Source organism: Convolutriloba macropyga, chromosome 9 (genome assembly GCF_964194025.1).
Source record: "Convolutriloba macropyga chromosome 9, txConMacr16.3, whole genome shotgun sequence".
Lineage (NCBI taxonomy): Eukaryota > Metazoa > Xenacoelomorpha > Acoela > Convolutidae > Convolutriloba > Convolutriloba macropyga.
In genome coordinates, this window is record NC_134476.1 from 5,592,602 (window position 1) to 5,664,690 (window position 72,089).

The 72,089-nt window shown below is 36.6% G+C and overlaps 3 protein-coding genes and 1 long non-coding RNA gene across 4 annotated transcripts in view; all 4 read left to right on the forward strand.

The window, feature by feature from the left end:
• The window catches only part of LOC142345946 (uncharacterized), a 280,658-nt gene extending 269,762 nt beyond the window's left edge, over positions 1 to 10,896 (forward strand). The window contains exons 22-25 of the mRNA XM_075398413.1: positions 12 to 377; positions 10,026 to 10,127; positions 10,505 to 10,544; positions 10,601 to 10,896. Of these exons, the coding sequence (XP_075254528.1) occupies positions 12 to 377; positions 10,026 to 10,127; positions 10,505 to 10,544; positions 10,601 to 10,789 (697 nt within the window). The 3' untranslated portion in view covers positions 10,790 to 10,896. The remainder of the gene's footprint in view (positions 1 to 11; positions 378 to 10,025; positions 10,128 to 10,504; positions 10,545 to 10,600) is intronic.
• A 9,453-nt stretch (positions 10,897 to 20,349) lies between these two features.
• On the forward strand, positions 20,350 to 34,313 carry LOC142345579 (stalled ribosome sensor GCN1-like). The gene is made up of 3 exons (XM_075397699.1): positions 20,350 to 27,857; positions 31,784 to 32,005; positions 33,691 to 34,313. Exons 1-3 carry the CDS (start codon positions 20,354 to 20,356, stop codon positions 33,984 to 33,986), a joined length of 8,022 nt encoding a protein of 2,673 aa, XP_075253814.1. The 5' UTR covers positions 20,350 to 20,353; the 3' UTR covers positions 33,987 to 34,313.
• A 5,268-nt stretch (positions 34,314 to 39,581) lies between these two features.
• Positions 39,582 to 53,563, forward strand: LOC142345986 (uncharacterized). The gene is made up of 5 exons (XM_075398457.1): positions 39,582 to 40,510; positions 43,943 to 44,073; positions 45,977 to 46,156; positions 49,179 to 49,309; positions 53,152 to 53,563. The coding sequence occupies exons 1-5, from the start codon at positions 40,311 to 40,313 to the stop codon at positions 53,419 to 53,421; spliced, it is 912 nt and encodes a 303-aa protein (XP_075254572.1). The 5' UTR covers positions 39,582 to 40,310; the 3' UTR covers positions 53,422 to 53,563.
• A 7,963-nt stretch (positions 53,564 to 61,526) lies between these two features.
• The window catches only part of LOC142345988 (uncharacterized), a 32,070-nt gene continuing 21,507 nt past the window's right edge, over positions 61,527 to 72,089 (forward strand). Inside the window, exon 1 of the long non-coding RNA XR_012759372.1 lies at positions 61,527 to 61,611. This is a non-coding gene — a long non-coding RNA (uncharacterized LOC142345988). The remainder of the gene's footprint in view (positions 61,612 to 72,089) is intronic.

The following is a 72,089-nucleotide window of genomic DNA, read 5'->3' on the forward strand; positions in this document are numbered from 1 at the left end:
GGTTATTTCAGCTATCTCTCGTTTCTGATCCGATTTGTGAAACTCAACAAACCAAGCACCAGTTCGTCAAATTCTCAACAAATTGCGAACTGTCAGATTTCTTCAGAACAACTTACGAATCCTGCACAATCTATAGCTGTTCTATTCCAACGTGCAGTCATACAGTGTTGCAGTAGTAGCATCAGTTCAAACACATCTGAGAGGAACTCGAACTGTTCTGCACCTGCAAATGTTGTTCTGGACTGTTGTGAGAGCCCGGGTCAAAGACTGGAGAAGTTGTGCCGGATAGTGTTGCCAAATCTAGCTCTGGAGCCTCGAGTGAATATGGTGGAGTGGTTGCTGGAACAGTTTCCGAGTAATCTATACCTACTCAGGATGTAAGTTTAACTGAAAATTGAATTTCATAAGGAATTAATTTTTAGCTGTGGAGCTGTAAGCTTAGCGTAGCTGTATTGCGGTGTTAGTTTTGTACGACTCCAAAGGGAATATTGGGATTCTACAGTCAATTATTTTTGGTTTTAAAGGGTTTGAAATTCAATGAGAATTTATTTTCCCACAAATATATCGCATTTGGCAAAATAGTTTAATGTTTCGAGAACCTTTGAAAACTGTTTTTAGTGTTATATTTGGACAGGAGGATGGGTATATAATTTTACCGAACCTCCAATGCTAAATAATGAAATGCACTTTCAACTTTCTAAGTTTCTGCTTTCAAAGCAGTGAGTATGCCTTTTTGTACAATGATCCTTAACTCGTCATTCTCGCTTTTGGCCTTATTGCTCGCAATAATCTATGCTGAGTTTTTGCGTACAGTTTTTTGCTTTGCATTTGTGAGTTATCTTAAAAGATTTTTCACTTTTTTTTTGGTTCTAGACTTACCGATAAACTAATTTTTAATAGCCGCGAAGCGATAGCGGCTATTAGTGGGGACATCGTTGTTTTTACAATTCAAAGAATTTGAATTGTATTGGGGCGCTGTCTTTTTTTTACGACTCGAAGAGGAGTATTGGTTTTCTTTCGGTCTTTTTTTTACAGGAAGTAGATTTGTTCACGCGGCATTTTGACCTAAAAGCGAAAGTGAGAAAAGCTGTCTCGGTGAACAGATTTTAGCTAAGCGAGAGAAGTTTTTTGATCATGCGATTCGTTTAGTGAAAGACTTTTTGACTTTGTAAAGTAGTTTTTTACTGAATGGCACATATAGATAACCGTTTTTAGCCGTTTTTTGGACTAAGTGGCCCAATTTTTTTTTGCTTTTAATTTGGTTTCTTATAGAAATAAAGTTTATTCGGTACTATATTGAAAGGTCAACCTCGGAAATTGATTCCACAGTGTATTGCAGAGCCTGAAAATGCGTTTCAAGTTGAAAATTGGGACATATTTCTTGATTTTTTAGTTAATTCTTGGCTTTTTTTCTATTAATTTCTTCATTTTGGGATCTATTAGCCGTCTTTTTGTCAAAAATCAGTGAATATGGCAACTTCTCTTTGATAATTCGTATACTCAACGCCTCTTTCTACCTCGATGTAATTTTGTTTTATAAAATTTACATATGCTAATCCGATTTTGGTAGTTTCGTAAATTTTTTGTTTGTATTTTCGTTGTAATTGCTAGAAATGGTCTTTTTGTGACACATGAGGGACTTTAATTTCGTTAAAATAAATTTCGTTAATTTCAATAAAAATTCAATCATTTTTTGGCGTTAGGTTTTTGAAAAACAGTTAAAACTTTTCATAAATGCTGTCTTAAAAGTTTTTTGACCATTTTTTTGCAAAATGTTTCAATTTTTCCTATTTATGAATTCTGCTTTTTCTTATTTTTTGTTCTTTTCAGGAAATAGATCTTTGTATCGGATGATTAGTTATCTTTTATATGTCTTGAAAGCTGAACAATGAAATGTATTCGTTTTTCTTGATTTTTTTATTGATTTTTAACTTTCAAAAATCAAGAATGTATTTTTTTACGGTGTTCCTTACATTGTGCCCATATTCTTCATTCCAGTTAGTATCTCTCTTTCTTTGTCCTGGCACCTACATTGGTTTTCGGTATATTGATTTTTTCATTTGTTAAATATGAATGATTTCAGCTTTTTCTTAGATTTTCGTCATTTCTTTGGTTTTTTTTTCTCATTCAACATAAAGCAGTACTGAGAGTTTGATAGCAAGCCTTTTCCGCAATTTCCGCTTAAGACTGTTTACTGCAACTTTCTTCCGGCCTTGGTATTAAGTTAAACGATTTTTTGCCTTTGAATTTTCTTCTGCTGCTTATGTCTATTCTATGATCAATTTAATTTTTAAATTAGTTTGAAATCATGTTTTCTAGCATATGTACAACAAGGAACAAGTGTGTGTTGTTTTTTGCCTTAAGTGCAGTGATTAGAAGTGTAATTATAGGTGTTTTCTGATTCTTAAATTTGAGCTTTCTGTTTTGAAAAGATTTAACTTAGTTTCTAAGATTATTATCTGCCGTTTGCATTCGCGATCTTTTTCAGATTAAAATCATGAATTATGTGAGGGCAATTGATAAACTTGTCAGCCTTTTCAGTCTATCGCTTTGTTGACCACTTTAATTTTTTCTGTTTTTTAACGTTACCAAACGTTTTCAATGATATAAAATTTTGCTGCATTTTGTTTCTCTTGGTGACAGTGGTTTAAGTTTCACCAATTTTTAGAGCAGACCTGGAGAGGTAGTGAGTTAATCGTTGAATACAATAAGTAGTGGCTTCCGCTGCAATTACGGTTTTGTTAGTGAAGTTTTGATGCTTCGAGTCGATTCCGGAATTCTTCCGGCTGTTTTTTTTTAAGATCTGTTCACACATTTCCATGATTTTTGAAGTCAAATTGGGGTAGTGATTTGGGTCACGCCGAAACAGGAAATGGAGCAAAAAAGCCAGCAAAATTTTTGCTCTTATTTTACTGTTGAGTGAGAAAACGGTGTTTGAACAAAAATTCGTTTTCTCGGTAGCGGTTTTTTTGTTCACATGCGGCAATTTCACTCTGATTTTTTTTTTCGATTTTTTGGATCGCATTTTTTCTAAATGGGTTTTCCCAATCCATTCACAGCTCATTCTAGGCCTAGTTTTTTGTTTGAATTAAATTTTCTTTTCTCGCTAGTGGTTTTTTTGTTCACATGCGGCATTTTGAAATTGATTCTGTTTTTTCTTATTTTTTTGGTCTGATTTTTTTTGAAATGGTTTTCTCAATTCACTCATAGTCCATCCTAGGTCTAGTTTTTCTGTTTAGTCAATGAAAATTCTTTGAATTGTCCGTCAGGACTTGTCCTGCTATGTTTTTTAATTCGTCGTCTCAATCGATGATTCTTACGACCTGACTTCTTGGAATTGAATTTTTCAATGACTTCAGTGACTTCTACTGCTTTGCAGTTAAGATTTGTGTACGTGACGTCATTTTGTGCTTTTACGTCAATTGCGTGACCTACCTCACTCAAAAAAATAACTTCTCAACTCTCTTATTGAATTTTAAATTTTATGAACATTTACTAGTTAAAGATCAATAGTGTGCATCTAAGTAGTGCCAAACTTATATGCCCTAATTCTTGAGTTTTAGTCTTAAGTTTTTGATTTCGATTATCAATTTTGAAAAAGGTGTTCTAGGGTTTTTCCTTATAGACCGTATGTGTCATAAAAATGACAGTCAGAATCTAAACCTAAAAGCTTAGTAGTCTATTAAGGGACTGGTGGTCGATTTGTCTATCTTATTTATTTAGTTGTTTCAATTCATGGAAGGCCGCAAGCATCTATCGCGGCTATTTTCCGGCAATCTGCCGGCTACGTTATTTTTTGTCTGATTCCTGATAAATTTTGAAAAACTCTTGAGTCGTTTTGACAAAGATAGCTCCAACAAGAGAAATGTAGTTGTTAAATTGTTTGAAATGTTGTGACACGTAAACTTTACCTTTATCTGCCTCAGGCTCTCCCAAAGTGTAGTTTAGGTCGCTATTTTCAAAAGTTTTGAGACCGGTTCTTTAGTCAATATTAATCTGGTCAGTTTTTGTCCATCGTAAAAGCTTGGTAAATGTTGTCAATAATTTTCTACGCTGCAAGATATGTTTCAAATATTTCAAATATTTTGCGGTTTCAAGATTTACATTGATTATCTGATTAGGGAACGATTAATTTGATTAGGCTTAGTTTCGTCCGCAATTACAATTTTGTTGGGGAGAACCCAAGGCTGCGAAGTGCTGGAATTCTTGCGGCTGTTTTCTATTTCGTCGTCCGTAGCTTCTTTCGCTACACAATTTTCACGTGACAAAGATGAAAGCCATCTTTCTGGAATGACTTTCTCTCACTAACGGAATTCGCGCAAGCAACATTATCAACTCTCTTGTGGAAGCTCTTATGGTCATTTGAGTGGTTGGATTTTGATCATAAAAGAGTTAAATCTTTCAACAAAATGCTTGCTGCACTGTAGAACTTGAATTTATTTTTAATTTGTTTAGTGTCATAGAAATTCCATAAACAAGTCATAGAAAAGTTGAGCCGTATTGTTTTGCGAAATCTAGCTCTGGAGCATCGAGTGACTATGGTGGAGTGGTTGTTGGAACGTTTCCGAGTAATCTAATCCTACTCAGGATGTAAGTTTAACTGAAAATTGAAATTCATAAGGAATTAATTTTTAGCTGTGGAGCTGTAAGCTTAGCGTAGCTGTATTGCGGTGTTAGTTTTGTACGACTCCAAAGGGAATATTGGGATTCTACAGTCAATTGTTTTTGGTTTTCAAGGGTTTGAAATTCAATGAGAATTTATTTTCCCACAAATATATCGCATTTGGCAAAATAGTTTAATGTTTCGAGAACCTTTGAAAACTGTTTTTAGTGTTATATTTGGACAGGAGGATGGGTATATAATTTTACCGAACCTCCAATGCTAAATAATGAAATGCACTTTCAACTTTCTAAGTTTCTGCTTTCAAAGCAGTGAGTATGCCTTTTTGTACAATGATCCTTAACTCAACATTCTCGCTTTTGGCCTTTGTTGCTCGCAAGAATCTAAGCTGGCTTTTTGCGTACATTTTTTGCTTTGCCTTTGTAAGTTTTATTAAAAGATTTCTTTACCTCTTTTCCTTTGGTGGTTGATGGTTTTTGTTAAGTTGATTTGAATTGATATTATACAGTAGGGTTTTTTTTCAAAAATTACTATTATGATCTTTTTTCTAATGCTTTTAAGTGAATGGACTCATTTTTTTTACAATGTTTTGGTTCTAGACTTACGAATTTTTGTCTGATTCCTGATAAATTTTAGTTTTGAAAGTTTTGAGTCGTTAGATATTTCTAAGAGAGAAATGTAGTTGTTGAATTCTTTGAAATGCTCTGACTTTTAAAGTAAGCATTTATGTGCCTCAGGTTTTCACAATGTGAAGTTTAGGTTGTTTATTTCACAAATTTTGAGATCGGTTCTTTAGTCAATATTAATCTGGTCAGTTTTTATCCATCGTAAAAGTTTGTGCAAATTTTCAATAATTTTCAACGTTGCCAGATGTTTTGAATATTACAAAGACATTGCGGTTTCAAGATTTCACATTGACGTTTCTCTGTCAAAATAGGTTTCTGGAATTTTCATCTCCTTATGCTTTCTTAACTGTATTTGTTTTCCTAGTTTTTGCTTGCGCCAATGTTGTCAAAGCTGCCTTTTCGTTAGGGCAGGGTTTAGTTTATCATTTTTTTAAAAAAAAATCTGATTTGGCAACGATTAATTTGGTTAGGCAAAGTTTTGTCTGCAATTTGAGTTTTGTTGTGGAAAACCCGAGGCTGCGAAGTGCTTCTGGAGTTCTTACGGCTGTTTTCTATTTCGTCGTCTGAAGCTTTTTTCGCTATATATTTTTCACGTGACAAAGATGAAAAATTCATTTTTCTGAATGACTTTCTCTTACTAACGGAATTCGAGCACGCAGAATTTCTCAACTGTTGTGGAAGCTCTTTTGGTTATTTGCGTGGCTAGATTTTGATCATAGGAGAGTTAAATCTTTAAACAAAATGACTTCTGCACTGTAAAACTTATTTTTAATTTGTTTAAGGTTATGGAAACTCCTGCGTAATAAAGGTCCCTATTAAAAAAAGTTTCTGCAAAGTGAACTTTTTAACATTTATTTATCAATAATAGTTCTTCATTTCCTTTCAAACGAAGTTTGTTGCAGTTTGTTTTGTCTTGTGGTCTTTTTCATGCGATGTTTTGCTTGATCGATTTTTTGTCTGACCCATATAACTTTTGTCCTCTAAAATGGGATTAACATATAGAGCCCGGAGAGATTTGAGGACTCTTAGAACCTCTCTTCTTTCTATTCTCAAACTATGCAATTCTATAGACTGTTTTTGGTGACATAAACTTATGGTGTGAAATGGTTTATTGGGTTATGTGTGTTATGTTTACATAGTTTTTTATCGAAATGCCAAATGAAAAGGGAGTAGAAATGCGGTTCATTTTATCTAAACTTTACTAGAGGTCTTACATAAGATTTAATTTCATCATTTAGTTTTTAAAAAATTGCTGCTGCTCTCCGCACCCTCCTGCTGATGCTCGCTACAATAGAATCGATCCCCCGTCAGTTGTTCGAGAGCATTTAGCCCAACATCAATCGGGAGTCCTTCGTCTTTTACTGCTTAACGGGCGCAAAGTGATAGCTGGGGTGATTTTTCTTATCTTTTTTTGTCAAGATTTTTGTGACGACCATATGACGTCATGCTCTTTACAAATCTAATTGTTGTTATAGCGGCGAAGCTGTAAGCTGAGCGGAGCTATATTGTGGTGCTCGTGGTTTTTTTCGTGGTTGTTTCGTCGTCTGACGCTCTTTTTTCGTTTCACATTTGTTCACACCTCAAAGCTGAAAAGTCAAATTTTCTGAATGACTTCTTCCTCTCACCAGCTGCTTTTGCGTGCGTGATCTTATTTCTCACTCTCTCTAACAAAAGTTTTTTACGTGATTAGATTTTGATCATAAGTGACTTACCTCAATCAATAAATTGACTTTTGCACTTTAAAATTTAAGGTTATATTAAATTAGTTTGAGGTCAAAAGAACGCATGTGTAATAAGGGTCCCTAATGAAAAGGCATCTGCGCAATGAATTTTAACAAGCTTTATTAATTTATCGTTTTATTTTTTTATATAGCTTTTTGAGCGGCGTCGATAACTTTTTCAACTTATATCTGTATCTGTTTCTATCCCTATCATACGACACGCAAGTCTATTCTTTCGCAGCTATTTCGGTAATATGCCGGCTATGTTTCATTCATTCATGCAATTGCGACTGAATTGCGTGTATTACGTCATTTTTAGTCATTGTTGAGCGAGTTTTGTTCATTTACGTGGTTTTGTAAAACGTGAGCTGCTCACTGTCAGAAATGACTTTCCTCGCTGTCAAAATGACTGACTGTACGTTATTTTTAATGGGATAAGTTTAACTGAGTGTGTGACACTCTAAATGAAGGTTATTTGAGAGCAGCTAATAGAGGCAGCACTAAGTTATGCATATTTCTAAGCAAAATGTAACATCTGGACAGTTAATGAAAGCTAATTTCTTTTTAGGTCTGTTTTTTTGTTTTGTTTTTGAGACGACAGATCTACGAAGATATTGCGGTTTTTTACGGCTCGTCAGACTCAGATGAAAGTTGAAAGCATTTTATTTCATATTTGAGATAATGTTTCCTAATTCATGAGAGAATAGTTCCATTAATTGCTCTCTAACAAAATTTGCAGCTTTTTTATTTGTCCTGTGGTCTTTTTAATGCGATTTTTGCTTGACCAATTTTTCGTCTGACCCTTTTGACTTTTTTCATCAACAAAGGTATAACAGCTAACGCCTGGAGGACATTAGGGGCCCCTAGAGCCTTTCGGTTTACTTTAGTTAATTAGTTTCCAGCAGTAATTATTTGCTGCCGAAGAAAAATCAAGTTATTATAAACGTGTGTGTCTTTCAAAATTTGTCCTAGACCTTTTTGACTTTTTCAAAACAGATTTGCTGGCTTCATCGATTTAATTTGACTTTCGGTCTTCAAAGCGGGATTTAAGCTCGGGTGTCTCCCGTGTCTGAGCAGCTTTCTTAGAGATTTAGTACGCTCTTAAGTATTTGCTTCTCCGAAGAAGCGCGCAGCATTCACGGCCTGAAGGCCAATTTTGGAAGGTTTGGACAACCACTTCTTTCCCCAGTTTTCTGCTACCCCAAAACCTTTTGGCTGGGCCTGAGTTTAAGAAGTGAACCTGTCGTTCGAGAGATTTTGTCCGACAGTAAACGACGTTTTTTAAATAATAAACTATTTTTTGAGTGTTTGCTGTTTTTAGAGCTGCGAAACTAATTTTAGCATAGCTACATTGCAGTGATCGTGCTTTTTTGGATTGTGCAAAGCTGAAAAGTTAAAATTTTTGGAATTACTTCATCTACTTAACGGCATTATGGTTCAGCCAAGAACATTATCAAAAGTTTTCTTAATGATAGGTTTCACTGTGTTAAAGTAAACAATATAGAATCTGAATGGTTGAAATTAATCAGAGGGGTTCCGCAAGATACGTTCATCGGGCCCCTTTTATTCAATATTTATGTTAGCGACCTGCAATTCAGTATAGTCTCTAATATTGTTCAATACGCAGATGACACAGTTATTTTTTCCTCTGAAAAGAAGGTTCAAGATAGTCTTAAAATTTTTGTAGGGGATGTAAAAAATTGGTTAATTACTTTGATTGCAATTCTATTAGGCTCAATGCCGAGAAAACGGAATTCATCATATTTGGCTCCCCGGAATCTAAAGATATGTCAGTTACAATTGTTGGACAAAAGATTAAAGAAAAAAACGGAAGTAATATATCTTGGGGTTACTATTGACAAAAAAACTCACCTTTCAATACGAGGTAAAAAATGTATTACGAAGTATTGCACAAGGCATAAAATCAGTCTATTCATTACAGAACTGTGTCCCTGAAAGCTTCAAAAAGGCACTGGTTAACTCGCTTCTTGTTATAAGTCACCTGCAATATCCAGCAGTACTTCTGTACTCATTAATCTCAGAATCTTGTAGCTATCGAAGAACAATTAAACTGGGCAGTCAAAGCTTGCTGCAATCGTAGTGAGTTTGATTCATCTCCGATCTTAAACTGATCAATAAGATATTACCTGTTCGAATGTTAATACGATATAGGGTTGCACTATACACTAGACAAATTTTTAATTACAAAAAGCAAGCATTTGAAAATATTTCTGGCATTCCATTACCTACGGCCAACTTTTATTTTCACAATCGGACGAGAAAATTAGTAAATAAAAATTGATAGAACTAATTACATTGAACAGGGGTGATCAACAGTGGTGTAAAATAGCATAATGAATACCTTGTCAAAATCTTCTGTGACAAGTTCTTCTCACTTTTTCGAAAAATTCAAGAAGGACCCAGGCCAAATTCAGTTAGGCCAATTGACGTGGCGTGAATTTAAATTTAGTTCATGATGTGTGCTGTTCCTACCTATCCATATATTAATCTATCTATCTATCTAACATTTCAATTATTCGGTGTACACAATTCAAAAATTACATTTTCTGTTTATTTATTTATTACATACACTACCTGCATGATGTATCATTTCATTAATTTACGTGTTCTTTTTTTTATAAAGTAGATGAAGTTACGATATATTTTTGACTATGACTACCCCCCGCTCTACTAGTGTGGTTTGAAAGGTAGGGTAGGGCATTTTGGCAATGACATACAAAGCAAGAAAGAGGCAAACGTTGTGAAAAAAGTGGTAAAAATCATTAACTCTGAAAAGCAGTGGCGCCAAACTAAGCGAACCTCGTAACTACAAGCCGAACCCTTAACCACAGCATATTATAAAACTTTAAAAATCCTAAAATTCTTTTTAGCAGCTCTAATGGTAGAAAAAGGGACAATAGAACTACAAATAAAGGCAAGACTCGCAATTTCACTCAAACCTTTCAAAAACAAATAGTATCTTTGTCAGCGAAAACGTTTGCTAAAAATATTTGTCATAAAATATAAACAAATAAATCAAGCTGGGATGGGTTTCAGGTACGAAGTTGCTGCCAAGTACAATTTGCGTGGAGGACAGGCCAAGTGTGCATCTTCTCTGAGTGAGAGTAGTCGGATGCCATGTATGGATTTCATTCAGACGTCAGTTGACCCTTCACCGTCTTTTTGCCTCACTTTCGAAAAGTTTATCAAAAAATTTGAGACGGTGTCCTGTCTTTTCGAGCCTACTATTTTACCTCCGATTTGTTCACCCTTTTAGCATTTAACCCCGTTCTTAATTCTGAAAATATGAAATTAGGATTATGTAGGGTGCGGGTAACGAGTTTCGAGATTAATAGCCAAAATAGGAATACGTACAGATTATAAACTAAATCCGATCATTTCCATAATTCCTTATAGTTCAATGTTGCTGAGTTAAAAGAGTGGGATTAACGCCCCTTTGCATTAATTGAAAATATTCGAAAGTTGTCGAAATCAGTTAGTTTTGGCGTAATTGCACGGAAGTTGTTTGACTTTAGGGCAGTCCAGACGAGCCTTCAGATCGATGACCTCTCGCAGGTAAGTGAAGTTATCACCCCTCCCCTAGTTGTCTGGTGCTTTCCTGTCTATTTTAGGCACTCTCCCACGCACGCACGGGTCGCGAGGCCTTCCCGTTCGCAGCCGGCTTCTGGTGCCAGGAGCTGGTGATTCTGTGCTGTGCCACGGAATCCTGTCAAGACATCCCGAAGGTCGTGCAAGTGGCACTGGACCAAGGAGGTTTGGAGTTGAATGAATTTTTGGCACCTATTTTATCATCAACCTAGTCTAGAGTTACTTTACTTATTAGAGCTATTTGTGATGAATTTAGTGAACTCTCTCTGCCATTTATTCTTATGTTATCACAAATTAGTAATTTATTCTCCGTTCATGAGTTAGTTTTTTGCTACTAACACAGCCTAGAAACGCAACCTTATTTTTGTCGGAAGAGATTGACTTACTCAAGGTGCCTTTTCTTAGCATCGTTGACTCAAAGCGCTCTGATTCAGAGTTGTATCGTCATTTGAGATCAGTTGCTCTGTTAAAAATCAGTTCTTTTTAGAAGTCGCGTCGAGAGTGCCTGTAGTGAGGACTATAAATCGCTCATCTCTATCGCACATTTGGTTCCAATCACTTTGATGTACAAGTTTTTCCTTAAAATTTATCCATTTCGTTGGTAATGTAGTATATTATTATGGTTGCACAAAAGATATGCCCTCCACTAATTACCAGACACTTTGTCAAAAATCGCTAATTAAAAGTATTTATATGAACATTTTTATGAGCATTTTGACTGGCGAATGATAATTATTTTATCTCAAACAAAATTTCTGGCAATTTTATCTCTACTGGTCTTTGTTACAAGATTTTCGTAGCACCAATTTTTCTGATGGTTTTTCGTCTGATCGACAAATTTTGTGACTTTTTGTCTATGGAAACTGGTAAAGCCCGGGGCATTGTTGCTGAGCAGTTCTCTAAGAGCCTTTCTGATTTAAATATGCCATCCACCGAACGTGCTGAGTAGACTTGAATTCCCGGTGTGAAGGACAGTTCGATTTGAACCCTCCTTTCATCTGGCCTTCGCAACCCTACGAATCATGGCTTGACCCCCCACTATTGCCCTCCCCCTCCAGACATACACACCGGTCACACCCCCGCCCCAATGCTAGCATCCCTAGGCCACAGTTAGATACTAGCAAAGCCAACTGCTCGCCGGTCGTTTGAGAGCAATTCACACGACGTTATTCGCTTATGTTTTCAGATATTAATCCTTCAAATTATTGGATCACATGCGCGGCTTTTGACTTATTGTCAAGTTATAATTGAGAGCGTTCTGAACTATATGTTAAGCTAAGATACCAGAATTTTGTACGTAACCAGACGTTGACTTTCGTTATTTTAAAACGTGCGCATTTCGTTTTTTAAGCATGGTCTTAAGCATGGACTCTGCAGAAGCCAATTCGAAATTCTGAGTTAATATCGCGAACCGCTTCGTTGTTCTCGATAAACGCCAAAAGTTCTCAGTGAATTCGAGCAGAGTCATGCAACTATTACTTCTAATACAGTTCTCGAACGAAATTTGAAGCAACTATTGTAAGCGTGTGTCTTCTAGGCAAAATTTCGCTTACCGTTTTTGTTCTTTTCTTCTAGGACATTCTTTCGATTGCCCTTCTCGAGTGACTTTTTCACGCTTGAATTCTTCAATTGGCATGATCTAAATTGCTCTCATTTAGAAATGAAGTCTGTTGCTAAAAAGAGAAGCTATTGTAACATAACCACAAGAACCTGATAGCCAAGTGCTTAATGTTTGAGTCTAGAACGCCGCAGGTCGAGGGTTTGAATCTATCTTTAGTCATTTTTTGCACCATAAAGAAAAATGTGGGCTGTACCACCCTCTGAATTATTTTGCCCCGCCTGTTGTTCGGGAGAAATTAGTCCGACGCTAGTCGCTTTATGGTTAACAGCTTCTGTCAGCCTTTGAACGGCTATTATTTAGGCGTTCTCCTTTGTAGCTGCGAAGCGTTTTCCTTGGCTGACGCTCTTTTTTGTCTGACCTTTTTCTCGAGAAACATTTTTTGCTCGACTTTGTCACTCTTCTGAACCTCTCTGTGAAGTGTTTTTGCACCCAAAAGATTTCTAAATGATCGAATTAAAGTTTGTAAGGTTGCCGCGATGACTTTCTCTCAACTGTTTTCTGTTTCTTTTTCCACCTGTACTTAAATGCACGATAATCTACTTCGCAGCTATTCCGAAAGTCTGTCGGCTTTATTAATTCGTTTTACCTTTCGGTCATGTTTTTCGTTTTGCCTAAGTCGAGACTTTCACGTTTGACTTCTGACACCTCACTCGCTGTTTCAATTGAATGGATTTTAAATTATTTTTGTAATTGAAATTCACAATGTAGTGAATACGGTCAAGGTCAAAAGAGCAAAATCAAACGAAACAGGGTAAACCGGTAAAACCCGGTTATTAAGTAATGGTGCAATAGTTAATTCAAGCGATTAATTACTGTCATCAGTATTGAGCCTAACAGCGTTCAGCGTAGAAGCTGAATTAAGTATACTTTTAGAATTGAACTGCACACCAAATTAAAACACTTTTGGACACTAAGAAAATATTTTGTCGATCTCTCTTGTTTTTTCTTTTTCTGTGAATCTAGATCTAACTATCAGTTCCATCTCTTTGACTCTCTAAATGCCTTGCCTAATTCTCTAATTGAATTTTATCTTGTGTTTTTCCTGTAAGTTTTAAGGTTCAGTTCGTTGGACTTTTTCTCTCGTTATTTCTAAAATTTCACGTGATGTTCACGAGCGATTTTCACGCGTAATGTTATGTTAGTTTCTCTCTCGCTCTCTCTCTCACCCTCTCTTTCACACACACACACACACACATATATATATATATATATATATATATATATATACATATATATATATATTCATATATATATATATATATATATGTATATATATATATATATATATATATATATATATATATATATATATATATTATATATATATATATATATATATATATATTACATATATATATATATATATATATACGAATTTTAAAAATCAGAAAATTATTTCAGTGAGTTAAGTTACGCATGAACACAATCCTATCACGCAATGAGCTAAACACTCCTGGAAAAGATATATATATATATATATATATATATATATATATATCTTTTCCTGGAGTGTTTAGCTCATTGCGTGATAGGATTGTGTTCATGCGTAACTTAACTCACTAAAATAATTTTCTGATTTTTTTGTTATCATTTTTGTTATCATTTTTTGTTATCATTGTTTTTTTGTTATCATTTTTTGTGTCCTTAATGAAGCTAGGAGCAGCAAAGCTTGGAAGAGCTAAATTCAGGTTTTTGAATTTAGGCTAAGAATTAAAACAATTTTGGAATTCTCACCTTTCCTCCGCAATTTGTCTACGAATTCACCAAGGGCTAGATTTTTATCTTGTATCTCTTGTTCAATCTCTTTGACTCTCTAAATGCCTTGCCCAATTCTCATATTGAATTTTAATGTCGTATCAGGATCCTTTAGGTCCTTTCAATGTCAATAAAACATATCTGCCCAATGAACGCTAGTGAAATGAAGCTTCGGTTGTAATTTAAAATGATTTCGATTTTTAACAAAATAATTTGGGAATAAAAACTATAGAATTTTATGGTTTCATCAACAGCTGCATCTACTTACAAACAATCATCACTTGAGTTTTGACTGAACACGGAAAAGGCCTTGTTTATCTTTTTCTGTAAGTTTCAAAGTGCAGTTCGTTGGACTTTTTCTCTCGTTAATTCTAAAATTTCACGTGCGATTTTCACGCGTGATGTTTTGTTCGTTTCTCTCTGTCTCTCTCTCACACCCACAAACACACACATCTCTACCAAGAGTGTTTAGCTCATTGCGTAATAAGATTGTGTTCATGCGTAACTTACCTCACTGAAATAATTTTCTTATTTTTTTTAATTTCGTTTGTTCAACAGAACTCAATTGTGAGATTAAAGTCTCAAATATGAAACATATCTCTCCTGTGAAATTGAAATATCTTCATCAACTCAATTTTGCATTTGTTTCTATCTATATTCTACGGAAACAAAGTGTATTTCGGGCTTATATGTGGCATTCTACAGGCTATGCTTGCAGTTTTTTGGTTATCAATTTTTTTGTCTCCTTTTTGAAGCTAGGAAGAGCGAAGGTAGGCCAAGCTAAATTCAAGTTTTTGAGTTTAGGCTGAGAATGAACACTATTTTAGAATTCTCACCTTTCCTCCGCAATTTGTCTACGAAATCACCAAGGGCTATATTTTTTTCGTTTATCTCGATGCCCAGTGGTCTTTGGAGCGTTTTATTGCAAACATTTCCAAGAATACATGTTTCGAGTTTAATATGCTGAGGTCTTTGTACTACTTATCGATATATTATACCAAATGGGCACCTTATTTCACCCTTTTGCTCATAACGTCATCCAGTTTTAGGGAAACTGATTTCAATGATATCGCAGATATCAAAAGTTTTTAAACAAGTTTTCACTTTTCTCGCAAATCTGGTTTTGTTTCTGGTTGTGTCTAGGGAGCTATTGCAGTTGTTTTGAATTTATAATGAACTCATCTAGAAAGTCCGAATACTGCAACTTTTACGTTAAAACATGCAAGCGAACGTAGCAGAGGTATTGACTGATCTGTAAATATAATGAATATTACCACCCGGTTGTTATCGCCACCGAGAAGTTATCAAACTCCAAGGCACAGCCGAGGTGCTAAGATAACTTCGAGGAGGATAACAACCGTGTGGTAATTTTTTTATCAACACTTGTTGCGATCATTTCAAGATTGAACACAAGTGTGTGTGTTTTATTGGTTTTTCATTTCCATTTTTTGTGGACAATTACATTTTCAAAGGTAAGTGATATTTCTTCGGATCTGTTCACATGCACACACACCACAGAGACACACACGCACAAACATACACACACGCACACCACACAGACACACACACACACAAGAGCAAACACGCACAAACACACACAAGCACGCACACACAAAACACACCACACATACACACGCTTTCACACCACACTCACCACACACACACGCACACACATTTTCACACACACACCACACAAGTTTTTTTAGACTACAAGTTTATCAAATTGTTTCCATCATTAGACTACGAGTTTATCACCACTCTTTTATCTCTCTAACACACACGCACACACAAACACTTTTCTACCAAGAGTGTTTAGCTCATTGCGTAATAAGATTGTGTTCATGCATAACTTACCTCACTGAAATAGTTTTCTTATTTTTTTTTAATTTCGTTTGTTCAACAGAACTCAATTGTGTGATTAAAGTCTCAAATAAGAAACATCTCTCCCGTGAAATTGAAACATCTTCATCAACTCAATTTTGCATTTGTTTCTATCTATATTCTACGGAAACAAAATGTATTTCATGCTTATATGTGGCCTTCTACCGGCTATGCTTGCAGTTTTTTGGTTGTCAATTTTCTTTTTTTTGTCTTTTTGCTGAAGCTAGGGAGAGCCAAGGTAGGACGAGCTAAATTCAAATTTTCGAGTTTAGGCTAAGAATGAACACTATTTTAGAATTCTCAACTTTCCTGCGCAATTTGTCTACGAAATCACCAAGGGCTATATTTTCTTTTATCTCGATGCCCAGTGGTCTTTGGAGCGTTTTAATGCAAACATTTTCAAGAATACATGTTTCGAGTTTAATATGTTGAGTTCGTTGTACTACTTATCGATATATCATACCAAATGGGCACCTTATTTCACCCTTTTGCTCATAACGTCATCCAGTTTTAGGGAAACTGATTTCAATGATATCGCAGATATCAAAAGTTTTTAAACAAGTTTTCACTTTTCTCGCAAATCTGGTTTTGTTTCTGGTTGTGTCTAGGGAGCTATTGCAGTTGTTTTTAATTTATAATGAACTCTTCTAGAAAGTCCGAATACTGCAACTTTTACGTTAAAACATGCAAGAGAACGTAGCAGAGGTATTGACTGATCTGTAAATATAATGAATATTACCACACGGTTGTTATCGCCACCGAGAAGTTATCAAACTCCGAGGCAAAGCCGAGGTGCTAAGATAACTTCGAGGAGGATAACAACCGTGTGGTAATTTTTTTAATCAACACTTGTTGCGATCATTTCAAGATTGAACACAAGTGTGTGTGTGTTTTATTGGTTTTCATTTTCATTTTTTGTGGACAATTACATTTTCAAAGGTAAGTGATATTTCTTCGGATCTGTTCACATGGACACACACCACAGACACACACGCACAAACACACACACGCACACCACACAGACACACACACACACAAGAGCAAACACGCACAAACACACACAAGCACGCACACACAAAACACACAACACACCTACACACACGCTTTCACACCACACTCACCACACACACACACACGCACACACATTTTCACACACACACACACCACACAAGTTTTTTTAGACTACAAGTTTATCAAATTGTTTCCATCATTAGACTACGAGTTTATCACCACTCTTTTATCTCTCACACACACGCACACACAAACACTTTTCTACCAAGAGTGTTTAGCTCATTGCGTAATAAGATTGTGTTCATGCATAACTTACCTCACTGAAATAATTTTCTTATTTTTTTTAAATTTCGTTTGTTCAACAGAACTCAATTGTGTGATTAAAGTCTCAAATAAGAAACATCTCTCCCGTGAAATTGAAACATCTTCATCAACTCAATTTTGCATTTGTTTCTATCTATATTCTACGGAAACAAAATGTATTTCATGCTTATATGTGGCCTTCTACCGGCTATGCTTGCAGTTTTTTGGTTGTCAATTTTCTTTTTTTTGTCTTTTTGCTGAAGCTAGGGAGAGCCAAGGTAGGACGAGCTAAATTCAAATTTTCGAGTTTAGGCTAAGAATGAACACTATTTTAGAATTCTCAACTTTCCTGCGCAATTTGTCTACGAAATCACCAAGGGCTATATTTTCTTTTATCTCGATGCCCAGTGGTCTTTGGAGCGTTTTAATGCAAACATTTTCAAGAATACATGTTTCGAGTTTAATATGTTGAGTTCGTTGTACTACTTATCGATATATCATACCAAATGGGCACCTTATTTCACCCTTTTGCTCATAACGTCATCCAGTTTTAGGGAAACTGATTTCAATGATATCGCAGATATCAAAAGTTTTTAAACAAGTTTTCACTTTTCTCGCAAATCTGGTTTTGTTTCTGGTTGTGTCTAGGGAGCTATTGCAGTTGTTTTGAATTTATAATGAACTCATCTAGAAAGTCCGAATACTGCAACTTTTACGTTAAAACATGCAAGCGAACGTAGCAGAGGTATTGACTGATCTGTAAATATAATGAATATTACCACACGGTTGTTATCGCCACCGAGATGTTATCAAACTCCGAGGCGAAGCCGAGGTGCTAAGATAACTTCGAGGGCGATAACAAACGCGTGGTAATTTTTTAATCAACACCTGTTTCGATCATTTCAAGATTGAACACAAGTGTCTGTGTTTTATTGGTTTTTCATTTTTATTTTTTGTGGACAATTACATTTTCAAAGGTAAGTGATATTTCTTCTGATCTGTTCTCCGTTTTGTTCACATGCGCAAACCCTCCCACACAAACACGCATCCGCACGCACAAACACACATGCACGCACACACACAGAGACACACACACACACAAGCACACACACACGCACACCACACACACACAGAGCAAACACGCACAAACACACACAAGCACGCATTGACACACAACACACCACACACTCACTACATACACACACGCTTTCACACCACACACACAAACGCGCACACACACCACACCCACACCACACAATATTTTTTTAGACTAAAAGATTATCAAATTGTTCCCATCATTAGACTACGAGTTTATCAGCACTCTTTTATCGCCACTGTTTACTCAGTAACAGTGGCGATAAAAGATTGTGATAAACTCGTAGTCTCATGCTGAATGTTTTTCCAGTGTCGCTCGGGCATTAAAATTTATTACACTGGCAGTTTATTTAACTGCTATTATCGCAACAGGTGTTGATTAAAAATAATTGCACTTGCTTGAGTTTTCAAATTTTTCAGATATTTTTCAGTTTGTGCTTTCATCGTTTTGGAGTCAAACTTCGCATATATAGCCTGCGAAAAGAGTCATGCTCACTGATTTAAGACATTTGTAGCCAATAAAATAAAATAACGAATTAATTACGAATTTTGTAAGCTGATTTTCTATTGTCTGCCAGCTACAAAGTCGATTTTGTATCTACGGCCTGAATTTTGATCGGTCTTTGCTATTCGGGTAAAATTAGAAAACTGTTGAAACAAATTTTAGTATTGGAGTGTAAGTATTTCCCCAGAACGCGGATATTTGAGTTCAGATAACAAGTTAATTTGAATTTGGTTGTCGATTTTTCATAGAAATTATTCTTTTTGAAGATTAACTAATTGTTTTCATTAAAGTTCGCGATAAATTTTCTCGATAAAATCTTGTGTGACTTCGGTATTGTTGTTTTAGTATATTTGGGACAGAGGTGGTTTTCGTGTCTTTCTCTGTTTCTTGCTTTTTTAAATAGGAAACCTTGGTATTCAAGACGCTGATAGCAAAAAAAATCTACAATTTGAACATAATTGTATTTGTATTACGCTTATTGTCCTGATTTTAGAATTATTTGAAAAAAATGACGAAATATAGTGAATTCGGTTATTGGCAAAATCAAAAGGCAAGGGAATTGCAGTTGTTTTGGACTTATAATGAACTCATCTAGAAAGTGAAAACCTTGGCATTTAACACACTGATATAACAAAATAAAAATCTACAATTTGAACTCAATTGTATTTTTAGGTTACCTGACAATTTACCCAATGCCATTATACCTAATTGCTAAATACCCATTGTCATTATACCCAATGCCAAAATACCCAATGCCATTATACCCAATTCACATTGATATTTTCGTTCCATAATCCGAGTACTAATTAGCAGAAAATAGCTCTTACACGTATGATTTAACAAGCGGATAATTTAACCCCATGTTCGGTTGTGATAGCTTCATATCAATTCCCACGGGCCGCTGAGGCATGGCCATGGCCATTAAGCAAAATAATTTAATCACTTGTTCGGCTGTGATAGTTTCATATCAAGTCCCACGGGCCGCTGAGGCATGGCCATGGCCATTAAGTATGTTGAAACATACGGGTAATAGCGACTGCTAATTTGTTGTCGGAATTGTTGATTGAACAAAAATATCAAAGTACATTGGGTATAATGGCGTTGGGTATATTGGCATTGGGTATAATGGCACTGGGTAACTTGTCCTGACACCGTATTTGTATTTAGCTTATTGTCTTGATTTTAGAATTGTTTAAAAAGTGACGAAATATAGTTAATGCGGTTATGGGCAAGATCAAAATAGAAGGTAAAGACCGATAAAGTCCGGTCATTAAGGCATAGTGTATTATGTCATCAAAGTCCATTAAAGAGATTGCTGGCTAGAATTAGTATCACGCTTAATAGCCTTCATTTTAGGAGCTGAATTAAGTGTGGCTTTGTAATCTAATTTAACTCTGCGCCAAACTAAAACACTTATTGACAATTCGAAAAAAGCCAGTCAATTTTAAGCTTTTCTGTTTCTGTTTCAATCCCGATTGGCCTCTAGGGAGTCAACGGCGGCTATTTTCCGGCAATCTGCATACTATGTTGTCGTTCGAATTTTGCGATCAAGTTTTTCGGATTATTTTTGTCCATTTATCACTTTTTACGATTTCAGGTAGAGAAATGGTAATGCAGAAGAATCTGAAACCGAAAAGCCAATCGGCAAATGCAACTGCTGTGATAGCAACTGAAAAATTGACCTCTAATGAAAGCGGAGATCATGACAAGTACAAGTCACAAGTTAAGGTTGATGCTCTACTCAAAGAGGGGCCTCTCAAAAGTACGTCAGCGGAACAAATTCGGGAAAACTGTCGGAAACTTATTTCGAAATTGTATCTGATGCAACCGAAACAAGTCGGTCAAATTTCTGATTTTGTACAAAAATGTCTAGAAATGGGACATTCTCAAGCGGTTTTGGAATCTTTGGTTCTAGTAACAAAATCTAATGTGTTCAACTTCTTCAGTTCGTGGAACTGTTTGGTTGCCATGAAGTTACTGTCAAAAGCTGTTGTTTATTATCATACTCGAGAAACTGACAAGAGACTAACAGACAAACAAGCCACTATTTTTGCTTCAACTTTCGAACTGCTTTTTTCGTCCGGTTTGAAACGAATGCGTAAAAAGGACTTCTATCTGTCGTTCAAGAATTGTTTACTGGAAACCTTTTCAAAATGTCTAGCGATGCTGGAAAAATGTTCCGAATCCAGTCAAAATGCAGCTGAAAGCCCGAAAGAGTTAAATTTCTTGGCGTTGCATCTCACTGTGAATCAATTCAAAAAGGAAAACGTTGACTTGAAATTATGTGCTAAATCTTTAGGATTTTTGAGCAGTTCTGGGAATTTGGAGGGTCAAAAATCACTTTGCACAGAAGTTCTGAATTGCTACGATTATGAAAGTTTTGTTAATATTCTTTGGCCGGAACTGAAACGGGCTTTAACAAGGCATGCCGAAAAAGCGCTACCTTCTGTGTGTGAAATCATGAAAACGACAAAAATTGATTTTAGTGAGAAGTTATCCGAGTTTTTCAACGCGTTTTTCGATTTCTTAATTGCTCAATCTAGTGAAGTTTCGTTGAAATCAGCGGAAGTTTTTTCAAATTTGTTCAAACATTGTTCACAATGGGAGTTTGTTGACAAATTAAGCGCAGAATTGTGCGCGATTTATGCTGGAAAAAGTGAGAAAAAATTGAGTTCAGCCACCCAAAAACAACTTATTCTGGACATCTTATCGCAAATGTCGTCAAATGCTGTCCCGGAATCGAAAATTGACCAGTTGGCATCGAATGTCTTGATTAATTTATCAAAACTTGTGAAAACAAACGACCCTTTGGTGCTTCAAACTGGAGTTTTGAATTGTATGTTAGCTTGGGTGGGTAAATTTAGCAAGAAAATTAGCCCTGAGTTTCTGGGATGGCTCAAAGCGCCAACTTGTAACCAAGCCAGCCCTCAAACCCAAACAATTTTGGCAAAAATGTGTTTGAAATTGTCGGAAAAGCCGAGGTTTGAAGAGCAGGTGAACGAATTGATACCGTTAAGAATCGAATTTCTCACAAAACAACAAAATGCGACTCTAACATTGAATCTGTTTCATGATTTAAGCGTAGATTTGTTGCTTCTAAGCAAATTCGCGGAAAATGAAGATTCAAAAGCTCTGACTGTTGTGAAGAATTTTCTCGGCAAAATTGATCTTTTGAACTCGATTCGTGTATTGAAAGTACAGCCTTCTACAAATTTGAGAGAAATTATTCTGTTGTTAGAACACGTTATTTTGCGTTTAGAACATTTAATCAAGCCTGATGTTGTTTTTCTGTCAATTTTGTGTATCTTGGCTCTTCATCGAAGTCATTCAATAAGAGCTGAAGCTTTGAAAGTTTTGAAAAAAGTGGCGAATTTGTTCGAAGTTGGAGTATTGGTTGAAATTGTAACATCCACGGTTCGTGAAATTTGGTCAGAATATTATAAAGAAATTGACGCAGCGTTTTTCGAACGAGAATTTGTGCCCGATATTAGCAAAGTTTCGAAGCAGAAAGAAAATGCTCGCGTTTTGTATGAATTAATTTTCGCCATAGTAAGTTCAGATTGGCATATTCAATCAAAACGTGAGTTATGTGCGGAATTTTTGACAATTTGCAACCAAGACGAAGTAAAAATTTGTGGCAAAAATTGGAAACATTTATGTGACTCTTGTTCAATTCCAAACAGCGAGCAGGGTTTAATTGTGACCAGGTATGTGCTAGCTAGAGAAAGCGTCGAAACTTTAGATTGTGCTGTTTTGCAAGCCTCTGCGAGTGGGTATGGAAAGTCTTTTGTTCAGCCAATTCTGAGCAAAGTTCTAAGTTTCCTGGAAGACTGTTGCTCGAAACAAGTTACGAAAGAAAATTACGAAATATTTAAAACGGCAGAAGGAACGGTATATGACCTGAATGTCTGGACCGATGTCAGTCGAATTGACCAGGAATCGAAGAATGTGAAACGTGAGGATAAAGGGATGTCGTGGAAAGAAGAGAAAGCGTTTAGAGAACTGTCGAAAGAACTGAAAGTGAAGGAGAAAAAACTGACCAAAAAGCAGCAAGACATCGTTGACAAAGCGTTAGCTAGAGAATCGGCTATTCGCGCGGATCTGAAATGCTATGAATTAAAAGTTTCAAAAACCTGCGAAGCTCTGAGAGCTTTATTTAAAGGAGCGCCTGAATTGATTGCGGCTAACTGTCATTTGATTATTCCCGTGCTGGCAAAATTATGCGCAATTCATATCGCGACGTTTCACGCGCAAAAATTAATCCACGAAATTGGCGCTCTTGTTGTAACTGAAACAGCGCTAAGTCAAAAATGGAATTCTTTGAGTCAAGCAGTTTTTAGAATCGCAAAAGCGCCAGAAATTAAAGAAGAGTTGAAATTTTTGCCCAAAGATGTGTTGGGTTGTGCTGAAATTGTAATGGACTATGTGAAATCTGAAGTCTTTCAGTATCAAGATGACGCAATCAGATCATTTCAGCTTCCCATAAATGTGTTCAACCTTTTCCACCCAACTTTTCACGAATCTATTTACGCGTTATCTGAAGACCTGGTGACGTCATCCGCTGAAAAATATGACGTCATTGAAGCGGTTGTTGCTATTTTTGACGTTCAGTTATCGGAAACTTCAGTCCAAAACTCAGCTGTTTTGCCAGTATCAAAAATGTTTAATAGTTTGTTTCACGTTCTGCAAGAATTTCCACCGGCTATTCAAGTTAAAGCGAAGCAAGTTTCGCGAAAATTGTGCGCTCTAGTTTTCAACTCCAAAGTTACTGACCCAAAGTTGACGGAAAATTTGTACCAATCGCTTCTGAGACCGTCTGTAACTATTCAATCGAGCGTTTTGGAGAGTTGCGATACTTTGGCAAGCTTATTAGTACCGCCTATAAATGATTTTGAAAGGTCTTTGAAACTGTTCACTTTGATTTATGCGTTGACATTTGACGAAGAACCAAATATTTCGAAAATGGCCGCTGAAATCTGGAACAAAATTCCTAATGAAAACTTTGAAGCGTTCTTGCCAGAACAGCTTTTGGAAATTGTGAGCACCGAATGCGTGAGTTTGAACAAGTCGGCGTCTATCGCGATGGGAAAAGTTATCGAAAATGATCAATCAATAGCTGCTGAGATTTTTGACGATTTGATAACCCTATTCCAAGCCAAAATTACGTTTGTTCCCGCGAAAAAAGATACTTTGGGAAGGATTATTAGCGAAGAAGTTCCGGATGTCTGGGAACCAAGATTAGGCGTTGCGGAATGTTTGAAGCAGGTTGTGAAATTTGTCCCGGAGTCAATTTTGGACTCAATGTTTGAGTTCTTCCTGCAGACGGGCTTGGACGATACAAATGAGCAGGTTCGTCAAGGTGTGTTAAACGCAGCTCAAGAAGCCTTGGACGTTTTCGGCCAGAAGAACTGTCGGCAGTTTTTAAAGGTACTGCAGGATTACATGGACAATGAGAATGGGTCCGTAATTGTGAAACAATCTGTAGTAATTTTGATGGGTTCTCTTGCGAAACATATGATGGATGATCAAGCCAAAATCAAACCGATTGTCTCGAAACTCATGGAGTCATTGAGTGAACCCTCGCCTTTAGTTCAAGAGGCGGTCGCCAATTGTTTGCCCAAGTTAGTAGACGCAATACGCGACGACTGCCCAGAATTGATATCCAAACTGTTGACTCTCCTGCTCACGACTGAAGATCCCTGCGAACGTCGAGGCGCTGCGTTTGGGGTTGCGGGTCTTGTCAAAGGTCTCGGTATAATGTCTTTGAAACAACTGCAAGTTATTAGCCAATTGCAGGAAGCGATAGAGGACAAAAAGTCGTGGAACCGACGAATTGGTGCTTTGCTTGGATTTCAAAGTCTGTGTTTGTTGCTCGGAAGAATTTTCGAACCGTACCTTGTCACTTTATTACCTCACTTGTTGATAGCTTTTGGTGATCCTCAGAAACAAGTTCGAGACATGGCCGAAGAAACGTCGAAAGTTGTGATGCAAAAATTAACTGTCCACGGAGTTAAAATCGTTTTGCCGACATTGTTGAAAGGACTCGAGGAAGAAAGTTGGCGAACAAAGGTCGGGTGCATCGAACTCTTAGGAGCTATGTCGCACTGTGCTCCGAAACAACTTTCAGCCTGCTTGCCGACAATTGTGCCAAAACTTTTGGAAGTCTTAAACGACTCACATCACAAAGTCGCGGCTTGTGCTAAGCAAGCGTTGAACCAAGTTGCCTCTGTTGTGAAGAACCCAGAAATTCAAGGCATATCTGCAGATATTCTAAAAGCGCTGAGTAATACGGCTGATGAAACGAAAAGGACGTTACAAATACTTCTCAAAACGAGATTTGTGCATATGATTGACGCTGCGAGCTTGGCTTTGATTATGCCGATTCTTGAAAACTCCTTCAAAGACAGATCTGCTGAAGTGAGAAAAATGGGATGCCAGATTCTCTGCAACATCAATACCTTATCAGACTCGAAAGACTTGAAACCGTACCTGGACAAGTTGATTCCAGGGTTCAAGACGGTTTTGATTGACCCGGTGCCCGAAATCAGGGCGCATTCTTCCAGGGCTTTGGGTTCATTGGTGCGCGGAATAGGTGACTGTATTTTGGAAGTTATGATGCCCTGGTTAAGACAAACTGTCGTGTCCAGCGTTAGTAATATTGATCGTTCCGGGGCTGCCCAGGGTTTGAGTGAGGTATACGCAGCTATTGGACCCAGTAAATTGCAGGAGATTTTGCCCCAAATTGTGTGCGAAGCTATGAACGTTGATCACCCCCCGCATGTGCGCGATGGCTACTTGTCTATATTCATTTTCCTCCCGTTGGCTTTTGGCTCGCATTTTGCATCGTACGTTGACCAGATAATTCCAGCTGTTCTTCAAGGTCTGGCTTCGGAAGTTGAATATGTTCGGGATTCCTCGTTTAAAGCTGGGCAGCAGATTATAAACCAGTACTCGACGACCTCGCTCGCGATATTTTTACCCGAGCTCGATAAAGGACTTTTTGATGAAAACTGGAGAATTCGATTAAGTTCGATCCAATTATTGGGCGATTTGTTGTTCAAACTATTAGGAGTTACTGGCAAAATGTCAACGGAAACCGAAGGTGATGATGACACGTTTGGAACTGAAAAGACTAACACAAAATTGTCAGAACTTCTGACACTAGAACGGCGTGATAGAGTTTTGGGTGGTCTTTATATGGGTAGAAATGACGTTTCACTACCAGTTCGTCAAGCATCGTTGCATGTATGGAAAATTGTGGTTTCAAACACTCCTCGAACATTGAAAGAAATTTTGCCTACTTTGTTTTCACTGCTCTTGGGAAATTTGGCATGTGACAGTGAGGAAAAGAAACAAATTGCAGCTAGAACCCTGGGCGATCTGGCCAAGAAACTCGGAGACCGTGTATTGCCGGAAATCATCCCAGTTTTGGAACGGGGCTTGAAATCGCCAGACACAGATCATAGGCAGGGTGTGTGTATTGGTTTGGGAGAAGTGATGGCCAGCACTAGTCGTGATCAAGTCCAGCAGTATTTGTCAATTATTGTCCCAACGGTGGAAATGGGGCTATGCGACCCGTTTGAAAGGGTTAGAATTGCAGCTGCAAAAGCGTTTGATAAATTGTACAATATAATTCATCAACAAGCGTTAGAAGAAGTTTTGAAACCGTTAATTCCGAAATTAACCGATGGTATTGTCGGCGAATACGCTACCGATGGTTTGAAACAAGTTATTGCAATTCGAAGTCGATCGGTAATGCCGTTTTTGATTCCAGAATTGACAAAACCTCCTGCAAACGTTGCAGCTCTTGCAATCATTGCACCGGTTGCCGGTGAGACCTTGAACAACCATTTGGAGAAAATTTTACCAGCTTTGGTGACGTCACTGACCAATTCGGAAAATGAAGATGAAGATTTGAAAGGAATGGTAATCTTGTTTGAGCAAATCGAGGAACGTCAAGCTGTCGCGTTTATAGTCGAGCATTTGCTCGGAGTTGCAAGCGAGCGAGCAAAGGAAACAAAATCTCTTGCTGGACTTAAACTTTTCAACAGCTTTGTTACAACAACTGAAATCAACTTATCAGATTTTTGTTCGGAAGTGTTCAAAGTTCTTCTAAGCTTGCTTGCCAATGAAAGTTCTGATGATGAGTTTTTAATGCTTGTTTACGATATTTTGACAAAGTTTGTGAAGAAACTTGATTCTGCTGAACAAATCGGCCAATTGTTCAACATACGACAAGCCGTTCGCCAAGCTTCACAGCAAAGCTCGACTGGTTTGATAAAAGGGTTGTGCGTCGCCAAAAAGGGAATCGGGGCTATTTTGCCCATCTACAGGGAAAGCATTATGAACGGGTCTCAGGAATCGAAAGAGCAAGCGGCTTATGGTTTATCAGAAGCTATCAAGGTAACAACCGCCGGAGCTTTACAGCATTTAGTTATCCAAATTACAGGTCCTTTGATTAGAATCTTGGGGGAAAGGTACTCTGTTAATGTCCGAATTGCGTTCTTGTCAACTTTGAATTTGTTGTTGAATAAAGTCGGAGTTATGTTGAAACCCTTTTTGCCTCAGTTGCAAAATACTTTCATGAAGGCAATATCGGACCCGAACGAAAGGGTGAAAATTAAAGGGGCTGAGGGTGTTGGGCTAATTATGGCGATTCATCTGCGTCCGGATCCGATTTTCACCGAATTGTTGAATATTGTCCAAAACAGCCCAGATGTACAAGCGCAAAGCGTAGCTTTAAACGCCTTGCAGCAAAGTGTTAAAGCGATTGGGCCGAAAATGAACCCGGCGATTCGAGACAAAATTTTTGCAGAAGTTTTGGCGCTACGGCAAAACGAAAGTGAAGATTTCAGAAAAGCGTGTGGGGGTTGTCTTGGAATGATTTCAGGATTTTTGCCTGAACAAAAGTTGAATGAAATTATGAAGGACGTTTTTCTGAATACAAGCGAAAGCAAAGGAATCGATCTGTGTCACTCGAATGCAGTTGCTCTATCTATTTGTTGTAAAAATCATTCGGAGAAACTTTTTATGCATAAAGATTGTGGGAAGTTGTTTGCGGCTGTGAGGGCATTGAGTCTCAGCAAAAATATCCTTCTATCGCAAGCTGGTTAGTTCGTTTTATAATGGTTTTAAACTTTTAACACTTTTAAAATTTGAGTCGATTCGCGGAGTTTGTTTCGTTGTCAAGACGTGCGGAAAAAACAACCAAAAGCGTTGTCTCAATAATTTTGGAAATCGTCGTTTTTAACTGTTCAAGGGATAATTTTAGCGGGTTTTCTTTCTTAATTTTTTTGTACAATCTATACACAATTCCAACTTGAGGGGAACAGAAGTTGGCAAACATCGGGGGCAAAACGTTGCTGTAAAATTTCTAAGGTGCTAATAGTCTCTACGATTTCTTCGTACATATTTGTCTCGTATTTCTCGCCATTTCTTTCTCGTACATTTCGTCTTTGTACTCTCGACGATCTCAACGTAGATTTCTTCCAGTGGACGCTGAGCACAAAAATTTTTAATACTTCGAGCTTCGTTTTTTCAACTTTTAATGGAATATTTCCATGTCTTTGTTTGGCTCTTAGTTGTCAACTAAGGTCACTCTTAGCTTTCAGCTTTGTCATTTTGTAATTCCAAGTGGATAAATTTGGAGACCAAAATTAAATTTCTGATAGCTTGCAAGGTAAGCTTTTTGTATTTTTTACTAAGAATCTATGTCATTCAGGCATTCAGGACAGTAACAACCATAATTTTCGAAAATTTTATTTATCTATTTTAAAAATTTTGATCGTTTTTTGCTTTTGGTTTCCATTGGCCACCGGGGATTTATTTATCTGGTTGGCCTGTTGTGTTGTAGAAGGCCAGAATAAAAATTTGAATTGGTGAATTGTGTTTTTTGTCAATTGTTTCCCAGCTTTTAGGTGCTAGTTAGGGTTTCTTATGGCTTACCGGCTTTAAACATTAACAACAACAGCGTTTACAAGATTACGAGCCCAAAATTGTGCAGTTTTCACTATTTTGTTGTTTTTAGAGTTTTTTAAATTAAATGAGTCTTGAGTTGATGTTGGTGACAGTTCATAAGGGTCCGTCCTGTGCAATCTAGAAGAATTCTTTCTCTTGTATGTTTTTAGGTTATAATATATTATTCGTAATGGCACCTTAGACGCAAAATTGTGCCTTTGCTTTCAGGTTTTTAGATGAAAATTTTTGCCAGTTGATTTCTGTACTTTTAGGGTCTAATAAGGCTATTTTGAAATCTGTTTTTGGGCTATTTGGCAGGTTTTGGTTTTAGGTTTCGGACAGGTTTTGGTTTTGAGGACATACGCTTCTAAACATAAGCAACTTAGTAATGTAAGCTAATTTTTTCAAAATTAAAATTGTTTCTGGTTTTTCGCTGCGTACCTCTTATGTCCAGCCAAATAAATGCTGGCCAGCAAGTTAATTGTTCTGTATGTTTTGGCATGAACAAATCGGATTGAAGACATAAGTATGAAGGATTTAAAGAATTTTCCGATGATTTTCGAGATTGTTCTCAAGACATGGATTCCAAGACGCTTTAGCAAGCCTTCGGTATTTTTTAATAGCCGCAAAGAGATAGCTGAGGCTGTTATTGACCTTCTCTTGTTTTTTTCAATTCAAAGAATTTGAATTGTATTGGGTCGCTGTATTTTTTCAAGATCTGTTCACACACTTTTTATGATTTTTGAAGTCAAATCGGAGTTGGGATTTTGGTCACGCCGAAAAAGGAAATGGAGCGAAAAAGCGAGTGGTTTTGTGGCGTGAATTTTTTCGCTCTATTTTTTAAGTAGAGTGATAAAACGGTGTTTGAACAAAAATTCGCTTTCTCGCTAGTGGTTTTTTGTTCACGTGCGGCAATTTCACTCTGATTTTTACTGTTTTCAATCTCTTGGATCCGATTTTTTCTAAATGATTTTCCAATCCATTCATAGTTCATTCTAGACCTAGTTTTTTATTAGAATCAATTTACATTTCTCGCTAGTGGTTTTTTGTTCTCGCTATCGGCATTTTGACGTTGATTTTCTGCTTTTATCTGATTTTTTAATGTTTTTTTCCAATTCACTCATAGTCCGTTCTAGGTCTAGTTTTTTGTTTAGTCGATGAAAATTCTTCGAATTGTACGTCAGGACTTGTCCTGCTATGTTTTTTTCTACGTCATGATGTTACGAACATATAACGTAACAATCACTTCAAATCTGCCTTTTGTTCATTCATTCATGCATTTTCAACTGAATTGCGTGTGTGACGTCAGTTAGTGGAGCAACTTTTTTTTTGTTCAATCGCGTGAATAAGTTTTTGGCCACACGTGACTTACCGCGCTCTCAAAAATGACTTCCTCACTCTGAATTTGACTGTTTTCTTTTTGATTCAAAGAAATAAGGTCTAGTGAATGTGTCACTCTAATTGATGGTCATTTGCGGGCAGCTAATAGAAGCAGCTATAAGTTATACCGATTCCTAGTCGAATTATAACATCTCAGCATTTTTTTAAAAATAATTTTTTTGCTCTTCTACATTTTTGAGAGTAGATCTACGAAGCTATTGCTGCTATTTTCTGGCAATCTTCCAGCTATGTTTACAAATATCTAATTTATGATCTTTTTTGCTTTTTTGCCTGCTTCTGCGTACCTCAAGTACGTCAAGTATGATTAATCTTAGATGCCTTGCTTTCTGCTTTCTTGGTTTTTTGTTTTGGATCAAAAGCCGTGGTATTCGAAACTGATCTCGAATGTATCTACAAATTAAATGCTATTATTTTTCTGAAATTTAGACTCGTAATGTTGAATTGGTCTGCTGGTCAGGTCAAGGAGTTTTTTGGTTTTTCGTTCAATCTTTTGTATTGTTTTTCAAGACTTCTGTTATCTTGTTTTATTACTCCGTCAGACAAAATTTTCGTTTCGCTTTACCTATTTTTGCCGTTTGTTTTTTTAAAAAATTAAAGTAATTTTTTTAATAAATATTTTTCTGAGATGAAGTAGTGATTACTACGTTCTCTGAAGCGTGCTGCATTCATGCTTAGATTTTTTGTTTCGAAGACATTGATACCAAGAAGCTCGAGCAATTTTTTGCGCTGATTTCTACTTTTTCAAGTTTTTGTTCTTTTGCCTACCTCATCTTGCTTGTTTTGCGTCATGCAGATTTTTTAATTTCTAGTTTTTCTTGCTCTTAAATTTCTGATAACTTGTGTATAAATACTTTAATCACAAAAGTATCTACTATTTATTAATTGCTCTCAAACAAAGTTAATTATAAGTCCTGTGGTGTTTTAATGCGATTTTTACATGATCGATTTTCTTACCATTCCGACGTTTCGCCCTCAAACACGGGATAAACAGGTAGCGCCTGGAGGGCATTAAAATCACTCAGAGCTTTTCGGCTTACTAGACTCAAAGAATGCCATTCACGAAATTTGTTTGAGGAGACAATTTCATGGTGTGAAGGGCGGTCCTTAATGTTAGATGTTTGACCGCCGCAGCAACTGCACCCCCGCACCAACCCTCCCCGCCACCCCCAGGACACCCTCTCGTCTTAAACGTCTTATTTCATTAAACGGTGTCTGTGTAGCTCGTGATGTTCAATTGATCTGCACAAACGGAAAAGATCCGCACAATTGGGGGCACAAACGGAAAAGATCCGAATATTCTTTTGCTAGGTTGAGTGATTTGATTTTTCCTCTTGTAAAAGGGAATAAACTGGTAAAGTATGCGGGTATTTGAATTTTGTTATCTGCCCCCAAACCCCCCTCCCCCGGTAAACACCCTGTTACACGGTGCAGCTGGCCTGTACTGAACTTTAAGCTAGCTAGAATCAAGACCAACGCCTTGACTGTCAAATATCTCGAGAGCTATTCCCCCGACGGTAGTCGTTTATCTTAGTTTAAATTTTATTGGTGGTCTATAATAACTTAAAATGACGTCATTTGAAGCACGCCAGTGAACCTATCCCCTCCTCCTCCCTCCCCCCCCCCCCCCACGAGCAAGTTTTTGTTGGCTGACTGATCTGGATTGATTGGCTGATGTAGGCATGTCATCTTGTACCTACATCTTCCACTCCATCCTCAAGTGCCTCAACACAAGCGGGGATCAGTCGGAGGAGGACGAGGAGGTACAGCAGGTTGTGAGAGAGGTATTGAGTGTGAAAGACCTCTGTGAAGCAGTGAAGAGTTGCAGTTCTGCTCAGAGTATGGATGTAAGACAGTGGCTGTCGAATTGTCTAGATGTTCTCTGCCATGACTCTGTTCAGTGTAAGTTCATTACTTGAAACAATCATAAGCACATTTTAAAATGCCGAAAGTCTGCAGTGCCAGAAGTCAAAATGCCAGAAGTTGCTACTTAGCCAGAAGTTGAATTTCGTTGACTTTCGTTATTTTAAAACGTGCGCGTTTTAGTGTTTTAAGCATGGTTAAGTGACTCTGCAGAAGTCACTTCGAAACTCTGACTTAATATCTCGAACCGCTTCGTGGTTCTCGATAAACGCCAGAAGTTATCAGTGACTTCAAGCAGAGTCACTTAACCATTACTTGAAACAATCATGTGCAAGTGCTGAAATTTCAGGTCTCTGAACAGTCAAATTTCTCTTTGTCACATTTCAAAATTTGAAAGTTGCGTGGCCCAAACAAGGTTTCGTGACTAACATTTCGAGTGGCGATGCGGTTTTTGTTAGCGTTTATATTTTACGAGCAGTTTATAGGATGCTTTTTTGTAGCCTTCGCGCTTGACAAACTTCTGAATATCTTTGGTTAACTTCGGAACTTTGGTTTAAAAATAGATGCATGATCATTACAGCTTAAAATCTTTTATAGCTGCGAAGCTGTAAGCTGAGCGTAGCTATATTGCGGTGCTCTTGGTTTTGGTTTTCTTTACAATTCAAAGAATTTGAATTGTATTGGGGCGCTGTCTTTTTTTTAAGATCTGTTCACACATTTTCATGATTTTTGAAGTCAAATAGGAGTAGTGATTTTGGTCACGCCGAAACAGGAAATGGGGCGAAAAAGCGAGTGGTTTTGCGGCGTGAAATTTTTTCGCTCTAATTTTACGGTAGACTGAGAAAACGGTGTTTGAACAAAAATGCGCTTTCTTGCTCATGGTTTTTTTGTTCATATGTGGCAATTTCATTTTCATTTTTACTGTTTCGATTTTTTGGATCTGTTTTTTTTCTAAATGGTTTCCTCAATCCATTCATAGTCCGTTCTAGGTCTAGTTTTCTGTTTAGTCAATGAAAATTTGGGTCTTTCCCATTATAGCCCCCCCCCCCCCAGTTTAGTGGTCAGATAACCTATAGCCCCCCCCCAATCATGGTAATTATACCATATTGGGGGGGGGGGGCTATAATGGGAAAGAACCGAAAATTCTTTGAATTGTACGTCAGGACTTGTCCTGCTATGTTTTTTGTTTCGTCGTCTGACGCCCTTTTTTCGTTTGACATTTGTTCACACAGCAAAGCTGAAAAAGTCAAATTTTCTGAATGACTTCTTCCTCTCACTAACGGCATTTGCGCGCGTGACGTCATTTCTCACTCGCTTTGCGAAAGTTTTTAGGTTATTTGCGTGATTAGACTTTGATCATACATGACCTACCTCACTCAATAAAATGGCTTTTGCACTTTAAAACTTAAGTTTAATTTGAATTTGTTTAAGGTCAAAGGAACTCATAGGTGCAGTAAAGGTCCCTTATAAGAGTCTTCTGTGGAATGACTTTATAGTTTATCGCTGAAGGTTTTTTAGCCTAGTTTTTTGAGCGGCGTCGATTTTTTTTTCAATTTAGATCTGTATCTGTTTCTATCTCTATTATATGGCACGCAGGTCTATTCTTTCGCAGCTATTCCGGAAATCTGCCAGCTATGTTTTGCATCTAAAAGGATTTTTGTGTTTATCTGAACACATCAAAGTTTTGGAGTAAATCAAAATAAAAACAGTTCTATTTTTTCTAGATTTCAACTTCACTGAACCGCCTAAATCAAACTTCAACCTGGAACTCTTCATTGCCAACGAGTTGCTCCGGCTCTTAGATGACCCGAACTCAATGGTAAAGTTCAACGCTGAAACCTCCTTGTGCAGATTGTTCGACCTCCAGAAAGAACAGCCGAAATTACCTCCAGTTGAGAACGAACAATTTGTAAAACTTCGAGAACAGCTTTCGCCTCTGTGTGCTAAAATGAGACAAAAATTCAAAACTCGTTCACTCGACACGCCAGCCGATGTTGATGTAAGCAGTTTGAATCTGTGAAAATGTTAGTTGTTGGTGATAAAATTAACTGATATATTCTCGATTTTGTTCGAGTACTTACCTTATTCTCTTGGTATTTGAACGTCTGCTAACTGGATTGAAGATAAATTTACAAATGCTGTTTCTGAGTTTTTATTCTTGTTGAAATTTTCAGTATGAGCAGAACAAAATCGATGTTATAATTATTGTGAACTTTTACAGATACGGAAACAATTGTTAAATTACAAATTGTTGAAGTTTCAAATTGCAGAGGCGATTGAAGTAACAGCAGCTGTCTGAACTTTAATCCAATCTAAATTGTATTATCGGAAGAAAGTTTTGTTCTAACCCGTTCTTACCAGATCAGTCAAGGAATTTAAAAGACCAAATTTCACAAAAATACGAAATTTTTATAATCTTGTCAACGTTTCTTGATAGCTGTAAGCTGAACGTAGCTATATTGTGGTGCTTTTGTTTTTAAATTCAGAAGAATTAGAATTGTCTTTTTATAGCTGCGAAGCTGTAAGCTGAGCGAAGCTATATTGCGGTGCTCTTGGTTTTTTTTTGTTTCGTCGTCTGACGCTTCATTTTCGTTTTACATTTGTTCTAGAACATTCTGTCTCGTCACTGCTTAAATGGCTTTTTCGCGCTTGATTTCACCCTTTCTGCGTGACCTAAATTGCGGTTATTCAGAAACAGAATCTGTTCCTAAAACAAATTTGATTGTAAGAAAACAGATTGTATGGTCCGACAGCCGAGTGGTTAAGGCGACTGGCTGTTAATCCGGAGATCGCCGGTTCGAGACTCGACAGGGAAAAATTTTTTGCACCCAAAAACAACCTCCTTTGAAATAAACTTGGTAAGTTTTATAGGTGGCGGCGATAACTATTATCAACTCACTTCTGTATCTTTTTCCATCTGTATTTTACGGCACGCAAGTCTATTTCGCAGCTATTCCGGCAATCTGCCGGCTATGTTTACAATCTGCAAAGTTTTCATTATTGCTGCTCTTTTTTACTACGAGTAGCCGAGATGCCTTTCTAATCAATAATTTTTGAAAATAATTTGAACCAAGAAATGACTCATGTGTTAACCATAGAAATGGTTTGACTGTTGAACGAATATGAACAGCTAATCGAGGAAGCGTCTTTTGTTCATATCTGTTTTCGAGAAATTTTCAGACAATTTATTTACGTGCGTGCAGCCTTTTCAGGCAACTTGAGGTTTTTGGATCTTTTTCATATTCAAAAGGTTTCAGTAGGCTTAAGTAAAAATATGCAGTTTGTTTCTATACTCTTTTAATTTTTTTTGCTAATTGAAAGTAATTTAACGCAATTTTAATATTTTTTAATGTATAGCATTTATTTGACATTGAATACGTCTGTTGCTTATATGCATTTTTTGTTATGAATTATTGCAGTTTTGTTGAATGAAATCAGTTATAAGGTTTTCTCGAGAAACTTTATGCGCACGCACATCGAAAAAAGGAACTAACATTTTGTCATTTTCAAAGTTCTTGAGTATATTATAAACTTGTTAAATAATTTTGCGCAGGTTTTTTATAGCTGTAGGCCGAGCTATATTGCGGTGATCTTGGTTTCTACGACTGGAATTGTTATGGTGACCTATTCTGAAGTCAAAAGCCGCACGTAAAAACAAGTTTTTAGGTTAATCTGTTGAACAGAAATCAAAATCAGAGCGAAATAGAGTGTTCTTTTTTTCATGCAAAAATAAGCGAGCAAAGTTTTTAAAAATTTGCTAAGCGAGTGATAGTTTTGATCTTTTGAGGTTTTTTCAAAGCGGGTTTTTGTTAGCCAACAATATGTTTAAACATCTATAAATGGGGAGTTGCAAAACAGCGTGGGAAGGGGCGCTAGCAGTAAAGATCACGTTTATTCTTTTTATTGAAAAGATGCTTGACAAAAATTTACACATACAATATTGAGTACTAAGCAGAGACTTCATGATACGCTCACTGACATTAAGTTAATAGCCAATTAGAAGAACATGAAGCGTTTTGTTTCATGATATACATATGTATGAACGTTCTCTGTCACACGCGTGATAGTACAAAGATTTTCGTTGAACCTACCTCCGCTCATTTGAATTGATTGAGCTGCCATTGAGGTTTTTTAATAAAGGGATGATCGTTGGCTGGGCTTATGGTTCTTGTCATATTTTGCAATTTTGAGCAACTTTGAATAATTGAGGCTATTCTTAGCGTCACATGCTTGGTCACTGAATAGTTGCATCTCCGAAACAAAAGACTTCTCTTTCAGCTCCTTGACGTGCCAGTTGTGAAAAGTATATCCCGCAGCTAGTAACGCTCATAAAATTAACTGCCATTTCGAGATTTTGGTTCTCCATTAATTAAATCCCTTTTTAAATGGCAAATTGTAGACCAAACATCAGGCTCCAGGAAAAAAAAACAATTTTTTGCCACTAAATTGCGCAATTGGTGCAACCAATTTTCTGTTGCCGCTTCAGCCTGCCCGGTTTGCTTCTCATATGACCCTATTTTTTTGCAGATTGTTCTTTTGTCATCGCATTGAGAGGTTTTTCTGGGTGATGTTTTCTCTTTTGGCGGCCAGCTAGATAATACGGGAATGATCGTCTAGATGCTTTTGGCATCCAATATTTTCGCTTGCATCTAGCTGGACCCTCTCAATCTTTTTGCTGGAATCACTCATTTTATCTTCTGATTTAGCTCCCTCAATCTCTTGAAAAAAGCTGATAAGAGGTAATTAGGGTTATTGGAACCTTTTTGGAATTCAAAGCACAGGGCGAAGTGGCATCCTCAGTTTAGGTAACTTTTTTTCCATACAACCTTGCTGGTTATGATTCGGTGGACCCTAATGCATCATCAACCTTAACGGAAAATTCAAGTTTTTCGAGACCCCAGCCCTCAAATAAATTGCTGTTTATTACGGAGATATCACTAACTACATTTTATAAATCCTATCAAACAAAATATGAAGCAATTATTGCAAACGTGATCTTTGATGCAAATTTTTTGCTTGTCTCATTTTAGAACTTTTTCGATTTCAATTCCCAAGTGAATTTTTCACGCTTCTTTTCGATTTTTAAGAATGATCTGAGTTGCGCGCATTCAGAGTTCGTGTCTTTGCTATTATAAAACCGATTGATAACAATGTTTGTTTATAAAGCGTGTATAGTAATAATTTTAACACTTTTTCAAAAAGGCAAAAAAATTGAAAGAAATCGGGCTTTGAATTTTTGTAAAGTGATCAAAAGCGAAAAGAAGATGCATATCAGATTGAAAAAAGAAATTCACTTTATGAAACTGCTGCTAGTTAGCTTGTTAAGTTTCCAGGATGTATTTTGTCTTGCCCTCCCCGCCTCGCCGCGTAGAGGGTGCAGTGATGATATTCAGTGACAAGGCAACAAAAATACCAAAGACATCCGAAAGTCAAAATTTTACGTTTATCTCATGGGATCTTTTCCCTTCGTGCCACCTAGCTTAGTGGGTTCATAGTAATTGAACCCCCCCCCCCCCTGACGTACGTGCCATAATGTTTTTAATTACCGTAACTTTTACATAATGTTTTGCTATTTAAAGACACGTGCTCTGTAAATGGGGTTGCCTTACGTTTTGTGGGGGGAACTAACGAAAAAAATCCATTCTATAAAGTCAAAAACCATTAACTCCCCATTGACACCTGAAGTCAGTTCCAATGAAGCAATGGAAACTTCATGCTTCATTTTTTTTTTACTTTTTACTCGCCTTACTACTCCAGTGTAAAAATGTGAAAACAGTTCTGAAAAGAGATATCGCGCCAATTCAATCCAAATTCTTGAAACTTAGAAAAAAACTGCTTAAATCCTGAAAGACAATACACGGTATTGGACAAACGCTACAATCCTTGCTACCATCAGCATTAGACCAAACTTTTTCTGACTCACAGCAACAAATGTACTGAAACGCTCAAAAAACTTCATTAAAAGAAGGCGTAGCTGAGAGATCTTCCAATACTCAAATCATTAAAAAAACACATATGACTAGTTCTCTCAACAAAATGCAAAAGAATCCTCTTTGGATGTCCTTCTTTGTTTGTGTTGGTATAAATTCTGCTCAAAACCAAAAATTGTTGATCTTAAAAGGCAGATAGTCCAGGTTTTTAGTTTGTTCAATTCCTTGGTTTGTCTATCTTGGTGTTTTGCTGCTGTTTTTTGCAATCAAGGGAGTTGGATCGTATTTGTGCGCTGTCTTTTTCTTAAGATCTGTTCTCACATTTATTATATTTTTGTGTATCAATGAGAGGTTAAATGGTAGTTTTGATCCTAATTGCGCTAGTATAATAAAGAGGGAAAAAAGTCAGTAGACGACAGCGTCTCTTGGCTACCTGTTTTCATAAAAATTCAGATGAGTTTCCAAGTTTTGTCATGTTTTTTATCTTTTTTGATGTGTTGTCACTTAGAACCATTAATGGCAAGTCTTTTTGGCTATTCCAATGAGGCTGAAATGAAAGTAGTTTATTGTTTCAGTTCATAGCTACTGGCTTTATGCGTATTTTGATGCTAATTGTTGTCAAAATTTTTACATGTTGATGAACTCTTCAGTTTTGCTGTTTGCCGTCGTGCCCTTATGTAACCATTATTAACAAGGTTGATGGGTTATCTAATGAAGCGTAATTGATAGTAGTTTTTTAGTGAACATGTGTCCCTCTGACAAACCAACATTTTTCTTAAATTCCTGTTTGAATTTGAACAACTGCTTTACCCGATAAAAAATATTGTTTTTTGAATCGATTTTTTTCAAGATTCGCAAAACTGCGTAACAAAATTTTTTCTAGGCGAGCTAAAAAGTTTTTTTTAGTTTCAGGTTCCACTTTTACTGTGTATACTCCACATTGTGTTTGGTCCAAAATAGGTTATAAAATAATTTATTTTGCGAAATTCGCAAAATTCCGTATGAAATCTTTTTTCCAAAGAAAGCTGTACTGAAAACTCTTCCTTGTAGACTACCATTACTAAAAGAAATTTCCGTTTGGCCAAATTTGGCTTTATTCCGGTAAATATTTGACCCGTTGAAAAATTGAGAATTTTGGAGCGGAGATTTTTTTTTGGTTTTGAACACACAAATATTTATAAAATTTTGAACGCACGAAAGTCTGGACAATATTTTCCATCTGGGACGGTCTGGACATATACACTTTTGGTCTTGGACCTCAACCTGGGTGATAAAGTCATTCTCAGGTACCAAGGCATAAACGAAAAGCACATGACTGAAATCTTTTTTATTATTGCTCAACCAATTTATGACTTTTAGTTATGAGATGCAGCTTTAGTACAGTTTAGGAGGAGATATTTCTGTTTAAGTTGAACCTTTTGTTAAAAAACGAGTCGTTAATTTTTTTTGTTTGATACGTTTGCAAAGCTTAAATAAGAACAAATAAAACAGTGTACAATTTTAGCATAGAGCGTTGAATGTTTGAATGTGCGATATATAAAACAAGGAAATAAGTAACAATGACTAATATTATACTGAATGTATATGTATGTATATATGGATGTATGTTTTTTCAGCTAAAATATACGGCAGTTTTTACTATGTATAGTTTTTCCTCAGCATTTTAAAGCTTGTGGAGGGAAAAACGATCGTTTTAGTCGCTTTTTCCATTTTTGTACAGTAGTGTTTTTTGTAATTCGTATTCCAAACACGTACAAAACATTTTGCATTGCTGTTGTGTCTTTCACGTACGAAGTAGCTAGCAGTCAGAAATAGATGAAATAATGTTGTAGTGAAATAATAACTGTCTAGTTCGAAATTATAGCATTGACCTTTAACGATTTTAGATACAAAATTAAATGATTTTTCAACAGCCCAAAATTAACTTTCATATTTATTTTGATCATTTCTGTTCTGGCTAATAAACTTTATTAAACTTCTCGTTATAATTCGAAATGGCAACGTCCTAAAAATGCGATACTGTTCTTGTGTGAAAAAATTTAATTGTTGAAATCAGTTTCAAATACTTTTAATTTAGTAAATAAGGTGAAATTGAAGCAAAATTTTATACCAAAGTTCAAATCAATAACCTTTAAAACACTTGGGGAAAAATTTATGGTCCTCGAATTTAGTGTTCCTACTATCAAAAATATATTAATTTGTTTATCAAACTTAGCTCAACTCTATTCACTCAACTATACTGTTTATATTATTTTAGAGAGCTAATTATATTTATCAAAACAATCGTTAAATCGATCAGATTCCACTTATACCACTTATACCCCTTATTATACATTTAAATACTTTTACTACATTAAGTTTACTTTAATTATAATTCAACATTTAAATAACTCTTGAGCCACTCGTGGAAAATTATGAACTCAGTGAGGTCACGTGACTCTACAAACGGGGAGCAGAAACCGTTGACACCCCCCAGAATGGTTCTCCTAACTCTGATTGGCTTTTCTGTGTTGGTTATGATTGGCAGTGCAATCGGACACGGTCATTGGTTCAAATGCAATGACGTCATACGATACGGGGTCTGGCAATGGTGCGCCAGTTTTGTCTATTTCAAGTAAGTATCCAAAAGTTGGGTCGAAAAAGGGTTGAACGAGTCTTCAATTGTCATTACAAAAAAAAACTTTTCCATGGCATAAATATGGGCAAGTTTTCTTGGAAGAGAATGCATAAGGCTTCCATATTCTAGCAAGGTTCTTGCAAGTTTTTTTTTATTCACTTGCAATTTTTTTTATTTGCAAGATTGGCTGCAGGGGCTGACTGGTCGAGGTAACATCTGAAGGTTAGAAATTAAATAGCTGATATTGTGTCGGAAAATTTTTTCCAGTCAAGTTAAAGACCGACTTTTGAGGTTTTCCGCTATGCTCTGGCTGTGTTACCTATAATTTACTCATTCATATATAAATAATGAAAACTACCACTCAGTGACCGTGGTTGAGTCTTTAGTGTAACTATTACTTCGCTCGGATCAATTAAATTTTCAAAATATATGCTGATCTCAGATTAATACACATAAGACATCAATTGGTGTCTTAAAAGTTACTTTCACCAAAAATTTTGTTTGAATAATGCACAGTTGGAACAGATAAATTTTTTGCTAATTTTGTTGTAATGGGAACTAACAAAATTACCTGAACTAGGACTGGGTGTCAGTGATCTTAAATTTATATTGTAAGATTTTGTTAGAAACCATAGAGTATTGTCACAAAGGTCAAGTTGGCAAATCTAGGTATACTAGAAATAAAATGTCAAAGGCTGGGGTTTCCATAAAACAGTAAAACGTATTAATTTTTGGTTTCGTGAAAAGCACTTACAATAAAATCTCAAAAAGTATTTGCTTTCAAATTTTTGATTCCAATTGGGGTGTTCTCAAAGTATGACAAAAGAATATGAATATTTCGAATTTCCGTAATTTCATTACTTTCGTTAATTTGTGGGGTTCACTAGGAAGAAATTTGAATATATGCACAATTTTGTGACTTTAAATAGATTTGATAAAATTTTTACTTAGTTTAGTATTCTGATTTCAATTTCTCACTTCATCTGACTTTTGAGTATTCATTAGTAAATAAGATTAGAATGGGAAATTAGAAAATTAGGTTGTTATGCATAACTTTTTTAAAATTTATATACTCAATTTAATTGGTTATGTTCTGTTCTCCACCAGCTCCTTAAAAGCTCTTCAAACACCATCCTCACTAAATTTTGAAACAACTACCCAGCAAGAGACTGACGCATCATTGCATCAGAAAATTGGAAAATTGTTCTCATGAGTTAACTTAGAAAAATATCTCGTGAACACATTTTAGTTCAGCGAACGCTCTTGCGACACAAAAAATTCTATGATGAGGGATTTGCAACACGACTAACGCTCTAATAAAGAGTGGATAGCCTTTAACAGTTCTGAGGTGATAAAAAAAGTCAATACAAGCAGGTTTTTTCTATAATATAGAATGAGAATATCTAGGTAAAGTTTTAAACTGAAACGTAATCAAAATTTTAATGTTTGTTGGCATGAGATCGTCTTTAACAAGAAAAAAGTAGGCTAACTTAATCCAATTATCCACAGATTTGTTTGGGATAAAGATGCGCTTGATTTTTTAAATGCACTCTTGAAATCACTACTATTCCAACTTGTGTAATATCAAACTTAGAGCAACCTCATAATTCTTGAAAAATTTTTAAAAGTTTTTCACATAAAACCTCAAAGAGAAGATATATCTTTGCTGAATTTAATATGTGGGATACACTATTATCATGATTGCTGCAACGAATTGCCGTAAGAATGCCTTATTTGAGCAGGCTGAGAAATTTTGATCAAGTCAGTTTTTGCTGCAGCGCAGTAGACAATAAAGGCATATATCGTTTTGTTGGTTAAACGTTTGTTTGAGAAAAGTTTTGCAATTAATTTGTTTTAAAGACTGAAGAACAATCAACAAAAATGCATCAACCAATCAACAACATACTTGATTTAAAACGTATCAGTTTTGGTTAACCAAAGAAATTTTAAGCCAACACAGGACAATGCCTCTGATACCATAATGTTTGAATTTTTTAAATGTTGAGATAGATTTTATAATCATGACTCTCAGTGTCGAAGATTTTTTGAATTCCAACAGGAACAACGGTGTTGCAGGTATTCTTAGGTCAAAACCATGCTATTTAGCATAAATCAGATTATATTTGCAGCAAAAGTTAAGAAGTTGAGTCCTTTTTTCATAACTTTTAATCCGTAAAGATAGAAAATTGATTGGACGATAATTGTTATAATCATGTTTAGCTACATTATGAAGAGAACAAATATTTTCCAATTTTAAAAACTCACGAAAAATGCTTGCCTCTACATTTTTGTTAAAAGCGGTTTGTGAAAAATCATATATTGCAACACTAAAATAGCTGAGAGCTACGCAATTAATGCTATCATGATCACTTGATTTCATCTTGCCTATAGTTTCTGTTATTTGAGGAAGAATTTTATGATTTTTTAGAACCAATTGTGGACAAATGTAGATTTAAAACTTCCAGATTTAATTTATTTGCCAAATTTTCAGTAATTGAGCTGATGCCTTTCAACAGCGTGAAAATTTCTTGATCTATTATGTCTCCCCGCAGTGTTTTTTTTGCCCCCATTTCCAAATTATGTTTTATTGTATCGCATGTTACTATGTAAAAATTGGCACGTCCGCCTGAGTCGCGTAAAAAATATATACCCACTAATCCGGGGACCGGAACAGACAAGATTCCAAATTTGATTTTTATAATAGTTGGTTTTGCTGGGAAGAATCGACAAATTATTTCTCGTTGATTTCTCGTTTTGCAGAATGATTTAATTTTGCATCAAATTTAATTTCAACCGTTTTTTGATTAAACTAGTCTCTTTTTTAATGCTCCACGTATTTTAAAATTATGTCACTTCAATCTGCGAGATCGATATTTTGCATAGGTATTTTTCAGGACAAAATTTTTCAAAGTTAGCTGTTTTTAGTTTCAGCTAAGGCAACAATTTTTTCGTCAGATTTTGCATCTTGATCAATTTTTGATATTTTGATCAGAAATTTGTACAAGGAACGGAGATGTGTATCAGGACTTCTGAAAACCTTGAAGTTTTCTTTTAATTTTTTTGGTTTTGTATTCGCCACTTTTGTCCCGGAATGCTTCTAATTTTAAAGCATATTGATCAATTGTTGTAGATTTGATTAATTTCTGGCTTTTACTGAATTCTTATGCTGAATTCCGATTTTTACTGATTTTTACTGTCCTCTTATTTCTACTGAAAATGTAATCAATGGCGAAAATGAATAGATCAGAAAATTCGACCTTGCGTTTACGAAATGTACTTTCATCGAATTTCAGAATCGTGCAACATTGGCCCTGTTAACGTTTTGTAATGATGTAAGAGATGAACGAGATATGCCCGAATCGTGAAAAGTTATCTAAGTTTTGTGATATTATGTAAGACTCCCCATATAACTTGTGATTATGATTGCAGGTATGTGGCCTTCAGTGGCAATGGAATGATGGTGGATGACTATGTATTAATGAAAGGAGTGAGATTTGACGAGGATGAAGACGAGAGAAGTGGAAACTTCATGGACAACACTCATACATGCAGAGGATACGGTAGAAAAGATATGACCCCCCCCCCCCCAATAGTTTTTGATAGTTTTTGACCCCCCTCCCCCCAAAAAAATTAAAAAATCACTTTATGACCCCCCCCAATCCAATTTATGATCCAATTCAATTGGTGTTATGATCAAGTGAAAACTCATCTAATAACGCGGACCATTAATGCGGACCAAGTTAAGGTCTGTATTATTTGGTATTTGACGGATAAATAATTTATTCGGACCCTCAGTTGCATTTTATGTTTTTTGTTATTTTATTATGCTAAGTAAAAATCATATACGATTTTTTTGAATTCACTAGAAAATAGTTTACGATTTGCAAGACATCAAATATCATGCTTCCAGGAGACTCTTTTGCAGAAGAAATCAGCTCTGAATCAGTCTAAATGCAATTTCTTTTTCCTGGATGGGCATTACTCGTTTCAAGTCCCAATTTACGCTGGCTAATCTGGCAATTAATGGCAAAACTGATACTTAGTCCGAATCTTCGTTTTTGAGTAAAATTAACAGCATGAAAAAAAAATCCAGCCTAACTGCCGCCTAAAAGTTGTGCTTTGTATGCCATTCGAGCTTCCGCGTGAGTACTTAAAATAACCAAATTGTGAAGCAAGTATTGAACCTTGAATCTTGAAAAAAAAATCATTATATTCACGTTAGCTTAAGTATAAAGATGCTGTGGGTTACTATAGTAACTGTCAGTTATGAGCTACAAAAACAGAACATTTTGGTACTCAGCTCTCATTTCGGCACCTTTTCGGCACAAAGTGTTTTTTCACACTTTGTAGGATATATTCAGAGCGGACAAATTTAATGATCTCAATATTTTCATAATAAAAAAATTCGTGTGAAGAAACTTCAAGTACTTTGATTTGCAACTTTAAAGATTTTTGTTCGGTTTTGGCTATCAAAGTATACTGGTTCACTAATGAAATGCTCTGAGATTCAAGTCCGGGTTGTATGATTACTAAATAATTGCAACCCAGAGGTCATCGATTCATTTGTCGAAAAAGTCCATCAAAGCATTTCTTAGTAGTCTTACAAGGTTCATATATGATGTCATACAAATCATAACCTATTTACTTGTATGGGTCTTACATTACATCAATGAAATCGCATATGATCCTTATATGAATACAAGTGAATTCTATATGATCTTAGTTTTTCTGATGAAACTGATTAGTCAATAGATCGTTTAATTCAGCAAAATCAGCTCAGTTCAATTCACGAGAATGCGAACCATTTGAAAATGAAAATTTTTATAGTCACAGGACAAAACCGTCAGTGTGTCATACCGTTAAGAGACGTTCTGGTCAGCAATGGAACGAAATAAAAACATATGTGTAAAAACTAAACCAAAAGCCCCCCCCATAATTTTTGTATGATTCCTGCATGATTTCCTGGAATTCATATATGTCTTTGCACGATTAGTAAGAATCTTAGATGGCCTAATATTAGTAATAGGATTTTCAAAGATGGGCAAGCCGGGCTTTTGTTTTTGTCGATTGCCTGTTTGTTTTCAATTCTAAAACCAAGAATACTCGACTTTCGTCAAGTTTGACAAAAATTAGCGGTGATTGAGGCTCGGGGCAACAAGACCAACTAAAACAAAAAACGCCAGCGGACCATTCTTAGAAACGAAACCGATGAAGAGCACAAAACCCGACCAAAACCGACGTTTCATACTTTAGTTTTGTCGCTTTTTTTCAACTCTCGATAGCTGAAAATTTATAATTCAGAACTGACGAGACAATAGTGAATACCATTGACAGCTTTTTTCTTAAAAAAAACAATTTCAGAGCGAACGTCATTAGCGTATAAAATCTGCTTTCTGAAAACACTTGACCTAACAATTCAACACCCGCAAGCTAATCTATGTTGATGAGAAATATTTTGAACAGGTGATACCCTCTACGACGGCTCGGGCGATGTTCCCAACCCTATCATAATTGGGCGCACTTTCATCATGGCGACCCACGTGGCCACCCTCATCTGCTTCGGCTGCTACTCTGTCGCATACGGGGACAAACTGTCCGGGGCAACCAGAGGACTGGCCGTTGTCATGGCAACCATTTTACAGTGTAAGTCAGATATTTGAGCGTTTGTCCATTATCTACAACGGTGAGGTGAGAAATACGCAACCTACCCAGGTTGAGGTCCCAGACGGAAGCAAGTATGTCCAGACCGAAGATGAACGCACGAGGGGGGAGTCGTGCGTTCAAAATTACATAGTCTGGAAACATCAAAAAACGCACGAAAGTCTGAACATGAACGCACGAAAGTCTGTCGAACGCACGAAAGTCTGAACATGAACGCACAAAAATCGGTTGAATGCACGAAAATTGGGTGAACGCACAAAAGTCTGGACATGAACGCACGAAAGTCTGTCGAACGCACGAAAGTCTGGACATGAATGCACAAAAATCGGTTGAACGCACGAAAGTCTGGTGAACGCGCGAAAGCCTGGACATGAACGCGCCAAAGTCTGGTGAACGCACGAAAGTCTGGACATGAACGCACGCAAGTCTGGTAAACGCACGAAAGTCTGGACATGAATGCACAAAAATCGGTTGAACGCACGAAAGTCTGGTGAACGCACGAAAGCCTGGACATGAACGCGCCAAAGTCTGGTGAACGCACGAAAGTCTGGACATGAACGCACGCAAGTCTGGTAAACGCACGAAAGTCTTGACATGAACGCACAAAAATCGGTTGAACGCACGAAAATTGGGTGGACGCACAAAAGTCTGGACATGAACGCACGAAAGTCTGTCGAACGCACGAAAGTCTGGACATGAATGCACAAAAATCGGTTGAACGCACGAAAGTCTGGTGAACGCACGAAAGCCTGGACAAGAACGCACGAAAGTCTGGTGAACGCACAAAAGTCTGGACATGAACGCACGAAAGTCTGTCGAACGCACGAAAGTCTGGACATGAATGCACAAAAATCGGTTGAACGCACGAAAGTCTGGTGAACGCGCGAAAGTCTGGACATGAACGCGCCAAAGTCTGTCGAACCCACGAAAGTCTGGACATGAATGCACAAAAATCGGTTGAACGCACGAAAGTCTGGTGAACGCACGAATGCCCGGACATGAACGCGTCAAAGTCTGGTGAACGCACGAAAGTCTGGACATGAACGCACAAAAATCGGTTGAACGCACGAAAGTCTGGTGAACGCACGAAAGTCTGGACATGAACGCACGAAAGTCTGGTGAACGCACGAAAGTCTGGACATGAACGCGCCAAAGTCTGGTGAACGCACGAAAGTCTGGACATGAACGCACAAAAATCGGTTGAACGCACGAAAGTCTGGTGAACGCACGAAAGTCTGGACATGAACGCACGAAAGTCTGGTGAACGCACGAAAGTCTGGACATGAACGCGCCAAAGTCTGGTGAACGCACGAAAGTCTGGACATGAACGCGCCAAAGTCTGTCGAACCCACGAAAGTCTGGACATGAATGCACAAAAATCGGTTGAACGCACGAAAGTCTGGTGAACGCGCGAAAGTCTGGACATGAACGCGCCAAAGTCTGTCGAACCCACGAAAGTCTGGACATGAATGCACAAAAATCGGTTGAACGCACGAAAGTCTGGTGAACGCACGAATGCCTGGACATGAACCCGTCAAAGTCTGGTGAACGCACGAAAGTCTGGACATGAACGCACGAAAGTCTGGTAAACGCACGAAAATCTGGACATGAACGCACAAAAATCGGTTGAACGCACAAAAATTGGGTGAACGCACAAAAGTCTGGAAATAAACGCACGAAAGTCTGTCGAACGCACGAAAGTCTGGACATGAACGCACAAAAATCGGTTGAACGCACGAAAGTCTGGTGAACGCACGAAAGTCTGGACATGAACGCACGAAAGTCTGGTGAACGCACGAAAGTCTGGACATGAACGCGCCAAAGTCTGGTGAACGCACGAAAGTCTGGACATGAACGCACGAAAGTCTGGCGAACGCACGAAAGTCTGGACATAGGCAACTTCCGTCTGGGACGGTCTGGACATAGGTACTTTCCGTCTGGGACGGTCTGGACATAGGTACTTTCCGTCTGGGACGGTCTGGACATACTTGCTTCCGTCTGGCACCTCAGCCTGGGTAGTCTTGAAGACCGAACAAAAACGGCGTAAGCAATCGTCGGTATGCTCGTATTGATCGGCATATTCGGTTTTAAGAGAAAGAAATCGTCGGCATGGTTTTTCTGAAACGTGCGAAAGCTTCGGTATGTTGCGGTGTTGTAATATTCGGTTTTTAAACGTAAGAAATCGTCGGGTTTTCTCTGCATACGGAAAAATTGAGTTTTTTTCGTTTATAATGTAGTCATAGTCAAACATTATGATAGCGAATGCATTCATTTGGCAAGAATTTCAAACGTGGTTTTCGGGAAAAAAATTGAGTCGTTTCTGAAACTAAAATTTAATAACATATTGACGATTTTCTTATACGTTTAAATAACGTGACCCTGACGATGAAGTGACCGAGAAAATCCGACAGTCTTGTTCTTTTAACTTCTGGTCTCGCAACGGTCTTTGATTATGGTTAATATCTTCAGCGAGGCGGGGTGGGGCGCCGACAGCAGCAGGTTTTGACGACCACGACAATAATAAAAATGAGAATTTAAGCCAGCAACACCCCCGCACAACAATTGTACTCTTTGGACAAATTAGTGATATTTTGACCAATCAGATTTGTCGACGAATCAAATAAGTGGTGAAATAATTTTGTTCAATTTCCCCTGTCGGCTAAACCCCTGGTCCGGCAATTTTCCTATATAGCACTGCGGGGAAAAGGAAACAAATCCACAAAATTAACTTAGCGGAGAATTCCGCAAGTAATGAGCAGATTCAAATCTTGCAAGAATTTTGCAAGATGATTCAAAACTTGCAAGATTATTGCTAGATATAAATCAAGGCAAAAAATAAACCAGGGTACAAATGTTTTAGAAAAAACCTTTGAAGCAAATCATTGTTTTTTAAACAAATTGCGAAACTCAAATCGATGAAAAAATTTTTGGCCCGAATTCAAAATTTTGCAAGATTTTTGCAAGATTTTAAATTTATCGATTACCAGGGATGTTTGAATTTCAGGCGCATGTTACTCTGTTTTTTGCATATCAATGGAGGCATACTTGGACAGTGAAGAGACGGTGATTAACCGGACAGTTGTGTGCTGGAATGGAATCATTGCCTGGATCGGCTGGTGTTTCAGTGTCATACAGGTGAGACAAATTATCAATCAGCATAATTGCCAAAAATCTACATTTAGTTCCAAAAATCTTCCCAGGTTAAGGTGTGCGTTAATGGGACCCATCTCGACCGAAATCAGCCATGATCAAACTTTGACTGGTTAATGGTCAGAATTTAGCTAGTTTTTAAATGTTTGCTCGTTTTTGGCCCGTTTTTATGCAGACCCACCCATGCAGACCAAAATCAGCCATCATAGGACGACTTAAGCTCGTTTTTAGCAGTTTTGCTTGTATCAAAAACTCATTGTGTTTTCATCTTTTCGTTTTAAAGATTTTTGCTCGTTTTTAGGACTTTTGCTGGTTTTGTACCCCATCCAGACCAAAGTAGAGCCATCATCAAAACCCATCCAGACAATAATCAACCGTGATCAAAATTTAGCAAAACAATCAACGTGTGATATGGGAGACGATTTTTCACATCCAGATTAAGTTTTAGCAGGTAGTTTAAGAAATTTATAAATATTTTTTGCATTTTTTGTCGTTTTTGTGCTTTTTTGCGCTTTTTTTGTGTTTTTGAGCCCATTATTTGGGCTTGTACTCGCCATTCAAAATGAGTTATTACATTTAAAAATTTCAGAAACTTGGTATTCTTGTGAGCTGCTCTGGCCTAGTCCAAATTGAAGGACGTAATGCAGACCTTTTTTTGCGCTTAGAAGTTCTTACCCTTTGCATCAAACTTTTTTTAAGAAAAATCAACAATTTTGGAGGTAATTTCTGCACTCTATGAGGCTGACCATGTTCTGAGACATTGTTTTCTGAAAATCACACAGAGCTCGCAAAAAAACTATTGTAGAAAGCAATGTCTGGCGGTTATCAAAAAAGCGGTGAAGACAGCTGGCAGGTGGCATTTTGATTTAACTTTCGGTCCTGACGTGAAAAATAGGTCGCTATAGAGCTCAACTTGTTCTGAAAGGTTTCAATCATGTGCATAAAAAGTTTAACCGAAGAAATCTCACCGAATACTTCACTTGTACATCTTTGAGCTCAACTTTGTGGCCAACACAAAATTGAGGCCCTCAGATCACCAGAAGACGTTCTACTTGATCTGTGTCGTCTTCTAAATTTCTTGTAGGCTCAACAGTGAGGGGACTCTGTCGCCCAGAAGATCGATCATATAAAATAAACCAAAGGTTTTGAATTGGTGAAGCAAGCGTTAAAATTGCCTTGAAATAAGTGAATTCACAATGGGGCTCGTAATATCAATTTTAGTTATATGGATAACAAATGTAGGAAAATTAATTGCACATCAATGGAAAGGTCAAAATTGAGGCAAACTATAATAGTAACTGAATTAATAATAAAAACAATATCCACGGTTCACTTCCCAAATGAACTAAATCAAAAGCGCTCGAAGTATCACAACTGGTCTTGCATTTACAAACTTCCAGAGTTCAGTCTCACTCTAAATCTTTTTTTGCTTGTCACACTATCTTTTAAAGATAGTGTGACAAGCAAAAACATAGTGTGACAAACACATTATCTCTTAAGTAAACATTGCAACCTACACTTGAAATCCGTCACATTCTGATGGAGGGCTTTGTTTGCTATGCAAACAAACCAATATCAAATTCTGATCTGTCATTCAACTGTTACCAACCAATGTTCAAATTTCTCCTTATCTCAAGTAAACAATCTTGAGACTCTCATGCAAACAAATCCACTCCGCTTTATCTCATATATGCACTTGACCTGTCCATCAGTGTTTTCCAGTAAACATCGACCGTTGCTTCTGAAAGGTTCATATTTTTCTATTTCCGCCACCAAATTAACTAGCTGCAATCAATACCTGTCAAAAATCATGTGATGAATAAATAACTAAACTCAACCTCAAATCTGACAGCAAATGTTATCCTGAGTTTTCTCAACTTTTCATGCAATTCCCATGTTAAAAACTGCCGACAAGTCTAATATTCCTGAAAACCCAAAATTTGACCTCTCGGGGTCAATTAGGGGTCAATCGTACAAGATGAAGGGTCAAATCTATAAAACTACATTTTGCCATGGAATGTTCTTCCATAGTTCCATTTACCTTCAAAACTTCATGGCCTAACCTCCACTAGAACACGAGCAATGACAGAGCACATTTTTCATCGAACTTCCTGATGACCCCAAAATTCCAAACTTAATAACCCGCGAAGTAGTGGTCAAAACGTGTTCGCATAAAAACTTCTAGTAAATATAGGGTTCCACCAACCTGCCTGCCAAAAATTTATGAGCAACGGATCAGCTGTTGCGAGTCGTGTGCAATTTGAAAACTTTTAACGGGCGTCTTAACCCAAAATTTTAACGAGCGTCCTAACTGTCTCAGGTGATCATATTAATACCATTTCAAAGTCATTCGGTCGCTCAAAAGGGCCAATTTCCGGTTTTTGGCACTCGGATCATCCCGAAGCACCGACTTCCGGTCGCATCCGGAAGTTAAAAATAGCACCAATAGAAAGCCTTTGAAAAGTTACACTAACCCTCCAAAAATTATAAGGCTGCTACCAGTACTCCCCGGGCTATTCAAATTTTGCTTTCCGCAGAACGGCGTCCGGTAGTCCCATGCAGGTTGGTGTGGGGTCAAATCCAACATTAAAATTGGATTCCTCGTACCCAAATTATTCTATCCCCGAATTGTCAGATCAATCCGACTTCAACTTTTAGAGAAATTACTATTTCAACTTAAGTGCTAACTATCTTCCGGCAAAAACGGCTTATTTACCGCATAATACCCAAAAAGTTATCGTAATCTTTTTCCATGATCATATCATACATAACTCTAGACTAAATACCCATTTCAACCCTTAATTAGCCTAATATCATACTCAAACAGTCATTTTTTCTTTCAAAATATCAAAAACATTCAGATCACACCACTTCTGGTGTTAATAGCTCGGATTTGGGTGGTCGGATTGGCCCAAAATGTATACCAGCTTGAGAGCACCACTTAGTGTACCCGACATTAAAATTTGGTAAATGTCCGCTAAATATAGTTTTCCATGGGGGGGGGGGGGGAGCGGGCAGTTTAGATCTGCTTGTCTGCTTGGTGTTATTTTCAAAAACTGATAAGTTGCCTTTTTATTTACTCTTAATCAACAAAACTTTACTCAACTAACTCGGATCGAAAAAGTGTAACCGGCCACGCATCCCTATTACAAATGTACAATCATTAGGGGAACATCCCCACAAAATTTCAGAGTCCAATGATGAATATAACTCAAGGAGTTGAGTGCACCAAATTTTGGGTGCCCATTATTTTTCAAATTCAATATCGCATTTTGATTTACTTCAAATTGAATTTCCAATATCTAGTTCACTTCAAATGTTCGATCCAGTTTTCTTCTAATTTTAAATCACTCATTTCGACATTGGCCTGATGCACAAATACAACTTCACTAGTTAATCAAAATATTTTAACAGCTCAATATGCTTTTGTTCAATAATTTGTTTGTTTAAGATATATCACTCAACTCCCCTCTCTGGCGCCTTCCAAACAATAACCCTTTAAGAAAGAAAGTTTATTTCAAACACCTAAGTAACTTGTCTAAGTTGACCTAAATTATCTAACTTACTCGCAGTATCTATTTATGAAAATTTCTTTTGTTCTACAATCTGGGACAAACATCATCACGAAGTAAACATAACTAATCTTTTAGGTTTACGAAAAGGAAAACGTTGTTTTAATCAGTTTTAATTTTTCCCCATATTGCCCCACAATTATGATATGTTTAGGCTATTGGGGGCGGAGGAGGGCGAGGGGGCGAGGGGGACAATTACAGGGAAGACCCTAATATTCAATTCTATTCTTATTTAATGGCTTCCATTTTCCACAGGTTGGAATCAGTTTCGGTTATTTCAAAATTGACGACGGCCTGGTTGAAGAACAACCAATCTATGCCGATTATGATGACAATTTAGCCCACCACCCCCACGGGAGAGGAGGAGGGTACAAATCGGCGGCCTCCTTGATGTTCGACTCGGGCAACCACCCGGAAAGTAATCCCAACAGCTACTACGATCACCCGACCAATGGTGGGCGAAATAGCCGAATGGAACAAGAGTACGAATCTAGAGGCTATAATGAAAGTGATGGCTACGCGTGAAAAATTCCACTTTCTAAAAGTGGAAGAAACAAAAGTCCACCTTTGATTTTTCCGTCAACCATGTTATATGGTGAAACTCTTTGTTCTTTTTCGTTCTTTTGATTTATGATGCTCAATTTTTTTTTGTATCATTACAAGCCAGCGCCCCTTTTTTAAATTAATATTACGATAATTGTTGTAATTTAACGATATTTGAAATACTAAAGTGAATATTGAAAAATTAAAAAAAAACTTTTTCTTTGACTATTATCAAAATAATCACATGAGAAAAAAGACAGTGTTACGCCCATTACTAAGAAATTTTTCATTTGTTGCTTCAGAATGAGGGCCGACTCCCCTTTCCTTGCGGGAGAAAAATGTCCCTTTTCTTAATTATTTTATTACGATAATTTGTGGAATTTGACGATAAAGGACAATTACATTGTATTTTTATCAACTAGTATAATCGTTCTTTTGTCGGTATGGCCCACAGTGCAAGGCCTTTTTTATATGTATTAAGATACGTTTTTTTTTAATTTACAGAAGTAGAATGGACCAAACCATCCACTTTAATCGGTACGGGCGCTGGCTGAAAATTCTGTTCTCAGTTGAAAAAAGTTGAAATTAGCCACTTTAGTTAATGATTTGAAAGTTTATAACCGAGTTAGATTTATATCAATATAATGTAACCCATATCATGTTTCAATTCCTTTTTTTCAATAAATTTAATTCAATCTTCTTGATAATTTTTTTTTAAAATTATTTTATGAGAGACTTAAAAAAGAATTTGATGTGATCGATTTTAATTTAAAGTAAAAAGTGATCCTCTCAATTTAAGTTTCCAAAGACAAATTTGAGCTAATTGAATTTTCCGATCAAAGAAGTTCGTAAAAACTGCCTCTTGTTAGAAGGGATAAAGAAAGCTTCCCTCGTTTTCTATAGATTTTACCATAATGAGGACGATAAGAAGCAAACCCATACAAATGAAATCGAAAGGGTCAAAATATTGAAAGTTTTCAATAAAAAACGTCGGACGAATTCTGCTCGGACAACCAGGGGGATCTAATTGAAAGATGTTTTGCCAATAATTTCTTTTGAGTGCTCACCTAAGACCTTCCGTGTGGCAGTCTTTGAACTTAACCACAACAATTCATCGACCTGATATTTGTCTAGTTTGCAATCGCCTTTGAGTTAAAACTTTGACTTAATGAAAGCTATTTATATCAGACCAGGAAGTCTGTCTTCAAAAAGTCACTAAAATCTAAAACCGAACTGGAATAAAAGCGCTAAAAAACAATTAAGCAAAAATTTTGCATAAAAATATTGGACGTCTACAATAATTGCTTTTAATGATTAACTTTAGACAACGTGATTACTTAAATTCCAAAAACATATAATGAAATAATTAAAATGGATCATTTTAGTTATATCAGTTTAAGTTTATTACACTGACCCAAGTTTCGTTTTTTATCTTTTTCAACCCTAACTGCCTTTCCAGTAAACGTGGAAAACCATCGTTGGCCATATTATCAACACTGATCAGTGGACTTTTAAATAAAAAAGCAAATATAAACCAAACAGAACAGCAGATCAAGTTTCAGTGTTTGATAAGTAACAACCCCGATTACCGTTAAAAAGAAAAATACAGATGGGCTATATACACCAAGTTTTTCTTTGTTTTTTTTAATACACAGGTATAAACAGATGTTTTTATGCCCGCGATTTATCTACCAACACATTATGGAGTGGATGTTTTTTTAATAAACTCTTAAAACCTGGATCAAAATTTCCACCTTAGTTGCGTCAAATCAGCTAGTTTCCGTGAATAAAATATTCGTATTTCATTTACTAAGCTCCAAAATTATTTGATCATAGTTAACTTTGATCACCTTATTATTCATATCAAAGAAAAATTGGCAGAATCTAAGACCCAAAATAGTTGGTATTGAGATAATACTTTTTGACTATTTTTTTTGAGTTTGATCAGAAGCAATTAGTATAGCTACACCAATCACCACAGTTAAAAAACACGAAATTTAAGAATCTACTCCCCCGATTAAGTGGAGTCATCACTTTTACGCCCTAGGCGCACGTTTTATATTTTACTTAGTAACGTGCTATGTAACAGCATAATCTGAAAGTTGGGGGGGGGGGAACACTGGGGGAGACAGATGAGATCCAAATACACTAATTAGTCGACCATTATATGTCATCTCAGCGTGTGGGTCAATAGGATTTTTTTAAGAAAAACCTTCAAGCGGGGGAGAGAAGTCAATTTGATATTTCAAGCCAGGGAATTTCGAAAAATGAAAGGTTGTCGGAACTCTGTGAAAATTGTGGATTGCGCCACCCAGTGAAAACCTTTTTTTGTGTAGAGCAATCAACAACTTTCACAGTCTTCATAACTCTCTAATCTTGTTTTGTAGCCTTATAACAGCAGAATTTTTATGATAAAAATAAAAATTTGGAAAGATTGATTTGTGCCTTTAAGTTTTCTCCAAAAAGGATTCAGGATGACATCCTTTCTGCTTTCCAACTCTTTGGGACAGAATAAATTCAAAGTTTTGCATCGCAATACTATATGAAGCTGGGGCTGTAGTATTTGAAAACTGGAGGAAAATTTGGGCCTACTTTATAAGGTTATCGTGTGTTCTACGAGTAGTTTTCGCACTTAATTATGTACGCACTTATATATATATATATAAATATATATATATATATATATATATATATATATATATATATATATATATATATATATGCATATATCAATTTTGCAACTGTTATGCACATTTTCTACGGTTTCTAATTTTTTTCAAAAAAGATGCCGATATTTAATATAGTTAAGGGTTCCAAGTTAGAACTGCCAAAAGCGGCCTCTAGGGCTGGCAAAAGGTGAAATTGGAAGCAAAGCTATTGACTATGTCAATTAGTTGACAATTATTTGGCTCTTTTTCAGACAATCGAAGGGCTTTTTTGAAGAATTTTGCTTTTATTGAAAATCAGGAGAGTACATCCGCATATTCCAGTAGAGATTGGAACGTTTTAAATTGTTTAGCGAAGTTTCAATTTTGATCTGAATTGAAAAAAAAACGATTCTCTGCGCTTCTTTTTTTGGTTTAGCTAACAGGAAATTTTCAACGTAACTTATGTCATATATAACATATTGGATACGGTAATAAAGTTTGTTTTTACTCAATGTATCTTCTCCTTGTGATGAAAAACGCAAGCAACCCAAAACCACCAGTCATTGGTCTCCAGTCCTTTAAGGATGGCTTAGATCACGAAAGTTGACTCCCGCTACATCAAGAAGGCGAGGAGCTCCAAGATGAGGTCATCCATTAGGGTAAAGTGTAATTCATAACAGAGGGCATTTAGTCTCTGTTTCATCAATTGGGCAGTTTTTTTGTGTACGACCATCTGCGATTGGTCGAGCAATGTGGTTCTGAATATTTTTGAAAAGTTTGTATGTCCGAGAGCAGGGTCATAGAGAGCGTAGCCAATAACAAGTCGGTGACATCATTGCTATTTACTATTGTTCACTGAGTGTACGTACTTATAAATGGTCTTAACTCCACCGTATCTGCTTGTATATAACTTCGCACCCGTAGCTGGAAAAAACCATAGGCGCGCTAATAGATTTTTGCAGAGAAAGGATTCATATCAAATCCATTTCCACTTTCAACGCTCCAATCTCTTTCCGGTGACTTTCAATGCTCTATCCGGTGACATTGGAGCATCTCGTTTCTTGTAGCAGAGAGCCTCACAAAGTTTCTATTTTGCATAAAACAATTTGATCTCTTTTGTCCAATAATTTATCTTGAGTATTCACTTCACTGGTTCACGCAATTCCTGATGCATTTTCGCTTTGTTCATTTATGTTCGCTACTTGCAGCCTCTCTCAGTGGCACTCATTTCACATTTTGGCAGACAGTTTACTACTTCTCCTCGTTTGCGTTATGAAATCATTATCATACAGATTATTGAGGCTCAACCAATGTTTCTTTAATGGAAGTTTTAATTTGATGCTTCTCAGAGGGACTTTCAGTGCAAGTATGTCATTGGTGTACGTCTTGCTGCGTGTCTTAAAGATCAATTGATGGGCTTTGTTGAGAACGGTGCCTTTTTTGTCCATAATGTACTCTTGCATTACGCATGTTTCAACTCCAAAGAGCATTACTAGCTTAACGCTTATTTCTGTCAACCGACATTTTATCTTCGTTGTGAGAATTGAGTTGACTAGCGCAGCTCTCAGTTCAACAATAGCTATTTTAGTTCAAGTCCCATTATTCAACACCGCGGCCTCTGAACCAGATTGGCCAATTAGTATATAACCCAGATATTTAAGTACTCCGACATCTTTCGATTCCCTGGAGGTTGACATTACCTGCTCTATCCATGTTTACTGTCACCACTTCAGTAATCGAAAATGACATTCCAAGTCTAGAGGCTTCTATTTCTAGTTTGAATTGTTTTGGCTCGTTCTGTGCTCTCTGTTTGTTTTCTGCAAGGATCACTAGGTCATCTGAACAAGCAATATGATCTTTCAGGGTTAGACTAATTTTGCAGACTTTGTTAAATATGGGACTCATTGTTTGAGGAACAAGGATGCATCTTCGCCCGAACCCTCTTTCAAGTTTGAACTTGCTTTCAGAGTCTACTTCCCCGCGATCCTTATAACGTAATTGACCTATCAGGTTTCCAAGGTTTTTCAAATTCAGATGTTTCTTAGTTTCTCTAAACCGAGTCAAAGGCTTTGAAAAAGTCAAAAAGGTTTTTGCTGAGTTTTCTGTAGAATCCCTAGAGACTTGTGTGATCCCTCTCAGGGCCATAAGGATTGCAGAGTTCTTCGTCATGTTATGAAGTCTAATTTGTACGTGTTTTTGTTTCATTGTTTTGCCTTCAATTATGCTTTTAATTATCTGGCATACAAAACTTCGATCTGCGTCTAGCATAAAAAAGGAGCCCTAGTTATTCCGGTCTGACTTCTATCTTTTCCTGAACACACTAATGCGTCTTTACCTTCTTATGAAGCTTTCGTTTTCTCTGTCTAGATGATCTTAGATATTTTTATGAGAAGGGAAACTAACTCCGCCTCAAGTATTCTTAGCACTTCTGGAAGCACGCCACTGTTTCCAAATGATATCCCAGATTTCAAGGATCTTAGGGTTAATCTAACTTTGGCTTCACAGAGTTTCCTACAGAAGTATTCACAACTCTTTGGTTCCATTTAGAGGGCTTCTAGCACGGTGATATTTCGAGCCAGTCACTGCTTGAACAGCTTTTGGTTATGATATTGAAATTGAGTGTTGCTGTGTTCACACTTTTGTTATTTTCGAATTAAGTCACTCTGTATCTTGGTAAAGTCTCGTTCAGTATTTTCGGTCATTGGAGATTCATTATCACTTTTCGCTTTATCAAACTTTTTAAGGTTTGTCTCGACTTCCCTTTCTTTGCATTCAGAGTTGGTTCTGATCACCAAATTGTTTTTATTTTACCTCGTTCGATCCTGCTATTTTCAATTCCTTCTGAACTGTGCACTTTATGCGTTGCCATTCTCCTTTGAAGTAGTTCTCGTTCGTTGAGCTTCTGCTTAGCAGCCTTGCAGTCAGCTTCAATCAACAGAGTCTCTTTGGCGAGATCTCGATTGTTGATTATTTCGGATTGTTTCCGTACGGTGACTCTGTTGTGCCACCCAGTACGTTATGCATCCCAAGATACAGAGTACATATCATTACATCGTGAATCATTATCCAAATATATGGCACATGCGTCGGGGGGTTTCAATTGATATGCACCCACTAAGCTCAGGTGACAAAAGGAAAAGACCCATTATTTCATTTCAAATATCAATCATTGTGTTAAATTATCTATATTTTTCTATCTAAACTAAGTTCTGAGATTGATTTCAATGTTTCAAGTTTTGTACCTTATCGTGGAATCAAGTAGCATTGGCAACGCAGATCTATCTTCAGCTTTTGTTGCATTTTCACTGGCTTCCCCAGGAACCTCGGCTTAATTGGAAATAGGTTAACTGCTCCAGAACATCTCTGGGTAGAAGGTAACTGCTTCAGCACAACTCTTTATAAACCTGTCCGGTTGCAGGCCCAGATAAAGAGAAAAGGTTAAACTGCATTCGTCTAGCAGGCCATCAGGTCAGGACGTCTCAAGCTACAAATAGAAAAAAGAAAGATCAGAGCGCAAAAGGGAGCCACTCGAGGAATATAGCAACTTCACATGGCCATGGAGACAGTTTCAAGAAGATAAAAGGGCCTACACTACTTATCCAATGTTCACTTGCCCTTTGGTTTGAGCCTGAGGTATTTTATCACCAGACCTTAAGACAAACTAGTTTCACCCCATGAAGGCCAGACCATCGATGCTAAGACCGTCTGGGTTGTCCAGCTTTATGAGTAGTTGATAGTTTCAGGAGATTTGAGCCTAACGGGTCTTGAGTCGTTCTACTTTTTCGTGATTTTTTGGACAACGTTCATTAATTATTAACCTTCAATTAAAAGCGAAAAAACTAACTAGTCTTGAGTGGCGGTTTATGTAGTCTTAATCTTACCGTTCTGAAAGCAAGAATTACTTAAACATTTTTTGCGCAAAAAAAAATTTTTTTGACTAGAGAGTCCTATATGACCAAAAGATCATCAACACAATTTTTCTTTGATATATTTTGTTTAAGGAGACTCTAAAATGTTGGATGATTTCCGTTTGTTTCCCCAGATTCGTGAATAAATAAATTTGCGACCACCAGACGTATGTGCGTATCTCAACATAATGATTTACCATTTAAAGACACATGCTCTGTAACTGGAGATGCATAAGGTACTGGCTGGTCACCAACGAAAAAGATAAGAAATAATCAACACTCATGAGCTCACCGAAGAAACTCTGTTGATTAAAACGGACGGCCGGGTGTAGTCAAACGAAGTAGTACTGAGCTGTAGTCAAACGAAGTAAAACTAGCTCGAAAAGGACAGGAAAGGCATGAGCTTTATCTTTCTGAGAGCAATTGTTAAAGATCTGAAGAAGTAAAATAAACAAAGAAGTGAACAGAATCTCTTCTGATAGCAAAGAAAGAGTAATCGAGACAAAATTTAAAAAATTTGAAAAACAGCTGAAAATGCAGCAGATGAAATTGAAAATAGAACGGCAATAAAGTCTGGAAAAAGACGTTACCATTATACAGGGTAATTTAGTTCGAAAGTAACAGGAAAATGAACAGCCACAATAATAGTTTATCTCGACAGCAATAGTAAATCATAATCGAAAGCTGTTCAAGCAACGAGTGACTGAAATTGTCACGGTGCAGGAGACCTTCTCAAAGGAGCCAAAGAGATCGGAAGTTTTCTATAGAGAGCACTGGGAGGCCAAGTCTCAATTTGGTTGGGTCAAAACAGGAATCACTTCCATTTGTGCCACCCAGCTTAGTTGGTGCAAATTATTTGCAACCCCAAGACGCACGTGCCATATTTTTACGTAATAATTTACAATGTAATAGTATGGGCTCTGTAACTGGGTGGTTCATAACGTACTGGCGGCACTAACGGAAAATATTCTATGTTTTTTTCATATCTGCATATTTGGTCGGAAAAAATTAGAGAACTAGTTTTTCGGCTCATTTATCAGTGTGGGGCTTAATTTCAACTAGACTTCAATTCTCCTTAGCTCTTTCCGATGCACTAATTTCCAGATATACGCTAATGTATCACATAGATGCGGATAAAGTTACATAGGTGATACGTAAGCAAAAAACCGCGGGTCTTTCCATATAGCCCCCCCCCCCCCTGTTTAGTGGTCAGATATCCGGATCTTGTCCGTTAGTGCCCCCCCCCCCCAGTACGTTATGCACCGCAGGCGACAGAGCACGTACCATTACACATTAAATCATTATAAATAAAAGTGACCACGTGCCCTTGAGGGGTGCAAATAATATGCACCCACTAAGCTGGGGGGGGGGGGGCACAAACGGAAAAGATCCAGATATTCTTCACTTCTCTCCAATCAAGGTAAATATACCTCAATGGGGGTTATAATTTTATGGGGCTATAAATGGAAAGATCCGGAAATATATCTGTGCCCGAGTTTTTAGAGCAGTAAAATGGCATAAAATGTCAGTCTATATATACAAGCTGTACACTTTTGATACGAGAAGTCAAAAGACTTACTTTCCTTTAAAAAAACTTGAAGACCCAGTGGTAAACTGTAAGTGGTTTCTTTTATTCACTACTGGCCTAATCTATAAATGTAAACAGTTTTTCATTTGTACTTTCTTTGGGTCTTTCCCATTATAGCCACCCCCCCCCCCCCCAGCGTAGTGGTCAGATAAACTATAGCCCCCCCATCATGGTAATTCTACCATAATGAGGGGGAGGCTATAATTTCATGGGGGAGGGGGCTATAATGGGAAAGACTTATTTCTTTGATACTTGAAGTTATAGATTTGGGTCTTTCAACAAACAAACAAGAGTCAATTGAACAAAAAAGTGAAAAAAGTCGGATCTTTTCCGTTTGTGCGCTCCCCCCCCCCCCCCCAAGTACGTTACGCTCCCCACAGTTACAGAGTACGTGCTATTACATAGTTAATCATTATGTAAAAATATGGCATGTGCGTCTGTGGGAGTGCAAATAATACGCACCCACTAAGCTTGGAGGGCTCAAACGGAAAATATCCCATAAATGGGATCTATTCTGTTTCGCCCCCCCCCCCCCCAGTGTTTTTTATGACCCCGAGTTACAAATTATATGTTGTTATATATAGCACGTTATTATGTAAGAAAATAGCACGTGCGCCTGGGGTCATAAAAGATTTATGCTCACTAAGCGGGGGGGGGGGGGTTGAAACAGAATAGATTACATAAATGAAACTAAGTGAGTACGAAAAGCCCCCGCATTAAAAATTGGGTTCTTTCCCATTATAGCCCCCCATGAAAATATAATCCCCCATTATGGTATATTTGCCATGGTTGGGGGCTATAGATTATCTGACCACTAAGCTAATGTGGGCTATAATGGGGAAAAACCCAACAATTTAAAATCCTGATATCCTCCTTTAAACATCTTATTTTTTTATACTTGATAAATCTACGAATTATTTCAATGTAATAAAAATTTTCAGCGGCGTATCACATAATTTTGTTGGTTTTGTTGGTTCAAAAGACGACATTGCGTGAAATTTGACATATACTGAGTGTCAAAGTTGAGTAAGCACCAACGAGTCTTACGGAAAACAAAATTAGGATCTTTTCCGTTTGTGCCCCCCATCCCCCCCATCCCCCAGTACATTACGCACCCCCAAATTACAGAGCACGTGCCATTACATATTAACTCATTATGTAAAACTATAGCACGTGCGGCGGGGGAGGCACCTACTAGACTGGGGGGAGGGGGGGGGGGGGGGGGTTACAAAAGGAAAAGATCCCAAAAGTAAAGGTTTCACGTAAAGTTAATCCAACTGATAATCAAATTATGAAATATATCTTTTACACCGTTGCTCCCTTACACGTGTGCTCTGATCAGTCTGTGAAATTCAGACAGTTTGCATTGACAAGTTATCAGACATTACGACGCAGAGGTATACCCAAATCGTCACGGGAAAACTTGCCCGATCTGTGTATCTATTGTTCTTTTTTCCTATATTAATACGTTGAACCTGCAACAAAATTGCAAAAAATAGATACTTTAGCAATAGCACGCAAAATTGAAGGGAATTGTGAAACCCGTGTTCGCAAAAAGTTCCAAAATTTAACCACGAAACTGAGACACAAGCTGCCTATCCTATTTTTCGCACGCTATGTATCGCAAATCTGTTCAATTTGTGTATCTCTTTTTCCCACGCAACGTAACTCGATTTCGCACTGAAAGTATCTAATTTTCGAACTGACCGAATCTACAATCCGCAAAAAAGCCACGATTAATTGTAAAGTGGTTTAAAGCTTTATTAGTTGATAAAAAACTAAGTGATTAAAAGTGGTTTACAGGTTTATAATATACTATATTGTATGAACTTCATGGTTTTTTCAGGCTTTATATTCAAGCTTCATCGTTTTGAGATTTTTTATTGAAATTTGACAAATAAATTTACTTCTGAAAAATACCTCAGTTTCAATTCAGATTAATGGAAAACAAAATAAATATCAACCGATATTCTTAATCGTCGACTCACTATTTCTTAATGATTTTTCGGGCTTTTATTTGAAATCAAGCACAATCTGCGTCTGTTTTAGATGTCCAATATTTTTTTCTGAAAAATCCTTTTTTTCCGCGAATACTTGTCGTGTCTTTTTACAATCTTACAGGTGTCTTTTATTCCTTGACTTATTACTATGTTGCGTCTATTTACAGATTCATAGGTGTCTATTAATTTTTCCGCCCATTTACATGTTTCAAGCTGTCTATTAATTTTTTTGGATCTGTTCTGTTTTGCGCCTCTCCAGTGTTGTCCACACTCCAGGTACAATATATATATATATATATATATATATATATATATATATATATATATATATATATATATATATAATGCTATATAACACCCTATCTTGTGAAAAAATATCACGCGCGTATGGGTTTTGTAAAAGATATAAGCCACTAAGCTTGGGGGCAGGCAAAACAAATTAGATACATTTTTTTCTGGAAAATCTTTTATTTCTGCTCTCTCTCTCTCCTTTATAAATAAATCTCAAAAACAAAAAATTCAGAAGCGATATTTACAGATGCTCACAGATATTTACAAAAAAACCACCATTTAAAACAAATGTATTGTGTTGTATAGTTAATTTTACCTTTGAATCCCTTTTAAACCTGCAAACAATATTTTCAATATTTACATTATCAATTAATCAAGCTTCAAATCACCTTTGCAAGCTCAATTAAAAAGGCTTTAAATCATGTTTGCATGCTCAAAAGCGCGCCTTCAATTATGTTAAATTGCGGACTAGAGATACACCTAATGCAAAAAAATGGAACCTAAAATGAGCGAAACGTGCAACAAGACTTGTCTCCTATTTTACAGATTTAAAGTATCTCAATTTCCCAAAACTACCATTAACACTTTTGCGAGAAAAAGCATGTCTCCTGTTTTCGTTAATTTTATGTATCTAATTGTCTAGCGATTTTGACTAAAGGAGTAATTTGGGGGTATACTTCTGCGTCGTAATGGATATCCCAATGTAAAACTGAGAAAATCAGTTCAGATTTTCAAAGAAGGAGGGGGAAGTCGCAGTCCTGAACACTTTTGTCACAATGATTCAAGTGGTCACAATGTTTCTCAGTTTCTTTGATTAAAAATTGATGAAAGAGCGTTGCAAAATTTTATTAATAGTCGCGAAGCGATAGCGGCTATTTTTGAGGACATCGTGGGTTTTTTAGTTTGTCGTCTTCATCGATGATTCTTACTACCTGACTTGACTTTTTCTTGGAATTGAGTTTTTCAATAATTTCACTGACTTCTACTGCTTTGCAGTTAAAATTTGAATTTGACAGATGAAACTTTAAATTTTATGAAAGTTTACTAATTGAAGACCAATAGTGTGCATATAAGTAATGCCAAACTTATATGCCCTAATTCTTAAGTATTAGTCTTGAGTTTTTGATATCGAATTTTAATTTTGAAAAACTTCTTTTAAGGCTTTTTCTTTATAGACCGTATGTGTCATAAAATTGACAGTCCGAATCTAACCAAATAAATCTGGTGGTCTATTAAAGGTTGATCTGTCTATCTTATTTCTTTAGTTATTTCAGTTCATGGAAGATCACAAGCATTTATTGCGTCTTTTTTCCGGCAATCTGCCGACTATATTGAGAAAATGTCAGATAACAACCTTGTGCATTTTAGCCGCGTAAATTAGTGCTAATAATCGTTCGTTTCTTTGGTGAAGAAATGTTTTAATTAAGGAAAAACCGATCGTTTAAATATATGGCCAAAAACATTTCTTTTTGCTGATTATTATAATAAACTGCAAAAGAGCACAATGCAATCAACTCTTTTTGCTTGATTGTTGTACCAGACGAGGGATGAATAAAATTTTTTTATTTATTGATTGCACTCACAATGATAAAGAATGAAAAGTGTCCTCTCAACTTTTTTCTTGGAGAATTCTCAAGATCTCCTCTTTTATAGCACACATAACCTAAAATAGGCAGTCTCACCCCGGGTCGAGGTTTGGTGGTGAATTTTCGTAAGAAATGCGGTGAAATGCGGTGAAAAAAAATAGTTTTCACCGCGTATTTCTTACATCTTTTTGCGGTGAATGCGGTGAATCGCGGTGAATTTTTTTTTCACCGCCTTCTCAGTATTCTTACAAAAAAGAATCGTCCCTACACGGGTTCGAACCTCTGACCTCCTGCATGCCTTCCAATGCTTATTCCACTGCGCCAACTGTCACTTACTTGTTTCTTAATTCTTGTGAATTTAAATCAGATTGAGTAAACTTTGGAAACCATATGCGGTGAATTTTTGTAAGAAATGCGGTGAAATGTGGTGAATTATTTTTTTTCACCGCATCTAGCGGTGAGAAAAAATAATTCACCGCTTGAGAGAAAGCGGTGAATTGTTTTTTTTCACCGCATTCACCGCATTCACCGCATTTCTTACATTATTTTGCCATAATAGTCTATGCGGTGAATTTTTGTAAGAAATGCGGTGAATTTGGTGGTGAATTTTTGTAAGAAATGCGGTGAAAAGCGGTGAATTATTTTTTTTCACCGCATTCACCGCAATCACCGCATTTCTTACGAAAATTCACCGCATTCACCGCATTTCTTACGAAAATTTACCCAAAAACCTCGACCAGGGCTGTCATCAATCTACAGAACCATCATTTTCGGTGCAAAAGCACATTTTATTTTGTGGGCACACACCAATCAATTTGCATTGAGCGGAAAAACAGAAAAAGAAATTATTGGTTTTCAGTTTTGTCTTAAAACAGCGCGTATAAAAGCACTTAATAGGCAACCACGGCTCAACAAAATCGATTTGTTAAAGGCTGCAAAATGATGCAGGGCAACTCGATTTATTGACAATTTGTTTTCGATTTTTATCCAAACTTCCTAACTTTTTGTTTCAAATTTTCACTTTCTGTACTATCAGAGCCTGCAGCTACTTATGCATATTTGAAGTTTTTGTAAACAAAATAAAAAACAAACAAAAACAGACATATTCAGCTATGTTTCAGTAGCATGTTTAATCTTTTATTTAGACAAATCTCGATCGGATAAAAGTCGAAAACAATTCAATTGGATCGGCGCTTTTCAACTATTGTTCTGTAATTTCAATTCTTAACCAAAGTTTCAATATGCAAAAACAGCAGACGTCAACTGCTTGGATCAACCTTAGATTAGCGCCAAAATAATAATATGGCAAAAAAAATTGATTCAACGTATCCTATTTGTTTGCAGTCTGTGGCCAATTTGCTTAAAAATTAATTTTCAGTTCAAAAAAATAAATGATCAAAATGTTCATTTTCAGAGATATATTCCAATTCGAAAAGAAATTTCGATGGCAATGAAAACGAAGATTTTCTGACAAATTAAAATTTATTCCTCCGTTGTTTCTTTTTATATCAAACATTATCTCAAATGAGCGCTTCATGGAAGCACTGGGCTCAAGCATTTCCGTTTTCCTTTTGTTTTTTTTATCACACCTAAATTGAAAATTATCACCGTTAAAATATTCACTGTTTCTCATGTTTTTAAAGTTTCCTTTGACTGAAAAAACTCAGTCTTCTTTCTCAGGTAGCCTTCAAAAATTTTATTTGAAATTTTGTGCAAAATTGGATGCTGAAATTTGCTGAATATCATTTTGTATTTTTAATTGAATCAAACTGTCAAACAATCTTTTCAAAATTTTCAAAATACTCAATAGTCAACGTGATCTTGGACAGGTATAAACCAAAAATTTGCCTTTAACTTTTAAGTAATTTCCTTCGCAAACCTTAAATGGCAAGCTTATATTTACTACGAAGCCGGTTTTAATAGTTTCGAGTTTGAACGGTAGCTTCAGTCTTGACTGTCAGACCAGTCTCAATTTTTTTTTGAATTTAACTGTTTTTCAGCATTTTGATTTTTACATATACGTTGAACTAACGATCGAAATAGATCTCAATGAGAATAAATTTAAAAAACAATTTTGAAAATCTGTGCAGAGTTGACAACATTTAATAAAATTTTGTAGGTTGAAAGAGCACCAAATTTGCGGCAATTCAGCATTAATTTAAACTTAAAAAGTAGTTACGCAAAACTTCAGCTGCAATTAGCTTATGTTTCGTTATTCCTAATTATTAGAAGCTGTTCATATGCAGCATTAAACATTTTTATAAAATGAGAAATTTCAAATTTTTTGCTGCTAATTTATATATTCCATATTTCGTACATTTGATTCAGATATTTTACATCTCTTGCAACTGGAGCAAATTGAGTTTTGGAAACAACAGTTGAAAAATTTTACCAAAAAAGGTAACAAACTAAACTCACTCAAAAACTGGTTTTTGAGAGTAAAATTTGCAGAAGAGATAAAAACACTAGAGCGTCACATGGCATTTCATCGAATATCAAAATGCCTATTGTGTCAGAATACCTATTACCTAATTTATTTTTCCTTGTTATCTTTTGTTTCATTAGTCCGATGAGAAATTATCAAATGGTTTTACAAGCATAATTAATCGAACTGAAGCAGATAGTTAAGTTGTGATATCTTTTTTGAGTCCTCTGAGACATTGCCGTGGCCTGCGAGGCATGACATAATTATCTAGTTTCATTTTTTTTTTAAAAAAATGTTAAACGTATAAGGTCATAAGTTACTTTATCTCATTAGGCATTATTATGCTAAATAGTTATACTCGGGTAGTTTTATCATTATAATTAAATAAATACTGTGCATAATGTGGGTATTTTTGCATTGAATAAATTTTTTTCTTCCCCCAAAATGTTTTTTGCTGAACCACAGATGACAAAAAACTTCAAAAGAGGTATTGCACCCTAAAAATCTTCCCTCCAATTCGTCACAATCCCTATTACATCACTGGAAGATCTCTACAAAAAGCTTCGCAATTCTCCAAACACGTTCTTGTTAAAAGTACCCACTTATTCAACGAAAAAACATAGAGTTGAGTGGATCAATAGTAATGAATGAATTTAAAACTAGCAAGAATCTTGCCAGCTGATTTAAAACTTGCGAGGTTCTAGCGAGCATTTTGCAAGATAACAATCCTGGCAAAAAATAAATCAGGATAGTATGGTTTGAGAAATCACATTTGCAGCAAATTATTGTTTATTAAAAAAGTTACAAAACTCAAATCCATGGAAAAAATTTTTTCGGGTTCAAAATCTTGAAAGAATCTTGGTACTGGTATGCATTCACTTGCAAGATTCTTGCAAGTTCTTCGATTCATCAACCACTGGGGGTGGCTGGAATTTCTAATTTTTTAACGCACCTAATCCTACATTTTTCAGGGCCTAAATTTTTAAGGCAAAGAAATTTGCATATAGTTTAGAAGACGAAGTAGCTAAACGTAGGCATGCTGTCACTTATTCAGGGGCGTTGAATTGATTCTTTACCCAGAGAACCCAGAGAAGCTTAACCGTAAAGAGCTGTGACTGTGTCACTTTCTAGTAGACTAGGCACCTTTTGAGACCTGACATAAATTATGACAATTTATATACTAATTAACATAAGGCTGTCCAGGACGAAGTACAGACCGAATTGACTAATGATCAAACACAGCTGAGACGACATTTGTGAAGGTTGAGTTGTAAAATACAGGGTCTGGGTGAACCCAAAAACGCGGAATAGTTTGATCAGAAGCCACCCAGGCTAAGGTCCCAGGCCAAAGCCACTTCTGATCAAACTATGTCCAGACTTTGGTCTCTTATCAGACAAAATGTGCCGGACCAAAATGTCCTCTGATCAGACTTTCGTGCGACCTAGGGAAATTGCGATGTGTGCATCCGTAGCCAACTCTGATCACACCATGCCAGAGCGGATCAACCTCTGATCAAAACTTCGTGCGACCAATATATTCGTGCGACTTTAGTGCAACCAACGCTCCCTCTGATCAGGACATACTCACGACTTTGCCCTATAATCAGACCATTTCTGAATAAATGTTGTGATCAGTTTGAATTTGTATAGACTATTCAATTCAAGTCTATGGTACTCAACTTAATTTTGAATAAGATAATATATCTGGTTGAGGTTGTAGTATTACGAGAGCCGTTACAAATGAACGGATAATTAATCCCGCATTAGAGCGAACGTATTTAGGCGCTAATTAACCATTCTTTCGCCGCGCGCTAAACAAACTAACGCTTGTTAAGACTACCAGTACACAAGTATTTAAACAACTCAGTTCGACTTATTTAAATAACACAACCTTAGGCCTGGATCTCCTCGCTTATATCCAGGATAGAAAATGTACGTTGTTGAACGTAGGCGGCCTGTAAAACCACAGTTTCTTTTGATTTAAATTACTTCTGCTTTTGACAGTTGCAATGCAGATCTTTCCCCCCAAGTTCAATAAAGATGAAGCAGATTGCTTCAGGGGAAAAGACAATAGAGTCTCATAAAAAGCCCCCAAGAAAACCATAATTGTTGCGGTTTTAGAAGAGGGGAAAAGCAGAAAACAGGTGCCTACGAAATCAATAATTGATGCTCTCAGTTTTTTAGATTTTTATTATTTTTTGGAGTTTCAATAATTTCTCCGTGAGATAAAAAAGAGTTAATTCTCTTGCCTTCTCGGCCAATAGGAAAATTAAGAAGCACCTCACTATGAACGTGAGTTTGTGATTCGCTCTCTATCGGCCCAAACGGAGCTGAGAGGAATTAATTGTTTCTCTCAGCGAAGTGGGACGGAATAAAATTAGAGAGACAAATAACAGAGCCAACGACGAGCAGCAGACAACTGCTTCATTTTTCTTGCAAAATAAATTCTTAAATTTAAACAGAGAAATTTTATTAAAGATTTCCAACTTAGCAAATTTTCCAACAGAACATACTTGTGAGAAATCGACTGGAAGAAGTTTCAAAGACGCACTCACTTAACAACAACACAATCAAGTAACAGCTCAACCCGGTTTAATACTACTCAGTGTAAGCTTGTTCATTTAAACTATCTATTTAATTAATTGAACTTTTCAGCCCCCCCAACTACTTTAAATTGAGACTTATAGCACAGACAGGTCTTAGGCATATATCTTTACCTTCGATTTGTTATATCTTTTGTCAAGTTTGACTGGCATACATAAGAGATCCCGTATTGTGTGATCTGTAAGAGCCCAGCCAAATTTGATAACTGGTGCGCCCAGAGGAAAGAATCACGCCTGAATTTTTGTTTTTCTATCCGATCGGATTAAAATAGTAAAATAACCACTACCACAGAAGTGAAAGCACACTAATAGACAAACAAATAGAGTAATTTATATCAAATTTACGGCCGAAATACAGTAAATTTACATTAAAATAGTAACAGGCAACTGATTCTTTGCTCTTGTAAAATTGTTCTGACCCGGGTGGGGGTAATCTATGTCCAATTATTAGTTTATTCATATAACATTTGAAGTACTTTTACATTTTATAGTCAAAATTTAACCAAAAATCATCCCCCCAAAACCTATTTAGCCTAATTTTCACCCAATTTTCATCAAATTTATGGTTAAATTTTAGTATTTACACCTTAAATAACCGAAAATCAACCAGATTTTATCCCCCCAAAACATATTTAATTTGATTTTAACCCAATTTTCACCAAATTTATGGTTGAATTTTAGTATTTTCACTCTAAATAATTGAAAGTTATACAAAATTCATCCACCCATAACCTGTTTAGTCTATTTCTAACCCGATTTTGACCAAAATTATGGTTAAATTTTAGTATTTTCACTCTAAATAATCGGAATTTATACAGAATTTATCCCCACAAAACTTGTTTAGACTATTTCTGACCCGATTTGCACCAAATTTATGATTAAATTGTAGCATATACACTCCAAATTACCAAAAATTATCCAAATTTCACCGCCCCAACACCTAATTAAACTAAACTTTAGCCGATTTTCACCAAATTCTACAGAATTTTAGCATTTTCACACTAAATAGCCGATTTTTAACCAAAAATCATCCCCCCCAAATCATACTTAGAGTAACATATGTCCAATTTTTACTGAATTTTTGACCAAAATATAGCATTTTCAAACAATTTAACGAAAATTTAACCAGAATTCATCCCCCCAATACGTGTTTAGTGTAATTTATATCTAATTTTCTACACATTTAAGCACACGTTGTTGCATTTTCACATTAACTAACCCAATTTTGGTTAAATTTAAGCCTTCCTTAATTGAATATTCACTCTGTTTTATCAATTCCTTGACCCGGGTGGGGTAATATTAACCAGATTTTAACAAAATTAACGTCACTTTTATCATAATTTAACGGATACTAATCACATTTAAGCCTTAAAAACATCATTCTTATCCAATTTTAACCAATATTACTCAAGAAAATAGCCATATTAACGTCATTTTTACACAAAATTAGTAAATATTAACCAAGTTTTGACCACATAAATCTCAATAAGGCTCAAATTTAACAAAGAATAACGGGTTTTAAACTAAATTTTATCCCCCAACATAGATTTTTAGCCTGAAAATAACATAAATTGATGAGAATTCCCCCATTTTAACCGGTT

Coding starts and splice junctions, on each gene's coding strand:
- LOC142345986 (XM_075398457.1), top strand. CDS start 40,311: ATGAACTCAGTGAGGTCACGTGACTCTACAAACGGGGAGCAGAAACCG. Junction 44,074..45,976: donor TCATACATGCAGAGGATACG/GTAGAAAAGATA, acceptor TATTTTGAACAG/GTGATACCCTCTACGACGGC. Junction 46,157..49,178: donor CATGGCAACCATTTTACAGT/GTAAGTCAGATA, acceptor TTTGAATTTCAG/GCGCATGTTACTCTGTTTTT.
- LOC142345579 (XM_075397699.1), top strand. CDS start 20,354: ATGGTAATGCAGAAGAATCTGAAACCGAAAAGCCAATCGGCAAATGCA. Junction 27,858..31,783: donor TATCCTTCTATCGCAAGCTG/GTTAGTTCGTTT, acceptor TGGCTGATGTAG/GCATGTCATCTTGTACCTAC. Junction 32,006..33,690: donor CTGCCATGACTCTGTTCAGT/GTAAGTTCATTA, acceptor TATTTTTTCTAG/ATTTCAACTTCACTGAACCG.